Source organism: Cydia amplana, chromosome 3 (genome assembly GCF_948474715.1).
Source record: "Cydia amplana chromosome 3, ilCydAmpl1.1, whole genome shotgun sequence".
NCBI classification, from domain to species: Eukaryota; Metazoa; Arthropoda; class Insecta; order Lepidoptera; family Tortricidae; genus Cydia; species Cydia amplana.
The window spans coordinates 2,208,841-2,280,929 of NC_086071.1; the positions used below are offsets into that span (position 1 = coordinate 2,208,841).

Genomic DNA, 72,089 nt, shown 5'->3' on the forward strand with positions numbered 1-72,089 from the left:
AACAAAACAAAAACAATCAAATAAGGTCAGGTTAATATTTAGGTATGCTAGGATTCTAAGATATAAAAATGTTGAGTTCCTTACTTACAGGCCTTCCAGCTAGGTATGCGTATTGCAAATTTTCACAAAGCGTGATACTGCAATATTCAGCTTTACTATACATATAAAAAAAACAGTAATAAACATTTTGAGTTAACAACATTTAAACATATTATTTTACTTAATACTACTACTACATACTACTATTTGAAAAGTTAATTACCTAACATTGTATTGATTATATTTTTTCTGTAAAACTACGCTTTGGCTGGTTTTTCTCACTCAAAGTTTGGTTTGTTCTTGTAGAATACAAGAGCCGTAGATAATGAGCGAAGTAAAATTATTCACTTATTAAAATTGCTGCTTTAATAAAGTCTTTGTCTCTGTCTACTCTTACTATACAACTACCTTTTGGTGAATATATAAAGAGATCATACATAGTCATACCAGTGACATACATTTGCACTTGGATTTGGGTATAAGTTAATATGGTTTGCTTCTTTTTAATTCTGGTTGATCATTCACAAACTGCGAATATTGCACATTATGACATTACATTTTTGTTTATCAAAATCTGCAATAGGTGGTTTTTACAACATACAGGACATTTAACTTCTACTAACACTGACACATTCATCGCATATAACAACACCATCTACACTAGTGCACAACCAAGGCTGATCTTTGCTAACAATCACTCCGACACAAGAAATTCTTAGTCTCCTCGCCGAGTACCACTCTTCAGACATTGATTGTTCTATTGTGTCACTACAGAATTTAAAAATGTCTTTATCTGCCAACGCAACATTTGCTTCATAAAAGTTTTTCTAATGTTTTTTCTATGACTAAAAAAAATTTTTCTATGACTTTTTAGTCTAGCTTCACTTTTGTACACATCAAACTCTTTTCTAAAAATACTAAAGTTTTCAAGACATGTAACACATTCTTCTTTTTTTTTATCAGTCTGTTCTACTAAATTTTCCGACAACCTTGCTAACGGAAATTTCAATATCTTCTGTACAATTTATTTCAGCAACTTCCAGTACACGTTTCAAGGCACAATCTTCCTTTAAATCTGTGACATCGAACTGAAAAGGTTCACACTTGTGTTTCTTTGATGTAGGATACATTTCGTGGAAGTATCTCCCTTTGGAATACTTTTCGTTCGTAAATTGTCGAACACTTGGCTTGCCCCATTTTTGTTCCTGGCTGGTTTAGGTGGAACTCTCTTCATGATTGATGTAGTAAATTAGTGCTGCAATGCTGCTTGAATTTGCCACTTTTGTTATAAACAATCGCATGTTACTCTAGTAACATGACGATTGATATTACGAATTAAGGCTGTCTTATACGCTGTCGCCGTCACAGAGGCTTGACGAACCACTCGGGCTTTGATTATGTAGCTCCTGTCGCCTTGCCAGATGTCTTGCACCTCCAGTACGTGCCGGTAACGACCAAATTTCATGGGTTATGGCACGAAAAACCCTGTTCCCGTCAGAAGCACGTTCATTTTAACTGAACACCACAATGCTAATGTAATTGTCAATACAGCCGTCGTCCAAATATGTCGAATAATTATACTGTAATATCATTAGATTTCATTGAAATTATTACGATGTTTACTTACTTCACGTTTGAAAGTTTTCTGACAGAATATCTCAAAGTTGCGCTCGCTAGGACAGAGAGTCATACTATCTTTGTCTTACACTAGTACTATCACCCAAAAGAAAAGGATGAGTATAGTTTTTTTTGTTCCTATTTACTGATCTATACCTATATTCGATTTTTCAAAGATATCTTTGATACGTCAAATACGTAAAGGCGTATCCAGATTAGTCAATTTTTCACCAATCTGGAAGGGAAGGGAATCGAATCAGGAGGTGCGGACGCAAACGGCAATTTGGCTCACTGATTCGATTGCCCGATCAAATCAGGAGGTGCGGACACAAAAATGCCAATTTTCGAAGCTAGTATCTATGGAATGCTAGGATCTGTACGTACTTTTTACAATCTGATCAAATTCTCGTGTCGAATCAGGCCGTGCGGACGCAAATACCAATTTGATTCCCCGATCACATCAGCAGGTGCGGACACAAAAATGACAAATTTCATAGTAGAATGCAAATTGGTGATTTAATTTCTGTACGTGTGGACGCTAGGCAAGATAAGATTGGCCAAATATTTTCCTGAACAAATCGACTGATTTGATCAGTCCCGTCTGGATACCCACTAATTGGCCAATCTCATTTAGCATCCACACGTAGGTACACAAATTAAATCACCAATTTGCATTCCATAGATAATTACTGTGAAAATTGGCATTTTTGTGTCCGCACCTGCTTATTTGATCGGGGAATCAAATTGGTATTTGCGTCCGCTCGGCCTGATTCGATCGGAGAATTTTATCAGACTGGCGAAAAATTGACTAGTCTGGATACGCCTTTATGCATTACTTACCTTTTTAGGGTTCCGTACCCAAAGGGTAAAAACGGGACCCTATTACTAAGACTCCGCTGTCCGTCCGTCCGTCTGTCACCAGGCTGTATCTCACGAACCGTGATAGCTAGACAGTTGAAATTTTCACAGATGATGTATTTCTGTTGCCGCTATAACAACAAATACTAAAAACAGAATAAAATAAAGATTTAAGTGGGGCTCCCATACAACAAACGTGATTTTTGACCGAAGTTAAGCAACGTCGGGCGGGGTCAGTACTTGGATGGGTGACCGTTTTTTGCTTGTTTTGCTCTATTTTTAGGGTTCCGTAGCCAAATGGCAAAAAACGGAACCCTTATAGATTCGTCATGTCTGTCTGTCTGTCCGTCTGTTTGTCCGTCCGTATGTCACAGCCACTTTTCTCCGAAACTATAAGAACTATACTGTTGAAACTTGGTAAGTAGATGTATTCTGTGAACCGCATTAAGATTTTCACACAAAAATAGAAAAATAACAATTAATTTTTGGGGTTCCCCATACTTCGAACTGAAACTCAAAAATTTTTTTTTCATCAAACCCATACGTATGGGGTATCTATGGATAGGTCTTCAAAAATGATATTGAGGTTCCTAATATCATTTTTTTCTAAACTGAATAGTTTGCGCGAGAGACACTTCCAAAGTGGTAAAATGTGTGTCCCCCCCCCCCCCCCTAACTTCTAAAATAAGAGAATGATAAAACTAAAAAAAATATATGATGTACATTACCATGTAAACTTCCACCGAAAATTGGTTTGAACGAGATCTAGCAAGTAGTTTTTTTTTTAATACGTCATAAATCGCCTAAATACGGAACCCTTCATGGGCGAGTCCGACTCGCACTTGGCCGCGTTGATGGTGCGGAACCCTCCGTGCGCGAGTCCAACTCGCACTTGTTACATATGTTGAGTATAATATTTGAGGTTGTCATGGTACCCAGTGTAAATAAATATGTCAATAAAAAAATAGAACTTTATCAAATATATTACAAATAGGTAAAAATACTTTTCTCCAATATGCTCGGAAATGTTCACCTTATTGTAGCAAAAATAGTACGGGAAGATCTTCGTTATTGTCAAACTCTAATTTAAAAAAATCAAACTATCGCTGTCCTTTTCTAGCGGACGGGAAGTAAAAAAACACTACAGTAATAACTTATTACTGTAGTGTTTTTTACTTTTTAAAAATAAAAAACGTAAACAGCCAATTATTATAGCCGCGAGCCGCGTCTACACGACCCGATCAGCTATCATTTCAAGCTATAGGATAGAGTGAGATAGTAAGCCTTTCATGTCTCGTTCTTACAAGACCGTTGTGCTCGTGTCTGATCGTGCGAATACTGCTTAATAAAATCAAAGATTATTTTTATATATTTTTTAAGGATCTAAATCCGTGTTAATATTAAAGCTTTTATAGTTTGTCAAAGGACTATCTCATTTCAAACATAGACAGAGAGAATCATACTATCTTTGTCTTACTCTAGTACTAGCACCCAAAAGAATAGGATGGGTATAGTTTTCCTGGTTCTTACTAACTGACAAATTGGTTTGACCAACTATATTGCACAATTATATTGAATGAACGAATATTGAATGGTACTGAATGGCCGAATAAGTTTGTGCCTTTAACTTTTAAAAATTAATTAGAGGGGAATTGTTTTTGACATTCTTGATGTGAAGGTTCGATTTGAGTGATGCTTGATGCTTAAATAATTATTATTTGAGCTTATTTCCTCGCATGTTTGGAGAAAAGCACTATATATGCCTCGGCAGGAATAGCAATTCGTGGATTCGTCTTCTTTGTCGGACTCCGCTTCGCGTCGTCCGACAAAATCGAAACTCATCCACGAATTGCTCTTTCCCGGCCTCTGCAATAATGTACTATAAATGTAATGTATCGTGTTACCGCGCGTCGGTAACATTAATATTATGTGACAGAAAAATGTATTACGAGTTATTAAAATTAGTAAGACATCGCTAATGCTATTATATTTATATTTTATATGAATGAATATATTTATATTTTTTTAATATCAAACATCCAAAAAAAATGCGTCAAATGAAACGAATTCAGTACGGGGTATGGTCGAAGCGCCATCTCACGAAATATATTATCAACATTGAGGCAAGACGAGAGCATGACGATAGTTGTCATTCCAACCCGTCACATGGCATTGATACAGAATCACACTTATTGCAACATTTGACACTACTAGAGACATCTGCTATACTTTTGGGAACTAAATATAAAGTCACGCTACTCAAAATGGCGATTGCGAGTCCTAATAGGTTAGTCCATGCTTATACCTTATTAAATGAAGGTCGATTTATATCTTCAGACATTAGCGTGCCAGTGCCAGACGTACTATTTTTTTCTATTATGGTGCTCCCACATTGACTGTTATAAAATGTTATATAACATCGTGTGACAGCGACAACATAAGACTATTAATACTATCATGTTGTCACTGTCACGCGATGTTATCTTAAAATATTATATAACAGCCAATGTGAGAGCACCATTACAGTTGTCTGTCGGCGTCTGCGCGGCCGTGACAATATACATGAGGAAGTTAATTAATAATTAGATAATGTATAGAAGAATATTATTTGCTGGCTGGCACGCTCAATTTCTGTACATATATACGGACCTTAATAAGTAGGTAAGGTTTACCGTTGTCGCTCAAGGGTGTCAAGGGTGTGCGACGAGCTTCATGTTGGTCGATAATTTGACAAAAAGTTCCTAGTGTTTTTACTAATTTATTGCCTTGAACTCAGTTATCACATTCCCTTACCTAGTGTACCTCTATAGGTACACACCTACCTCTATAGGTAGGTAGGTAGGTAGTGTCTATACACTAAAACAATGTTGCCTTGGAGTCCACGTCTCCAAAAGGATAGCTACTACATTATTGCATTTAAAAATAATGATGACAAGGGGAGTACATTTTAACTGTTACAGTACATATGGTACTGTAAATACCTAGTTGTACGATACACGTGCGAATATGTAATTCGCAACTCGTGTCGATTTAGAACACTCTTTTAGGTAAGTAGTGTTTTAATTTATAGCCACTCATTGCGAATTTCGTACTTTTTCGCACTTGTATCATATAAAGGGAGGCGGTTACAGTGTTAAGTATATTTTAAAGAGTATCAGTCAATCCTAATATAGACATTAATTATGATTCATCATTACTCATACAACTAAAGATAACATATACTTATGTGTGTATGTAATGTTTTTGAGGTGAGAAATGTAGTGGTAATAATAATATTATTGCTACTTTGAATAATTTTACGTTTTAGACTCACTTGTTTTAAGTCACTCGCGCGACATGTTTAGGAGAGCCTAGGTCTCCTTTCTCAAGTGCTAACAGTGCGAACAGCGTTCACGAGTATTCACGACGGTTATGTTACATCGCGTAAGGAGACCTATTACTCGTATAGGCTGTCCGAAACATGTCGCGTGAGTGACTTAAAACAAGTGAGGCTAAGCCGTAAAATTATTCAATGTCTCACAACAGTTTAAATTTGAATATTACTGCTTACTTGTTCGATCTATAAGAACATTTACTTTACTTTTATTACCAACTGAAGTCTGACATTCAGAATTTTATCCATGTTTACAAAAGTATTAAATATGTGGCTTTCCATCAGCGAAGGGTCCTTATGCTTTCTACAATAAGCACCGTTTCTATCCGAATTTCTGTTGAAGTTTCAGGTGGAAACGACCTTAATGCACTTGAAGCATAAGGACCCTTCTGTTATGGAAAGCCACATTAGCAACACTTCGTAAGCATATAGGTACTCATGAAAATTGCGTGTAACGTTGCTAATAACGTAATGAATTCCATTAATTTCACTTAACGCGGTAGTTTGCTGGACTACTTTATTAAAAGCATAAAACTTAATATACCTACACATAGAGCATGACATAAATATGAGAAACTGAAGGTTTGTAGGTATCCAATAATTATAGCATTTTTCTCATTAATAAATAATAAGTATTAATTATTATTTATTAGTGAGAGATATAATTAGCATCTGGGTTGAGCACCTGCTTTATACCTAATAATTTCCAATTTGGAAAACCCTGAAAATAAAACATGCAACAATGAATGAGAGGAGTACCTATATCTTATCCCTATATACGGTACCTACCGTAAAAACTAGTTAGCTTATATTTAACTGAAAAATTCCAGTTAAAACTAGTTTCCATCGAGGCCTGACGGAAAACTATTTCTAACTAGTTAAAATGCGTTTTCACTGAGACGATACGGAAAACTAGTTTTAACTAGGGAAAACATATTTTCACTAAAACGGGTTTTTACGGTAACATATACAGGGTGCTTCCTGTAACAGGAGCAATAAATTAAACTGTAGGCTGTACTCCTAAAAAAACTGATCAACATTTGTTCAGCAACTTTTGAAAATAACTCATGTTTTGATTTTTATTACACTTTAAAGTTTATTCTAAGACGCAATGTATTGCAAATTTTGTTATGTTTAAAGCGTGACAAGCAACGTCAAACACACTGATGTCAGCGTACATTGAAGGCAATATTGATTTTGTATGAAAAAGAGGAAGTCTAAAGAATTCATCATTTTTAAAAGTTGCTGAACCAATGTTGGTCTGTTTGAGGAGTACAGCCTTTAGTTTAATTTATTGCTCCTGTTACAGGAAGCACCCTGTATAATCCACATCCAGGAGTTCTTTAACAGAAATCTAGCTAGTTTATTCCTAAGCCCTAAATATACCTAAACTAAAAAATGAATTTGAAATATTTATATGAACGTGTACATAATTTACTTTTCAGCTGTAGGTAACGATTGAATACTGATTTTCGGTTGATTTTCCTGAAAATTAATATAAGTTTTATTTTGAAGTAGGTATATGATGTCCGCTTAGTTTTCGTGTCATAGGTACAATAAAGCAATCTGAGCTAGTTTCTCCTTAGAGGCCTTGTGTTTGTAATTTTATTATTGTATGAAAAACTAATCCGATCCATTATCATTATCATATCCACTATCGTAATGTAAACAGAAATGGATAACAGTTTATAGAAATCTAGATATTCCAAAAATATTACATTTCTGATTGTATAACTACATAGGTACTTCAATGGTATACTTAATCAAACAGTAATTATGTCATTTTACATTATTTACAATACGAGCAGATGCCAATTGAATGTTGTAGCACCGAATAATGTCATGTGTTTTACATATGTATGGCCTACACAATATGGTGAAACAATGACCTAATGATGGTTACCATAAAACGGGGTGAGTAGGTTTTGCGGGGAGAGGTGGGTTATGAATGGGGAGAGAAGGCTTGAGAGGGGGGTGAGAAGGGATTTTAAGGCTACTGCTACAAAAATAATGTATTCCAATTTAAAATGGAGCTATAGTAATACGCATAATAAAAAAAAATCGATCCAACAATCTTCCAAAATCACCTTTGTATGAAAACCCCTCTCACCCCAAATACGAGGCACTACGGGGTGAGGTGGGTTTCCTCTTTATCGTCAAAGTTATGAAATGGAACTACCCAAAATAAAATAAAAACTAAAATACAAACGTCCGGAACACTTATTTTCATCTGAAAAATAAAATGTTATCGAGGTTTGAATTTCAGTTTTGACCCTACTCACCCCATTTTACGGTATTTTCCGATTTTAATTAGCAACTAAAATGGAATTGCCATTGATACTAATTATCGCGAGGGTTATAACATTAAAATCCAAGATCTCAATATGAACGAAGATAATGCCTTTTATTTCTTTATTAAAAAACTTGCTTTTGAAGGAAACTTAGTTTCTTTTGATTTGTGGCTTTTTAATGCACGGTCAAGCATTGTAATTAAATATAATGTAATGTTTATATAATAAAGTGCAAATGTAAGCAGTATAATATAGAATGTATGTATACCAATAAATATTTTAAATACAGAATGGTGCGCTGGAATTCTCTCATAAATAACTAACTTAGTGTTCTTTGAAATACTTTGAGTACAAGCAAAAGCCTTTCACAAATACATTCTATCAGCGGAAACAGGTCTCGGAATATTCGGAACACTTTTTTCTTATTGATAATGAATATTGAACTTTATAAAATAATGCTTTTTTAGTTGCTTTTTCCTGCGATATGCTATGGTTCTTTAGTAAACCTTGTAATGCCAACTGTGCATTAAATTACATACGTATCTACGTACCTACTACCTAGTCAAAATATGACTAGCTTACAATACTAAACCCTTGCCTAATTCAATTTATTTTTAATATTGCAAATTTTTAATTGCAGGATAATATTTAATACCTATTAATGTCACAGGTTAAATATGCAGTTACTAAAACAGTACAATATCTGGGTATGTTGTTTGTATTAATAAACGTTTTTGTGTTGTTGTACAACACATGATTATTTAAATCCGGTTCTATTCAAAAGTAATTGGATCAGCGTTAACTTATCGAACACGATGCCCGATTTTAGCAATTTTACGGTACAAAATAACGTTATCTCAATCCGTTCGCATGTATGATAAAGTAATTTTGTCGTTGGTTTATGTTATCTCAGTTATCTGGTATGTTTGATAGTGCAAGCACGAGCGGCGCGCTGCGGCGACGGGCGGCATGTGCGTTGCCGAGGACGGAGCCACGCAGCATTACGGTCCCGCCGCGCCGAGAGCCGGCCGCGTCATTCACTGTAATCACATCTCGTTGCTCGTAACAACAACATACTTCGCCTTTTGTGTTATAAAAAGTGGTTTACCTACGCTACAATTAAACATGTAAACCATTTACATTGACACTTTCAAACTTACTTAACCCTTACCGGTTAAATCGAGGCCAATCAGTGAAATATAAAAGTGTTTACAATAGTTACAGTGTTTAAGTCGTTTAAGTCTGTGGAATTTGTGATTCTATAAATAGATGTCTACGTTACCGTACAGCTGTGCGTCGTGATTACGATTGTGGCATTTGAATCCATGTATGCAAGCTGAATAAGTTACGATGTAAACAAAGGAGAGGATTGAATAAGTTTGACGACTTCTTTCTCGGCGACACTAGTGTTGTTCCAACATGACCGACACGTTGGGTTGGTGTTTGGTCGCCTCCCTTCTGGTTATATCAGGTTTGACTCCATAACTACTTTCATAATGCAGAATTTGAACATTCTAATGTTTAATACACGCCACTTCTATCCCTCGATCTTTCAGAGTCTTCACTTATTAAAACTTGTTAAATATTATTAACACACTTTCATGAAATCTTGATGCACCTTGTTCTACTTATATCAGTTTTTATTCCAAAGCCTTTCCTAATGTGACTTAGATAACAATGTTTTAACATTAATTACCTGCACTTTACTAACTTTGTAGCTAACACAACACAGCGTTAAGTCATTGCTGTAGGTATATACCTACATAATATTTATTCGTAGGAATTTATGTGCGTCAAAAGGAATTACGCGGAGTAGGTAATATTTATAAGTGTCACTCTTAGAGGAAGTGTCCAGTAGGTGCAGTTTATTGTTTTATTTAAACAAATATGATAATGATAACTAATTTATGCATATAAAGTGGCTATTTATCATCGTATAAGTCAACACGTGCTGACATAGCTGCACATTAGTGATTTCATTCATAATAATAATAAGCCGCGGACAGACAGACATACAGTTCTTTATTGGTTACGGAATCTTAAAAGAAATTTCTAGTTATTAGTGTTAATAAGAAAAATAAATAAATTAGGTACGTAAATAGCTAAGTGTACATTTTTGATCTCTAGAGATTTTAAAATTATTAAAGTCTATTTTTTTCTTTCCGTAGACTAAAATGACAACCACAAATGTCAAACGTAGAAATAATGTGACCAGCTTAAAACATATAGTGCTGAACTTTGATTTCTGTTTGTGACTAATCGATATATATTAAATTAATTTTAGATTCAAAATTAACAATAAATGTAAGTAATCTACTCGCTACATGATAGGAAATAAACAATAAATAAAATCTACTCACTACTAATCTACTCAAACATTAAAAAAATGACATTGACGTATCGCCGACCTGACGCAATGCCAAATCGCTTTAAAATAATTCAAAATTAACAATAAATGTAAGTAATCTACTCGCTACATGATAGGAAATAAACAATAAATAAAATCTACTCACTACTAATCTACTCAAACATTAAAAAAATGACATTGACGTATCGCCGACCTGACGCAATGCCAAATCGCTTTAAAATATTAGAAATATTGTGTATAGACCTGGATACAACATTTCTAAATACCTCAAAATGATGGCATTTTTACCTACACTATTTCACATTTTGAATACCTCTACTAGTGTCCCCTTTTAGCACGTCACGGGTTATCCATTCATTGTGTTACAGACACTTCATCAACAAATATAAGTAACCGGTACTAACCGAAAATAAACTATTGGGAGGTACTTATATTTGTTGATGAAGTGTCTGTAACACAATGAATGGATAACCCGTGACGTGCTAAAAGGGGACACTAGTAGATGTATTAAAAATGTGAAATAGTGTAGGTAAAAATGCCATCATTTTGAGGTATTTAGAAATGTTGTATCTAGGTCTATACACAATATTTCTAAAAATTTTAAGCGATTTGGCATTGCGTCAGGTAGGCGATACGTCAATGTCATGTTTTTAATGTTTGAGTAGATTAGTAGTGAGTAGATTTTATTTATTGTTTATTTCCTATTATGTAGCGAGTAGATTACATTTGTTGTTAATTTTGAATCTAAAATTAATTTAATATATATCGGTTAGTCACAAACCGAAATCAAAGTTCAGCCAGCCTATTATGGATAGCTTTATTCATCTTTATCCACGTGATAAAATAACTGTCACTGTTTAACACCGTGGGAAAGAAAGTGACGGACACCGTTTTATCACGCTGTCACGTAGACAAGAACGACCATCATATCCGTACAGCACTATATGTTTTAAGCTGGTCACATTATTTCTACGTTTGACATTTGTGGTTGTCATTTTAGTCTACGGAAAGAAAAAATAGACTTTAGGTATCAAGCACGTCGTATGCCATAAATAGGGGGGTATAATTTAGTGTCTTAAATTAATTATACTGTCTGTCTGTATTCACTAATTAAATTACTAAAACAGAATTTATAAAACTATTCATAATAGACACTTACCTACTTTTACGTGTGCGTTGTTTTCGTAAAAAAGGCCGGTTAACTTATAATTAAAGAGGTTGTGATCGCGTAATGTTCAAGTGCATACTAATGACCGCTACGCGCTAGACTAGAAATTTACGCGCAAATTAACACGAGTTGAGGTGTATTCTGATTGTAATAACAGGATTTGGATTTATTATGGATATACTTTGTCAGTGTCAAAAGTGATATTTCTAAAGTCTAAAGTCAAATTCATAAAGGCCCGCGCAAGCCAGCGGAGCGCAGCGCAGCGCAGATCACTGAGTAGGACGTAAGGAGCAAAGATGGTATTGATTGACTGAATTACTATGGCCATTTAGTTTATTTACCCTATTTTTATAGTTTGAGAACCGTAGCAGTCTCTTGAGAGAGATATTGGCGTCACGAGCTTCAGGGTAAGAAGATACCTGGTTTTTACCCTAATTGTATAAAGTCACTTAGTGACTTACTGTAAATAAATGAAAATATAAGACAACGTTGATACAGTGGGTAGTTATACACATTGTATTAACATTAACATTTACGATAAAAAAATAAAGAAATTAGGTACAAGTAAATATGATGAAGGTTCATGATAAAGGTCACATTAGAATTTAATTAACTGAGCATTTGATTAATTGAAAAAATATAAAATATGTTAATAATTAATTGATAATAGATTTCATTGATTAACATTAAAAACTAAAGTTATGCGCAGTCAATTTAAATTAAAATGTTAAATAGGTATAAAATATGCTTTATTAGGAACTATTTAATAATACTACTACTAATACTTGGCTTGTTTTTATACCAACAAACTAAATTTTGGAAAAGTAACACATACAAATATAAACTGTACGTGAAAACTAGCCAAGTCAATTTTTGAACCTTAATTACAGTCCAAGTAAACTAGAACCAGGCACTCATATAATAAAATTATGAATTCTTTTGCCGGCGTAGTCAACAACGACGTCAACGACGCATATTCTTAATGTTGAACTTGGCTCACATTTCATATTTATGTTTTTAATGGGATTATCTCTTTTCGTTAATTTATTAGAGAATGGTAGCTACTTTTGACGCGGTAGTCTGATTTGCTACTTTAGATACTTACTGTACCTAGGTACTACCAAATCACAACATAACACCAAATCGCTTTCCGCTGTCTGTCTGTCCCTATGTATGCTTAGATCTTTAAAACTACGCAACGGATTATGATGTGGTTTTGTTTAATAGATAGAGTGATTCAAGGGGAAGGTTTATGTATAATATGTTAGCCCGTGCAAAGCCGGGGCGGGTCGCTAGTGAATAATAATTGATGGGGATGGGTATCATAATTCATAACCAAAATAAACATCCACAGACCGTTTTCACGCTGGAAAATTCCTTATTCAACCGTTTATCCTTTTCAAATAAGTATAATATTCCGTACTACCCCTACATCATGACAAAAGGTTAGGCACCTACATTATCATAATAGGTTCCTTTAGACGGGCCTTAACAAAAGGAATAAAAGTTACATTAAGTCTTCAGATTTCTTTCATACAAAAATAATCATAGAACAGACTATTAGGTTTAAAAAATGGCGTTTATTTGGATATAGAAATACATGTCATTTTACAATAATCGAAGAAGTTTAATTGGTTAATTATTTTTGGTTTTGTAAAAAAATAAATTTTGTATGTATTAAAACAAAGTGATCCATTGTGATTAATTTGTAAGTGTATTATAAGCATAATCCATACTAGCACAGCGTTAATAGTAATAATTAGATTTATGGCGAAATCATACTAAGGTCGTTCACCGGGTTTCGTGTTGACGAAATATCATTTGCACCGATTAGGTAGGCATAAAACTTTATCTTTACGAATACAAAAGGACAAAAGAACCAGCACCATCGGAAAACTGCGTTGTATTTATAAATAAGTAAATAAAAAGCATTAGATTTTTTCGCTAGCTTTCCTTTTTATTTTTTTATTGTAGCTCAAAAACTTTACAGCCACGTCGGACGTCGGACGGGAAATGTTATTCTGTTTAATATTAAATAAATAATCTTTGACGGAAAAAACCGACTTCTCTACCTACTAACCTAACCCTCTTAACGGCGCTTATACTTTATTGGGAAGTTCAAAATCTCAAAACGTGTACTATGCACCGTTGAAGAGTTCTGTTCTGATCATCATCGGCAGTTCAACTTCATCAAATGCGACAGTTTTTAATGTAAATGCTTGATTTTCCGATGAAAATACAAAAAAATCTATACTTTCAGATTTGAGGAGTTCCCTCGATTCCTCATGGAAGTCCCTTAAAAAGGGGTTAAATTCTGCGTTGAATGAGCATCCCAGAGTAACTTCGCTCCTAAAAGGCCTGGCATTGCGCAAACTCGGATTACACGCATTTAGGACCAAATTACTGGAAAATAATTTATTTTTTATGGATCTAATTTGATTGGCCCATTATATAGCCACGTTGATTATCTGTATCATTTAGATTAAATCTTCCATTTAATTTAACTTAACAGACTATAAATTATTGTCTTCGGTTACCGCGATAGTTACTCATGAAATAAAAGTATTAAAACGGATTATATCGCGTATATTGAATTTATATCGATGTTTAGAACCCTTTACAGCGTTTTAGACTATGAATTGAAAAGTAGGAAATCGAACACTTAAAAAAAATGTAGAAAAGTAAGTGGGATCAAGATATGTAGTAGTATTTGAGCAAACCCAGGTGTAACTAGATGGCTTTATTATCCTTTCGTAAAATGATAGTCAAGCCATTTTGAGCGATAACATTCATCGGTGCAAATAATATTTCTTCGATGATATTAGGTACCACATGCGGTGAACAACCCTGTATCGTTGCATTATTAAGTAATGACGTATAGTCACTAAATCAGGAAAGGTTTTGGTATAACATTGTTATTCTTAAAAAAAATCCCGACTAGCACACCTAGCGTTCAGTTTTGCCCCCATTATCGTGAAATAGAATTTGAGCTTACTGGGATAATTAATGATAATTACGTATACGTACCTACTAATAAGTGAGCTTGCTACTGACTTACGTAATTTTGATAGCCACGAATACAGGGGAATAGGCGATGTCTATGTTAGACAGCGCTTTAATGCAAATTATGCCCAGGTCTATTTGTGGTATTTTTGATTTTATCTCTATCTAGTTAACCTTATATTATGTAGTCCGGTACCTATTTACATTAGTAGTACACTCGAATCCAGAATCAGTAAGAATAAATTTACAGATGCGAGCGGGTAAACAAGGTATACTCTTATTGTAGGTATAACTTGTTACTTACTTTTATTTATGTGGGATTTACATCATAACTTTCTTTAGTTAATAATAATATTACAACACAAATCGATTTGGAGATACTTCGCTTCAACTTTGCAATTGGGATAGCTTGACAAGACGCTTGGCGAGTGCTAACTTGTTGTCTCAGTTTTACGTAAAAAGGATCAACAAAACCAAATAGAATGGGGACAATTGCCAAAGGGTTGTATTGTATCATAGCATGAACAATTACGTACATTGACCCCTTACTGCTCATTCGCGCGTTATCATTACTGTTAGGCGTGCGAAAGAGATAAAAAAGGGAAATGTCATATTTCGTATTTTAATATTTTCTGCTTATCGGCCATCGTGACGTTACTTCGAAACTAGCCGACGCATTACGGCCGTCTCATATAATTTTATATTTTAATATAACGTCATATGTTAACCAGCCTGTGTACTCTTGTGTCTGTCTACGCAGCAAGCTAGATCCCAGAGACGAAATGCTCTTATCTGCCTCTCTATTGCTCTTGCATATTAGAGCAATAGAGAGGAATTTCGTTTTTCGGCCTCTGCTGCACATTCGAACTGATATGGCTCGGTCGTTAAAATGCACAATGTATGAGTAAGATCTTTGTTTATACAGCCGGGCCACCTCAGCTCTGTATGCTTTACCATATAACCGTAACAGCCATTATAAAGTCACTTGAAATTTAGAATTTGTTGCCCTAGAATACGGTTGAAAATCGAACGATTTTTCCAATGGCTGTTGTGTCTGTTACGCGTAGTGGGTAGAGTAGACGGTAGTAGGGCGATGGCGTCTTTCAGGTGACTCATGCATGAATGGTTTCTCAAAGTTATCACTTGCTCAGGGAATCTCAGTTCCGTATGACTCATTACGATTAATAGTATATTCCAAATAAGGATTGCTGCATCATTTTTAAATGGTATTGAATCCACTAATAATAGTCGTGTGTTGCATGAATCATTATATTTAATTAAAAAAATACTCATTGGTTTTCAATTTCATTATATATAATAAAAGATAGGTATATTTTAAAGATAGGTGAGTATATTTTGTAATTTTAATCCGACAACAATTTCAAACTGTTCGTTTCCTTTAAACGATTTTATATAGGTAAATGGGCGTTTTCTAAAATAAATATTGAAAACCCGATTCTCCCAGATCCTGGTGTTTTTGGGTTCTTTCAACTCAGAATCACTAGCATATTCAATCCTGGTGATAAAAAAATTGTCCCAAAATGTTGTATGAAAATTGTACATTCCACTACGTCACGTTTAGGGATTGCAGAACCGGTACTGTTTAAAAGAACCGGGATTTTCGGTACCGGGCAAAAATGGAACCGGGATTTCCCGGTATTTTCGGTACTTTCGGGACTGCCTTCAAAAATCAGTTTTCACATCAATTTTCAGTAAAAAAAAGCGTAAAATGACAACGAATCTTTCTTAAAACAATAAAAAAAAGTAGCACAGTAAATAAAGCATGAAATAAAGTATGAAGCTTGAGTAAAGGTACACACTTATTTTGTACCATAATATGTGTCTTTAAGTCACACAATCATTCATATAATTTTTTTTCCTAAACTACATGATATTTTTACTATCTTTGGTGATTGGCAAAAACTGAATTGTGGCTCAGTAATATCATCATTTTTTTTAAACATGTAAGGCGTTTTGTGAAAAACGAGAAAAAAAATTGATAATTTTCGCATGCGTTCAAAAGGGGCTGTGGACCTTCGAACATATAATAACAGAACTATCAATACGACAAATCAAGAAATTATTCAGCCAGAATTATTAATTCATTTAAAATATCATTATCATTATGTGAGTTTCTTATACCGTGTTTGAATTTAAATTAAAAGTACATAGTATTTTATTAATTACAAAATTGTCTCTATTTTTGCTTCTAGTTAGTATACAAATATGAAATAACTAATTGTTCGTATAAAATTATTTATCGTACAAACATTTACGCCCTTAAAGTATCAAATTACACAATTTTATATTGTCGGCATTGTCAAACCCATTGACTTTTTTTATTTTATATATTTTAATGTAGTGGTCAGCCGTAAAAGTATTACCATCAGCCTTAGATTGATAAAATATATTTATTTTCTTTATAAAACATGATATTTCATGCTAAGTAACAGAAAGCAGTCAAATATTGTACCGGAAATTTTAGTCACTAAATTCCCGGGAGTACCGGGATTTAAATTTTGAAATCCCGGTTCTTTGCTTGGTTTTAAATCCCGGGAATTCCCGGTACTTTCGGTACCGGTATTTCCCGGGAGCAAACCCTAGTCACGTTACATACAAGTGAAAATTTTTCTCATACCAAAAACGTGACGTAATGGAATGGACATTTTGGGACATCTTTTTTTAATGGTAGGATGGAGAGTGCTGTCGATTCTGAGTAGAATGAGCCCAAGAATGTCCAGATTTGAAAGAATCGGGTTTTCGATATTTATTTTAGAAAAAGCCCAAATACTAATATTTGTTTTAAGAAAGCATAAATGCCGATGGACAGTTTTTTTATTAAATATTAATTTCTGATTTAATTGGGAATCACATAAATAATCCACTGGTGTATCGCTTCATTGATTGCTATATATAATAATTGCAACTATCTAGTTAAGGATATTGTCTCTCCTATAGTAAATATTATGGAAAAATGATTTAATTAAACCTTGTAAAAAAGAAGTAATTGAATTCCTTCAAATGTTACTCTCTCACTGTCTTTAACTAAGGTCAAAACTGTGGTGAAGTCTTTCACTCTCGTTGTGTTTGCCTGGAAAGAACTAAATTGTGAATGAATTACCAGTTAAATAAATGTAAATGGTATACCTATTCCTATTTCCGTCTAAAATTGTTATGATGAAATAAGATATTTGTCTGCAAGAGGTCGCTTATAGCATAAAGACCTAGGTATATTTACATTTTAAATCTGTAATAAGGAATATTACTTACGGTATACATATCGTAAGTTAATTACAATTATGCTATACAATAAAACGAAATTAAAACTAAATACTAATATTAAATAAAAGTAAAATACATAGGTATATCTAAAAAAACTTGGGTCACTTTTTCTATGGTGCCGAGGATGCTGGTATTACAATATTAGTTTAAATATATCTGTAAAATAACGCGGGAATAAATGAGCTTCAATTGCATTTCGGTGCAAAAAATGGCTTTAATTAAACGAATGAACGCAATTTTATTTTTTATAGAAATATACAATTTAATACAATACAATGCTCCTTATTCCACACATAAAAAAATTATTACGGTGAATCATAAACGAAATAAATAATATATATAGGTAACTAAACCTAAGTACCTAGTCGTTTCGTTACTCGACCAAAACTAGGCCAAGTACATATTATATATAAGCAAGCAAATATATTTTTTGTCGAAACAAAATCTCTTAACTTTTTTATCTTATGGCATTATTCAGATTAGTCATCTCACTTACTCACCCGGTCCGTATTTACGATTATAACATCCAGAATAATCGTCAATGGCGCAGTTTGATACAGATAAGATATAGGGTAAAGGCACCAGTAGTCAGCCTTATAACGACTTTTTTAAGTTTGAACGTTCGGAATTTCTACAGGATTAGTCGGATAATTAAATAAATGACATGGTTAGATCAATTGTTTATCAGAGTTTTAAAACAAAATATTAAAAAAAATAACAATCCTCTTTATAATATCTCTAATTAAGTTTAAACAAAAAGTGGCACTTTTCTCCAGTAGTCAGCCTCTAAAATCCAGTAAGCAGCCTCTGTGTACCCAGTACTCAGCCTATATAAACTATTCATAATAATTAGATCAAAATCACTAATATTTATATCAAAATCAACGATATTATAATATTTATTTTTCTTTATAATTTTTGTTATCGTTATTGTAGTTAGTTGTAGTTTTTAATTTTAGTTTACAATTTTTTGCATATTATATCAAAATCAACGATGTTATACAAATATCTATTTTTTATTACTATTTTAGTTATTGTTATTGTACTTAGTTGTAGTTTTTAATTTTAGTTTATAATTTTTTTGCATATACATATGAACATATGTATTACTTACCTACTTGTTTACTTATTTAATAAATAAAAAATCTTATAGGTACATACAATTCTTATGACACGAAATTTGTTGGCCATAGGTACTTAATTAACTAACATTATTCTTGCAAACTAAGAATCGCAATATTTATTTTCTAATAATTAATCCGTCAAAAATTAATGAGGTATTTCAGGTAATATATAATTATGTTCCTAGTAGGTATTCGGTAAAAAATAATTAATCGAGTCTATGCAGATCTAATTATCATTAATAAACAAAGTCATATACCGACCAGGAAAAAGCAAAATGATAGTTATGTATAGTTAACGTCAAAAATATGTATACACTTTTGAACCTTATTTCAATGAGATAGGGTTTAAAAATGTGGACATATTTTTGGCGGCGACGTACCAAGCAAGGTCAATGGCTGAGTACTGGATCCGCGAAACCCAGTGCTCAGCCGCATTAAAACGTTATTTCAAATGCGGCTGACTACTGGGTTTTACTTTGACTAGGGCATGCCTAACTAAATTTGAAAATGTAAATTTAACGGTCCTAACGATCGCATTGGCTCGAAAATACTAAAATAAACGAATAACCCAAAGGTCAGCCGTGGGGGGCTGGGCACTGGATTCTTTGGAAAAAATTGTTATCCAGTGGCCAGCCCCCTCAATTTATAAGTGAAATATTGATATTTTCATTCAAATATAATGCAATTTAATAGATAAACTAATAAATAAACCAATCATTAACAAGAACAATTACTTTTAACATTAAAACATAGTTTTTCTTGCCTGTTAAGAGAACACCACGTGCAGTAAAAAATATGGCGGACATGACACTATTGCACTCGTCGACAAACAGCACCTGTATGAACGAGTATATTTCTTCCCCCCGTTCCCTCACCGCACCTGTCGTGTGACGTATTAACCAATAAGGAATCAAAGCTCCTATTTGACTACTCGCAATTTGTTTAAATGAATATACCAGATATTTATGACCAATAAACGGCTCAAAAGGCTGACCACTGGTACCCGGCTGGCCACTGGTGCCGTTACCCTAAGTAGGTACTTAATAATATAATTAATCATTCAATATGTTTTAATTAATGTCATCAAAATTTTGTTGACTGTAAAAGAGGTGTAAAGTACAAGAAAGGACTGACTTCCAAAACAGTACTCTCACCATGAGTTTTACGCGGTTTTAAATGCTAGCGACTACGTCAACTCAAACGCAGTGCATCTTGCTTGCACCAATGTCAGTACGAGGGAGATGCATTATGAGTTAGTTTACGCAATCGCTAGCGAATATGTCGGTCTCAAACTCGTGGTAAGGATATAGGTTAAAATGCCCTTATTTTATGGCCAGCATCAGCAGTTATGCTTTCCGAGTTACTTACTATAAAAATACTGAAATTACTATGAGTAATATTAGGAGAGATTCTCATTTTGTCCAGAAAAGAAATAATTTTTCAGTAGTAATGTGTAAATATATATTAAAAGGATTAAACGAATCTATTCATTAGCGGTAAATATTAAGCAAAACGGATTTATTAAACGTTGTGTAGCAACATTCGTGCGTCACCAGAATACTTACAAATTGATAAAGTGCTCCCATTCACATCACATCTCTTTTGTGAAATGTGATTTGTGAAATTCTCTTATGTCTGCTGAAACGGCATTCGAACGTTTGAAATCTGAATTTGATTTTATATCGATTTGACATTAACTGCAGTGCATCTATCCCACTCGTATTTAATATTATAGGTATCTCTGGCATCGCAAGATGGTCCCTATGACAGTTAATTTTTATATGCAGTAGCTGTCACGTAAAATGTCTGTAGGCATTTTGCTAAGTTTGGCACATTTTCATATTTTGAAATATGACATTTAAGTATCTAATAAAAATAGCAATGTTTCTTCGATTGTTTTTTTAAACTAAGGCCAAACAAAAGAAACCTAACTGACATAGGAACTATCATACGACGCGAGAGGAACTATCATAGCACATTGGTGCGCAAGGGATGAACTATCAGTAGGTACCTAATATCAAATCAAGTTGGAATCCTTATATGTAGTTCGAATGCCACTCCTAAGTGAAGTTAAAAGAAACAATTTATTTCTGGTTGACAATAGACGAAAAGAAATATCCATTATTATACTGATGTATACGGGTGCTCTACCTATTTATTTACGATAAACATCTGAGAAGCTAGATAAGGGCAAGGCCAAAAACCAAAAATAAAATAACGTTATCAGTTAAATATTTTATCATTTAAAAGTTAATCTACATACATGTCATCATTTGTTCAAAACGTCTATTCCAAATTTATTCTTATCGCGTGTATCATGTCAGAATAGTTGACAGTTGCCCTTTTATTGACCTTATTGACACGATTCAATTAAGGTCAATTGAAATATGAATTTTCCCATTTTTGTACTATCGTCAAGTGGGGTATCTCGGGACAGAGGGGTTAAATTACTTACTATTCTTTTTAATAATATGTACTTGAATCAGGATCTATGAGCGTAATAGGGCCTATACTATATACTATATAGGGCTTATTAGCTTTTCAACTAGGTACTACTACACTAGTAGGTAGATTAGTTCATAGTAAAAACAAAATTAATGTTATTCCTCCAGTTAGGTACTAGATACCCCACTTGACGGTACATTTTATGTAAGTATGGTTGTTCTTGTTTCCATGATACGAGAATTTGTTAGATAGCACTTCATGTAATACTCGTACCATGATAACGTACGTACCTGTCTTATTCTTAGCCTGTCGTATTCAATTGAGATAAATTCGTTGTAATTCTCACGGGATTTAGCGTAACCTTGGATCAATGTTATGAATTGTATAGTCTACATACTTACCTACCTATATTAGTGTATGATTTATGCTTTACGTTCGGTTTAATGATATAAACAAAGACAACAGGATTATTTTAGGTATTTTTCCTTTGCGCGCACGATGCTTAAAACTGAATGCTGTTTAATAAAAATCAATGGTGTTAATGGATTTTTTTAAAGGAATTTCATGTATTTGATAAGTCTCTTAAATAACCAACAGGTTTTTAATTAACTAGGTACTTAAGAATTAATAATACCTATTACGACAATAACTAGACCTATACTATCATAACAGACAACTCCAAATTTAGCAGTCGAAATGTTTAATGACGCAATATATGATATATTTAACACATGCATTCGAAAGCCTTCGTCTACTAGGGCATATCCCGTTTTTTATACTAAAGGAATAATTCACGACATTAAGCTAAAATATGAGTATCACCGTATGTGGAAAATGAGTGGAAATAGTAAATATCTTGACCAGTTTAAATCTATGCGAACAAATTTGAAAAAAGATATTAAGATGGCCTATGAAATTTACGTCAGAAATATATCGAGTGAATTAAGTAGTCAACCCGCAAAATTTTGGCAATATGTCAATAGTTTACGTTGTCATGGAGGAATCGAGACCAAAATCTATCACGGCGAAAAAGAATGTCAAGGAGCGGATATGGCAACCGCTTTTGCGAAACATTTCCAGTCTGTGTTTCTCCCAGATCCAACAATTCTCGAAGCAACCGCAGCGGACGCATTGAGTACGGCACACTCGAGGCGTGTGGCAGTAGAAGCCTTCAGTCCAGAGGAAATAAAGGGAGCTGTTAAACGGTTAAGACATAATACGAGCGCAGGACCCGATGCCATACCACCCTTCGTAATTAAGGCATGTGTAGATTGCATAGTTAAACCTATAACATATATATTTAATATAATACTCAAAGCTGGCGTATATCCTGAATCGTGGAAAGAATCTCGGGTAACTCCAATTCCTAAATCGGGTTCAAAACTCCAAGTAAAGAATTACAGACCGGTAGCGATATTATGCTCTTTTGCTAAGGTATTTGAAATAGCATTACATGCTCGCATATTACCGCAGTGTTTACCACATATTACATCCGCGCAACACGCCTTTTTACCCAAACGTTCTGTAACTACAAATCTAGTTTCACTTGTAAACCTAATGTCAAAAGAACTAGACAATAGGAAACAAGTTGACGTAGTGATCTGGATTTCCAAAAAGCGTTCGATAGAGTAGACAACGACGTTCTTTTGATTAAACTGAGTAGTATGGGCTTTGTACCACAGCTGCTCAAGGTATTTGCTAGTTACTTATCGGAGAGGAGGCAGTTCGTAAAATACGGACCGTACCAATCAGAGCCGTACAACACACTCTCCGGCATAAGCCAAGGGTCGAACCTAGGGCCGTTGCTTTTTAATATTTTTATTAATGACCTGCCTAATCATGTAGAATGCTCTGAAATATTGATGTTTGCGGATGATGTCAAATTAGTAAAAGTTATAAGTTCCGAAAAAGACTGCATAGACATTCAAAATGATATCAACTCGGTATATAGGTGGAGTATACTAAACAAACTCAATTTTAATATTTCAAAATGCGAAATGATGAGCTTTACTCGGTCGTCTGTACCGCTTCATCACAGATATACCTTGGGCGGAGACGTAATAATGAGGGTCGCCACGGTTCGCGATCTAGGAGTTCTGTTCGACTCGCAACTTAGTTTCCGAGAACATACCCTAAGCGTGGCCAAAAGAGCAGCACAAAAGTTAGGATTTGTGTTACGCAATTCCCAACATATGACATCGGCGGCGGTTAGAGCCCTTTACGCGGCCTTGGTTCGGAGTGGTTTAGAATCAAATGCCACAGTCTGGAACCCACACGAAGCAAAATATAGCCTAGTATTGGAGAAAGTACAAAAAAGTACTTGCGAAGTTTGTACAAGAAGCAATTCACGAATTACCCTTATCTATATTCTAACGCTATTCCTCCTGGGCGTACTCGGGTACGAGTCTCTGGAAGTAAGGCGATATCTAGCGGTAGTTAAGTTTGCATTAGGTATCATACGCAACAAAATAGAGTGTACGGGTCTGGTCGAAGAAGTGGTTAGACTGTTGTACGCTCCCAACGCGCGGTCCCGCCTGCCGCGCCTGCGCTCAGCGCCTCTCCTGGCATGCCCGCCGGCGCGCACCGCGCTGCAGCGACACGCGCCGCTCTCGACCGCACTCTCTGTGCTCAACTCCGTACTCAATGAACACCCGCAAGGAGATCTGTTTCACTCTACATGGTATTGTTTTATTGAAAAATGTAAGGGATTAATAGAAAAATCCTAATGTGGCTACTGCTATTTTGTTTTTTTATTTAAGTTACAATGACCTGTTTGTTAGAGATAGTTTTATGTATAATGTTTGACATATTATATTAATATTTGTGACGCTTTGGCTTGTTAGCTGTAAGTTACAGATGTATATTGAAATAAACAATAAACTCGATGATAATCAACAATTTATGGACTAGGTAGATATTTATTTTATATATTTTCATTGACATAATTGTACAAAATTCCATAAAGACTTTACCACCAACAAGATTTCTGAATGTAAATCTATGCATGAAAAAAACTTGTTTACCTCTTTACATTTATTTCTACAAAGTCAATTTACTACACTGTTGGTTATGAAAGGAAATATCTCATTCTGCAATAATTGTAGCATCTGCAGGATGCTCGCCCGGCCGGCCTCATATCGGACCATCCGGTTGTTAGCAACAAACACGGTTTATAAGAAGATAGGTAGGTACATTACTGGCCACTTGAATAGGCTACATGACAAATTTTCATTTATGGTACATATCAATCGATCGGGTTTGTTTTTAGGATCAAATGTCTATATGGGACCCATTGCATTAAAGCAACTCAAAAGTCATAAATTATAGTCAAAGTCCGACAGTCGCACTTCACTCGCGAAACGCCCCTCACAAAAGGACAAGTGAACGTGACGTCAAGGTCCCTGAGATCCCATCTTGTAGTATGGACAAAAAGAAGAAATTGCGTTTTTGTCCGTGAAATATTGCGTTTATGTATAGTTCTTATACAATATTTTTTTGGATAAAATGTAAGGAATCGAATGGTACCCTTACTTTTATCGGTTTTGGAAGTTAAAAAAAAAACTTAAATTTTGAAGGTCCTGTATTTTTGTAACATTTCCATATTTTATTTTAATATCAACATTATTGTGATAAATTGTTCATTTACTATCTATTTTACTAGATTTTGTTTCATAATTCAACATGTGTCATCATCCCTATACTGACTGTTTAGAAAAACATCATCCGTATTGTTTTATTCATTTTTTTATTACAGTGTTTCTTTTCTAAGATCACATATTTCACAGTTATGAATTCAGATGTGACTGATAGCCTTAAAGTCACATATATAAGGGTCAATTTGTAACTGTCAAGTGGGTGAATCAACTTTTAGAACACTGATTTCGTGTTTCTAGACTCCCTAGCAGAGAAAAATCGATTTTCAAAAACCATGTTGATTTTTATACCTACTTTTTTGTTTACGCGGGCATTATTAGATAACTAAATATTTAATTACCACAATAAATTAACAACTTGATCAGATAAAAGTTACATTTTGTAGGGTAACGCAGTAGAAAAAGGCAAAAATGTCGTGTCCCTGATTTTTGTATGGGAGATAACTTTTTTTCTCCTGCGTTACCGTACAAAATGTAACTTTTATCTGATCAAGTTGTTAATTTTAATGTGTTCTTAATTACTTATGGATCTAATAACGCCCGTGTAAACAAAAAAGTAGAAATATCGACATGGCTTTTGAAAAATCAATTTTTCTTTGGTAGGGAGTCTAGGGACACGAAATTAAGTGTTCTAAAAGTTGATTCACCCAAATATGTGATGTTAGAATAATTTCACTGTATATTATTGAAACATCATAGTAGGCAAAGACTATTTGCACTCGAGAAACGAATAATGTGAACAGGGTGTTGAAGTTTGAATTAGAATTCTTTTAAATATTTTTTCTACTCCAGCACTTAAATGTGTCAATTAAATGACTGACAGTGATATCTAAAGCAATGTCATTTGAATGCTTTGTCTATAGGCTCATAAGATGACTTTTTTAATACTCTTTTTTTTTTTTTTTTTTTGCTGCAGCTGTCATAGAAAAAGTAATGTATGCAACAGCTCATAATTGGTTCTTAAAATTCTCGGGTCTTTTTTTACAAAACTCGACTACGTCTCGTTTTGTAACTTCGACCCTTGAATTTTAAGAACCCTTATTATATCACTGTTGCATAAACTACTATTGGACTATGAATATTTAGATGTCGACTACGAAATAACTCGCGTTTTGGTAAGAAAACTGATGTATGGAGTTACCACTCTTTCTATACTTATGTTTTTATAGTTACCTACCTATACACCTGTATTACACTTCTGTTAAGTAGGTAGAAGGTAGATGGCATTAGTAATTAGGACCTAACAACGTGTCTATTAGACAAACACACGTCATTTAGCTCGCAAACACGTCACTGCGGTCACTTATTGTAATGACCACTTATCGATTAGCACCGCGGGAATGTAATTACTTAATTGGTAATTGTTTTGGAGGTTGATATGACCAATTGTTGTAGTTCATTTGTGGAACCTGTAGGATTAATTTGGTGAATGTCGACCGCGCCCGCGCTCGCGCCGCGCCCTACATGCGCAACGCTAATTAATGGATCGGATAGGACACGAGTGGCTACCAGCTCGCGTTACAAAACTGCCATCGCCGTTAATATTTAGGTTCTTAGCTCAAAGTACAGTTGCCATTAAATATACACGCCTCTATTGTTATGGCGTTAAAGTGTTTGGTTAGATATTTTTGAGCACATTGGCCGCTCCAATATATGATGGCGACTCGCAAGCTCGCAACCGGAAGAAAGAATGAAACTTTTTTTTAACTTGGTTAATAGAGTCGGCTCGACAAATCCGGTCCTACGAGTATTTCCCTTTGCCCTAACTTATACAATAAAGCATGAAACAAAGCATGAAATATTGGCGTGCACGTATAGCTTGTGGAGGTAAAAAAAAAGAATTGTAGCTAGCTATATGTACAACTTGTCAAGTGGTGGTGTCTCCCTCTTTTATGTCCCAATTTCCAGTTTTAATTGTTTTTGGAGAAACGGTTGAATATTATACAATTTCTAATTAGCAAATTGTTCATCATGAAATTTTCTACATTTGTCTCTGAAATTTGTTGGTTAGGATCTATAGTTTTCTAATTATGCGTGGCGCAACAGTTTCACGATTTTCCCAGGCCATGACGTGTACTGCATGCCAAGTTTCATGCTTTTTTCAGATGGGACGATATTTTGAAATTAGTTAGAGAGGGAAGGACCTAGAGTATAACATCTGTTCGAGCTAGCCTTGATTTCTGAACAGTGAAGTATTCAGAATTACCGGTAAACTGGGGTTACTTCGATTCGCGGGGTAACATAGATCAGTGATTTTTAAACTATAGGTAAGGAATTTGTTTCTAAACCTGCCTGGCACCTGACATAATATATAATCAACAATCTACTTTTATCTTTCGGATTTAAGGGCTCCAGCCTTCACTCAACCCTAACATTTTAATATTAATATGTCAGTGGCGCATTCGTATAACTCCATAATAGAATCGTAATAATAGAAACAAAATAGATAAGTACAAAAATGGAACTAAATACCTACCTATTTAAATATGTTACGTATCGATCACAATGATTCAAATGAACAATTTTGAAACCGAAATTGTAAATAAGTAATTTGAAAGTTTTCGCCTGTAATTTTTTTCAGTGCCGATATGAGATTAATTATCATTTTCAGATGCTCAGCAAATAAGGGGTCCTATTATTATGTCACCTAACGAAATATTACTAGAAGATAAACAAAACTATACCATTCACTGTAAAGGGAAAAGGCCAATAAATTTTACAATACAAGAGGCGGCAGAGGACGAAGACACGGATTTTAAAAAGATACTGCGAAAGGTGGCTCCGTCCGATAACGTGTACGAGTACGAAATAGCGTTAGATCTGTTCAGCGTGGATCCCTTCGCTGTCGGCTACTACGCCTGCCACGACGATCAAGTTGACCCATCGCAAATATTTAATGATCTAGTCGAGGAACCAACAAACAATGAACACATCTCATATACGTACGTCTACGTGAATGGTGAGATCAAGTTTTTATATAAATATCGGTCTCATTCGTTGTCGAACCAACCCTAAACGATACACTGATTTTGCAAATAGGATAGATACCTAACCAATTTATTAATGTCGTGATTTTAGATCCGCAAAATTTAATAGCGCCAATGAGAGAAATCGTTTATGTGGTGAAACCTGGTGCCAAGACAATTATTGAATGTAGACCCACGTTTCCTGACGTACAAGTTAATTTAACTATGGTATGTATATAAATTAGACTTAGTTCAATAGTTGCGTACTTAAACTACTTAATCAAGTTCACTAGAGGTATTTATTCCAAGTTAAAATTATGATTTCTCATTTTTAGTGGAAAATAAGTTAATAATTTAACAAAATGTTCGTGTTTCTTACAACATTTGCATGTTAGGTACCTACTAAATATTAACAGAGAATGATCACGCCTTTGCTGTACAATAAAAACATAAATGATCGCTGATTTTGTATAAAACTATGTCATTTTGAATTGAATGAGTATTTCGTAGTTGTACTATTTATTTGCATGAGAAATACTTTGATACCATGAAGGGCGAAAAAATAGCTTTTAGCTAGATAAATTAATCTCAATGGCATGGTAATCACTTTCATTAAAGGTAATTTCATCATTAATACACAGGAATTCATTAAGAGTCAATATAGTGCTAAAATGGGATACATCTTAGATACAACCGACACTGTGGACTTAGAGCCGATGACAGAACTGATATGTGAATTTAGCTGGAACGGGTTACGAAACCAAACAAAAGTGTATTTGGATATAAGTAGGTGTCTAAAAACGTGCTAATTTTATTTTACTTACATAGTACTCTTGCACGAAAATGGCTATTGTTGTGAGAATAAATATTTGCGGTATTGTTTTTTGGAATAAAGTTAAACCTCCTTGTAGATTGTCAGACGCTTCTATTTGATGACACAAGAACGTATTGGTTATAAGGTTTCCATTTTTGATATTGTAGAATTGTTTTAATAGTATGTTTATGATAAATAATTAATGTTAAATATTTACAAAGGGGTGAATAAAATATGGCACATAAATTAGTGAGAAAACAAACAAGCTTACATTTTCGTGGAAGAGTTTACGATATGTTTTTCAATTTGAACACATTTTATTCCAACAGATGCGTAAAACAAATATGTAAAAGGCAAAACTTCACTTTACCTAGTCACTGAGTTTGTTAAAAATTGAAAAACATTATTTATTATGTAAAAATGTACAACGATACTAACCTATATACATGATTTATTGGCGATAGAAGAATGAGACACAGCAGGTGAAATCGAATCAAAGCAAGATAGTAAGAATAAACAAGATTGGGTTTTTAGTGAAAGTGCGTAAGACTGACACTTACACTTACACGTGCGAGGGGCGTCGCGGCAACTATCTCTCTCGGAAAAGTGCCTACATTCATTTACGTCTACCTAGTAAGTCGTACACAAATTGATTGTAAGGTAGAGATGACTTAATTACTTGAGGTAGCATGGTGTGGTGGTTTTATTCAGTTTTAATTTTTGTTCTGTGTATGTTGTCGTACTAATCTAATTATTTGTTTGACAAATCTGTTTCATGTCGCCTGCTTCTTGCTTCCTTCAATTTCATTTTACTTTCTTTGGTGTGTTTCTGTACTTTCTGTGTTTTACTTGTCTGTGCACAAATAATATGCCTTACTAATGTTTTAACTTATCTTGTGACTCAAGTTATGTAGGTGTATGTTATGAATGTAAGTATATGTTGGGATCATTACCAGTAACGCTCAGATGGAAAGCAATTGAAGTAGTTAAACATTTTAGTTGTTTTTATAATAAGTTGCATCAACGAGGGTAAGTAGATAATGGAAAACCTTTAAAAATAGGTGTAAATATAAGTGATTTTCATGAAATACACATACCTACACAGTCGTAGAAATTTCTAGATGAACACGTAAATAATTATACAAAAGCTCTTTAATATACTTAAAATATATGTTGTCATAGTGATACTTATATACTGGGGTTATGTTATACAGAGATTTAGGTTCTAATTGGTTTTTTGTACCTACACAAACGTTAAGTAAATTGGTGAAATAAATGTCTACAAATTTGGACGGCCTAAAATTACGCCTAGATTGGTTTTAACTTTATATATTTAAGAAACAATCATTAATTAGGTTCCACTATCCTTAACTTTCGGGAGCAAAAGACACAATTTATATTTCTCTGCAAATGTTTGGCCTTAATATAAAGAAGGGTCAACAAGGTGGAATACATATAATCGTGCAAAGCACCTGTTAAAATACATAAACTTTATCAACCCTTTACTTTATTTTGCGAGGTAAACGTGCAATTTCTGTACTTATATCATACTGAATAACTTTCCCTATGGGTCTAAGCACGAAATCGCGGAAAAAATGTCTGTCCCATAGAAAACATACAAAATCCAGCCATTTAGACGAAATATATGACAAGCCAATTTTTTTTCCTAATAATATTGCTTTGCTATTACGGCCGGCTTATATATTATAACGTTTTAACGTGTTAGTCAATTAATTGAACCCCGCAACGATGACTACTAAAGTAGTAAGAGGTAGATTCATGAAAGCTGGCGCGGATTTTCTATAAAAATGTTGTTATAACATTTAAAATTTTCGCGTTTTGAATAAAATATGACTCCTCCACATATTTTTCGACTTTTCGGGTCTATCGGGTCGCGAATTTATTTTGTTACCTTTATTACCGCCGTTTCGACGTAGTGGTCACTGGTCGACACTGGTCATGGTCGCGGTAACAAATGTTCCAGCAAAATGTCAAAATTGAGTGTAACTACCCGAGGAAAAGTCAATGAAAAATTTGAGGGTAGACATCATCGTGGGGGGTACATATATTAATTATTGTCAATAGTCCGACACGCAACACTCACTATCCGCGCACACATCCGCAGATAGGTAAAATGTTGCTGCCGATTTTATTACAACGCTCAATCCGTTACTCACTTTATCAAGAAAATTTACGGTGACATCGGCCACATCAACGCTGCAGCAATAATGCTGCCAAATCAGGAATTATTAAAGTTACGTTTATGATTAAAGAACAGAGCACCTACAGAGCACGAGCTAGGAGTAGTTATTTAACGAGGTATATTTTTCATTTGATGACCCTTCTTTGGAAAATGGTAGAAAAAACTATTTTAAAAAAGAAAATAATTTGTATTTATCTACATTTTTAAATGTGACACTTAAGTTCTAGTAGTTCTAGTAGTAGTTCACATAAGTTTAAGTACATTTGTCTGTGTTATGTTTTTTAAAAACGCATTACTTTGCAGCTGTTTCAAATGATGCGGTGAAACCACAAATAGTAACCAGAGATAATAGATTCCTGGCGGGTGAGACAATATTTATGAACTGTACCGTCAACTACACTGTCAACAACGCGATCTCGCTGAGATGGATAACTCCTCGGCCCTTATCTGAGGTATGGTTGTAGTTTTTAAGTATTACGTTAATAATAAATATTAATAGCGAAGAGTCTCGACCAACATCTTGAGAGCCTCGCTAGGTGGTTGGATCAAGGGCCAGATGCAGAAGGCGGTGATCTTGGACACGGCGCGGAGAGTCCGCCGGTTCCTCTCTCTGCGGCCCAGGCCGCGTAGCCAACGTGCCAATCACTAACGCTCCGTAGCGATCGAAACGCAACTGTCACTGTCGCACTAATATGGAAGAGTGATAGAGAGACACAAAGCGTTTCGCTTTCGAAGCGATAGCGATTGTAACCTTGGCTAGGCCGGCTGACCACCGGCAGCTTGGGCCTTGCCCCGCTGCCGGCGGCACCCTAGGTTAGATTTTTTATAATGTGTTTATATGTATTTTTTATTGTTTTGTAAGTGTTTTTATATTTTACTTTTATATTCATATTATAAATGCCCTAGCCTAAGAAGGATGATGAATAAAGAAAATAATATTAATATTATATAAGGCCTATATATTTATTATTAATTAATTTGTGTAAGTACAGAAGAAGTATGTAAGTACCACAGGGTCTTTAATTCAAATAGAGCAGGGGAGAATATCAGAAACTAATATATGGTGTACAACAAAGCAGATTTTACAGTTAAGCAAAACTTTATCCTAAAAACCCATCTGGCTTGAAATCGTAATCGTACCCGAGAAATTTTTATATTAAAATGTATAATTATTATTTTAAAAAAAAATTTTGATTCCGAAAAAGAAATTAAGGAAGGAATAATGTTACTAAAGAAGTATTTATCTAGGATCAATACAAACGAAAAATTTACATACTTTCGGTCTCTATTTTTTTTCTCAAATCTATTACTTACTGTAGTTTTTTTATCGCTAAAATCGGCCGCTTAGTTGCGAAATCAATTAAATTATATCTTATACAGAAACTATAAGATACAATTTAATTGACTTTTGTTCACTGTTGCATTTTTGAATATCAGATTGTGGATAATAAATAAATAAATAAATCATATTATAGGACATTATTATATACACAAATTAACTAATATTATAGTGACTAATTTTTACGCGCTATCTTAATTTGCAGGAAGATGTAAAGTCCAACGAATATGAAATCCATACAGACATCCTATACAGAGCAATTTGGGTTAAGAATGCAACTGAAAAAGATGCTGGAGAATATATTTGCGAAGCGCGAAAAGGAATCAGTGACATATCGACGAATACGCAGAAGATGATGTATCTTAGTAAATACAAATTATTACACTTTTAAAATAAGTTTTTGGCAAAAACTTCGTTTTTAGTACAAGCTTTTGTCGCTGACTGTACTTTTCTTTCCATATCGGGACAATTCTAACAACCTCAAACACAATTAGCTTGCGTTGTTTTATTACAGAGTTCTCTTGTCTCCATCATCAGATCAGCTTCATGTCATCATAATATTGCAATCATATTTACATATGTATGCAAAATTTCAGCTCAATTCGATTTCTGGAAGTGGGTCAAATTAAGCTTCCAAGATTTGACCCACACTAACTAACAAACTAACATACATACTAACAGAAGTTAAACAAAAGCTTGTAAAAATAAAATTATCAATAAGTTTTTATTAAATTCATTATTCCCTGTGACCACCTTGTTAGTATTATTGTATACATGTGTACTCGTACAATCCCGCCATTTGTACTTAATTGTTATAATGTGAAATAAAGTTTAAATAAATAAATAATTCCAGAGACACCATATTTGAAACTCAAACGATATGGGCCAGAAAAGGCGACCACATCGAATCCACAGTTTAAGTTTGCTTTTGAAATCGATGGGTACCCTGCACCAGAATACAAATTGTAAGTACATATATATAGCTTAAGAGTCCCAAGAACTTTGCCGTTGCCATAAAATCAGAGTTACCTCTCATTTTAAAACGACATTCTCAAATAACATGAGACATGAAGATTCAGGTAAGTAAATACCTACATATACTATTTAGTTAGCGCTGTTAGAAAATGTAATACAAAAGAATTACTTACCTACTAGATATGTAGGTGGCTCGTAGCTAGTAGAAGTTTGGGGTACCTAATGATTCTCCGAGAAACTTTTAGCAGATTATCGATTCGCCGACAACGATTCGCCGAACATCGTTTCGCAGAGTCATTTATTTGTAAATGTAACTTTTGGTCGACTAACGTTACGCAAACTCTTGGTTCACATACAGTTCAGTTCGCTTCTGTGTAAATTAGCTGGACTATTATCGGACGATTTCCATTTGGCAGAGTAACTGTTTCGTTTAAGCAATGTTTAGTCGAATAACGTTTCACATTATACATATAATTTTATTTTCGCAACAAAAGGATGATATAAAATATTATCATTTTTTAATTAAATGCGTTAAGTAGGTATACATATGTATATAAAGTAAGTTACGAAGAAATTAGCGAATATGTAGTGAGGCTACAATTGCACTACATCAAATTGGTGGATTTCGGGAGGAAATGCTTGAGTTACTTTAGAAAATATCCAAATCATAATACACATGCCTTTAAAAATTTAGAAGTTCCGTCAATTCCTCAGAATAAAGATTAAAGAAGAAAATTATTATGAGAATACCTCGAAGGTAACTTACTCAAATCGGACCATGGGTGCCGGAGTAATCGCTGAACATATTACTTAAAGTAAATCATCATCATTATCATCAAAACAATCATCATCATCAGGTACACTTCATCAAAATATTTGAACTCTCACCTTAGTTTATTCTTTCTTCGCAATTGTGATGAAAAACATTGTGTGTATGGTTTGCAATCCGGATCCGAAATGTATGGAATTATCCGGATCTGGATCCAGATCCGCGGATATCTCATACATTTCGGATCCGTCGTGCAAACCCTAATTGTGTGTAACTCCGGGGGTAAGAATATTCTAAGTTCTGCTAGTCAATAATATGCCAAATGAACATTCGATCTATAGTGTTTCGACCAATGATTTCTCGGGTAATTATGACAGTTACTAAATGATTATTCTACGAATAGTAAATATGCGTATCAATGTTCTGCTTATTGACTACTCTCGCAAACGACTATTATGCGTAATGAGATTCGGCCAATCGTTACTCTGCCAAACAACCCGTCGGCGAATGGTTGTCGGCGAAACAAAAATCGGCGTAATTTTTCTCGGAATATCAATAGGGCACCAGAAGTTTGACATACAAATGACTACTCGCTCCATTAGAGTTCTACGAGAGCGAAACTTCGTTTGTATGGGAGTGGCTTTTTGAGAAAAGTTGTAGAAACGATACTAACACTAATTTATTTTAATTAGTCACAAATCATAATTTTTCTGTTAGTTTTGAATGATGAAACATAAATGCATATAAATGTACCTATTTCTAATTTTCTTTCTACCCTATATGAAAAAGATGGGACTGGTGGACTGTATTAAATGATAAGTTGTTATCTTCGATATAGTAGTGTATTTAATTATATTTAGCATTTACAAGGATCAGAAAACCATAGCGTTTGACAACCAAATCAATGAATCTAAAAATCTAATGTGTCAGTTTCTTCTTTTGAATTTATAATCTGAAAGAAGAATAGAAACTCTAAAGAGTCTGCAACACTATATGTAGGTTGACATAATTATATCCACAGAGTATTTTCCTATACCTATTACGAGTTAGTTATAACTCTATCAATATTATATTTCTTAGTTGGTATTTTACATGTTATTTTAATTTCAGTATCAAGAATAACAACACGAGAATTAATAATGGCACTAAGTACAAAATAGAACAAAATAAAACAATAAAAATTTTACACGTGTTAATTGTTAATGATGTGGACATTACTGACACAGGAGATTATACAGTGGAAGCAACTAATGCTAACGGTACACAAAGACTGACCAACCATTTAAATGTGATGGGTAAGTAGTTGAGAAATAAGTACTTAATCAAGAAAAATAACTTCTATGACAGAGAGCTGATAGAACTTTGTTAGCTTTTTTTACCTACTACATATCTATATCGCTTGATCCGCCACACTGGCCTCCACCGATGTATAGCTGCCAAATACCTCTAGTAGTGAGCATAGTACTTATTTATAGCAAAGTAATCACGCAACATATTTATAAACTAATAAAGTTTTCCGGGGCTAGTTTAAAAGGGTAGCAGAGATTGTGCGGCGTCAAAAATTGCAGTCTGTCAGTGTTTGTGTATTTTAATTACGAGTAGGTATTTAATTATTTTGTATTAATTTGTATTTTCTGAAAAAGACTAATCCCATATGATAATTCGATATTAAATGGAGGTCAGGTATGAGGTTGATACAAAAAACAAAATGCGAAGTACCTCAACTATTGGAGAACTGGGCTGGCTGCAGTAGGTAAGCAATGAATTACTAAAAATAAAATATATACTTATTGCAGATGTTCCCCGAGTCACTTTCCATCTAAGTGAAGGAAGAAAGTTAAAAGGACAACAAATTAAATTGGTGTGCGAAGTGACCGGCTATCCATTACCAGACGTCGAGTGGTCTTTTATAGACAGTCAATCAAACAAAGAACTCGACACTCCTTTAAAAGTAAATTTGTCATTATTATATTTTTATTTTCAGATACTTGTTACAGTAATGTCAAAATACCTACTCTATACCTACTTAGTCTTTTATCGCTAGACTTTTAACAGTGTTAAAGTATAACAAATCAAACAATTACAAACTGTAGGTATAATGACAAAATAATCCTTCTTAAATGAAAGCGCAGCCAGAAATGAACAAAGTAACTGTCGGTTAGCAGAATATTATCAGCGCGTGGCGATAAATAGACATACGTCACATATACGTTAGTGCACTCGCTGATCCAGTTAAGCTGTATAGCGTAGATTAAGAATGTAGCATTACGATAACACCCTCTATATAAGCACTAGTTAATAGGAAATAAATTAGTCTAAATTGACCTACCAAAGTTATACGTTATACGCATCTTGCCGCGGCCCCTAAAAGTATCTATGTATATTTTCAGGGTGTCGTAAAAGAAGAATCCGAATATAAAATAGTTTCAACACTTGATTTACCAGTTCAGTCCCCGGGCACAATCATTTGCAGAGCCTCGAATACCCAAGGTGATGACCAGAAGACTAAAACCCTTCTTGTTGACGAGATTGAAGGTGGTTTTGGTATTGAAAATGAGGGAAAAGAAAAAAAGGAAGTCTCTGAAGGGGATAGTATAATTTTAAGATGTCTAGCCTCCAGGTATGACTTCACGACTGTCCAATGGAAGGGTCCGAACGACGAAGAGATACCAGGTTGGAATTGTTTTTTATTTATTTTATAGTGTACTCAGTCTCTGCTCGCAAAGTCGCATCTCACTTATTGCGGGTCCCATAGTAGGGACTCCCATGAACTCCGGGATGAAAAATATTTTGTTAGGTCAATTCGAGTTTTAGTTATTCGATCTGTTTCCGATATGATCTGGAACTGACCAGTCAGTGTCAAAAGTGACATTTCTTCAACCAAAAACGTCACTTTTGGCATTGAGGCAATCAGTATCATATCGGAAATAGATCGAATAACTAAAACTCGAATTAGCCTGTTTGTCCTTTTATAAGGTTAAAACAATTTTAAAATTCCGTTACCTAATTGATATTATGACCGGAATGTGAGAGCTCAGCACGCTGGCTCACGTAATAGCCGTAACAGCCACTGGATTTTTTTGGATTTGGAATTTATTGCGCGAGAATACTATGAATAATGGGGTGGTATGGAAACCTTCGATAGTTGCCAACTGCTTTGAAAGCTTTTCAATAGCTGTAACTACTCTGACGTGTGAAGCGGCATTATATTTACTAGCCAATGTATGTACCAGGGATGTTGCGAACATCCGCATCCGCATCCGCAACCGCGGAACTTCCGCATTATTTTCAACATCCGCATCCGCATCCGCATCCGCATGAAATCGATGCGGAGCTTATGCGGATGCGGATGTCGAACAAGTCGGCCCAGGAACGTCATAGCGGCGGCGTAAGTGCTAGGTAATTTCGTCATTACCTATAACGAAATCGTCTAGATCCAGAAAAGTCGGCCAAGTTACTGTTTATTAAATATGACGCACCTATATTCTTGCTCAAATACTAAACGTTACGTTTTCTTTTAATAAAAAAATACTAAAAATGTAATATTTGATGTTTTCTAAGTACCTAATCTTGGCATCCGCATCCGCATCCGCATCCGCGGATGTGAGCCTTTAAATATCAGCATCCGCATCCGCATCCGCGGATGTCAAAAAATCTGCATCCGCAACATCCCTGGTATGTACATTGTTCTATTTTTTCCATGTAACATAGGAGCCGTCTTTGAACATTCAACTAACGCAATGTCTCTTGTCGCAAAAATGGAAATAAATGACGCATTAATAAGTCACACTGGCAATTACTCATGTGTTGGATACAACAATATAACTAGCGACGAACGAAAAGAAACCATCTCCCTTGTAGTTGCAGGTAAAGTAAAATAAACGTAGTTTTATTTTTAGTTTGATGTTTACACGTACCTATTCCGCGCTTTTCTATCACTCTTAGGTACTTAACTACTTTGCTAAGTGAGTTACTCGAGTAGGGTAAATGTGAACAATTTTATAAACGCCGGTCGGTTTTATTTTACTGACTTTTAAAATTAATGCTAAACTTAGTTTAAAAAGTACCGAAATAAAAGAGTAGCAGTATCTACCTAGTTGCTCAGCACTAAATTACTCAACTAGCTTATGTATAAGGTAATTATTTAATTTGTCATATGTATTGTACAATACATATCCCTCCCATAGTAAATTCTTTACAGTCTCTTCTTTTATTTTAAAAGTATGTACGTATACATTTTGTTGTCCTTGATTGAATCGATCATGTACTAATTTCATACATAAAAACTTTTAAACAGACAAAACACTTGTCGTTAAATTCTAAATTAGATATATACCGGTGTAACTAAACATAATGGTTTGACAACACTTTTTTTTGGTTTATCACCATACTTTTAGTTTTTTAAATATGTGTCGTAAATTCTGCAGATATTTCGTCTTAAAAGAGAAGTATAAGGCGCAAATTGAAATAAACATAGAATGCAGAAAAGTGTAGTACTTAATTAGGCATACATCTTTATTTTTCTAAAAACTTTCTGTTAGCCCCTCGTATATACCCCATCGTATGTATGTATGTTATGTACCTATACCTGTCTAATCGTATATAAGTATATCCAATTTATATTTGAACAGGCCTTCGCGCAGCATCAATAAAAGTTCCTGCTGAAGATACCGTGAAAGAGGTGATACCATTTAATGATGTGACACTCACATGTATAGCAGAAGCTATTCCTCCGCCTGTTATTACATGGTACAAGGTAAGTAATATTTCCACTTGGCTTTATCTGGAGGCCTAGCCAACATGACAATCGTTGATATAAACCGCGAATTGAATCATAATGTAGATATGGAAATAGTCACGTGACTTCGTAGCATCTGTCATCCACACATTTTTCTTTTCGTTTCGTTTGGCGTGTGTTAATGTACGATTGTTATCTCGGCTAGGCTCACTGAGCAGTACGCCTTGGGACCAATATAATTCGAGAAAGTGACAGGAGTTATTAGTTGTACACCCAACTAGTTTAGTTGTATACCCCTACTTATCATGTCTATAGCCATGTCACCGGCTGTTTCTTTTTCAATTGAAATTGGGCTCCTATTTTGTAGCGATAAGTGCGATTTTAAACAATGTTTACTTTACTTGTGTTTACTTTGTTAACGTTTATTTATAGATGTAATAAACGTTTTCGGTTATATGGAAGATGTTTATGACATCAAAATCTAATAGCCAATGTTAGCCGATATTCAAAGTGGCATCTGTTACATATTGGAGTTATGATGCAAAACTTCACATAAGGTGAACGCACTAGTGCTCGACATGCTAATGCCCAATAGATGGCACCCTACTGTCACCTCTATTGACAATGACTTAAGTTTCAAGTTGACATGTACTGGTACCGCGTCGTACGTTTACCTTAATTTTGTTTATAAACAATTTTTTTTGCAGGACGAGATTGAGATAGGAAGCATTAATGTTATCACACGTTCATTGAATTATAGCACAGTAAATTCAACCTATACATTCAAGCAAAATGGTACCGATGATTCAGTTTACGAATGTGTGGCTACAAGTGGCACATCTAGGGTTTCAAAAATGTACCAGGTTACTGTCAGTAAGTACCTATTACCTATTACCTACACAAATCACACTTAGACTTTATAATTGCAGTGGATCCTCGATAGTACAAATCTTAAGGAAACACCAACTTAAATATCGGAATGTGTATATGATGTAATACTTATAACAGTGCCTGTTAAAACGAGACTGCCAAATAATAAAATCAATTAAATAATAAATAAATAAACTTCACCTAATATTATTATATATTATTATATCGCGTCATGCTCATTGTAACGTCATAAATACCGATCGGCAGATTTTTTGTAAATGGTAATTAAGGCAATTTTTTTACGGTTTACATTTTTTAAATTTTTCTTGTATTTTTCACACAGCAATGCTCAAGTCAAGGTTCAAATGGGAATATCTCAGCATCCTAGTAGCCATAATGTTGGCACTGGTGCTACTGGTGCTTTACTTATGCTGGAGGATAAAGAAAGAGAAGCGATTCAGAAAAGAGTTGGCAGCCGCTGGCCTGCTGGACTTCAAGGAAGGGGCGCCCAAATCGCTTAACCCGGAGCTTGGCATCGATGAACAGGCCGAGTTACTGCCCTACGACGACAAATTTGAGTTCCCAGTGGAAAAATTGATTTTGGGTAAGGAGTAGACCTCGACGTAGAAGATAATTCATATTTATTTTGATACCTACTAAAAAATTGTTCATCATCGTCAACATTTTGCAATCTATCGTTGGTCTTATACACAAGCAAATAAATAATTAAAAGCAGTTAGTAAATAAAGAAGACTTACAACATCCGTACGCAATGTTGTATCTAGCTTTCTATGTTCCTGCGTTCAGGTCCAAGTTCAAATATATATGTATTTAGAACCTATTTACATATATCGGCGAAATTTTAGTCAATCAAACGTAAATCTTGTAGACTATACGTGATTTTTTTCGTTAACAGGGCCCCAGTTAGGTGCAGGCGCATTCGGTGTGGTATACAAGGCGGAAGCGCGCGGCATTATCAACGCGGAAGACAATACCACTGTCGCGGTGAAAATGGTCAAGAAAACTGCCGACAATATCTACATCAAGGCGCTCGCTTCCGAACTCAAAATCATGGTGCACCTGGGGAAGCATATCAACATTGTCAATTTGTTGGGCGCGTGCACCAAAAATGTTGGAAAACGTAAGTTGCATAGGTACCCACATTAGGCACTTGCAATTTTTTTATTCACGATAGTCCAGATTAGAAAACTTGCGCCGATTCACTAAAATTGTTCAAAAGAGTGGTAAATTATTTATCGACAACTAAGCCATTTTGCGTACACATAATAATATCCACACACATGAACATCCAAAGTCAAACTTACTTGTTTTGTACGATGTAAGGCGAGCTGATCGTGATCGTGGAGTTCTGCAAGTTCGGCAACATCCACAACTACATGCAGCGGCACCGCGACGTGTTCATCGACCAGCTCACCGACAAAAAGGAGAAGGCCCAGGGCAACGTCAACCGCGCCTTCTGCAGCGGGGCCGACAGCGGGTATGACATGTTATGTCAAGTTTTCATTTTGTTATTCTTATATGATCTCACTGATTTAAACTTTCACGATTGTTAAAGTTGGCGAAATATATCTTATTCAAACTTGTTCGAGAGATCGGCTCACTTTACATTTCGTCAACCTTACACATTCGGCCATATTCGAACTTTAAGATACGTCAAAATTTGAAACGATATGGATTGGATATGTCAGTGTCAAACAAGTGTCAAAAGTGACGCGTTTGTTTGAAGAAACGTCACTTTTGACACTTGTTTGACACTGACATATCCATTCCGTGTCGTTTCAATCTTTAGTATTTGATGTATCTTAAAGTTCGAATATGGCCGATTGTTATTTATGAAAACGGGACTAAACTACTCTAGCTAGTCGTCTCCGAGACCATAGGGCCAATGCCGTCTTCGATACATAGAATGTTATTTTAAAATAAAATTATACGCGATTAAGTCCCATGATTGTAAATAATAGTTTTAATTACTCTTATAATCTGTCAGTCTCTCTCTTAAAGCCCTTTTCTTATGCTATTTAAAAAGAAAACATTTATTCTGTAAGTGGACCTCAAGGGCTCTTTCACAAGTCAATACAAAATATTGTTTTCGGTTACCGCGATAGTTACTCATGAAATAAAACTATTAAAACAGATTATATCGCGAATATTGAATTTATACTACATCCCAAAGATGAATGTAGTATAAATTCAATATACGCGATATAATCCGTTTTAATAGTTTTATTTCATAAGTCAATACATAATTTACAGTGGCATGACAGATGACATTTAACAGAATTTGTGATTGTATGAGTTGATGACTGTGCATCCTAGAAAGGTCCAAAAAATTATAATCAGTTTTGCACAAAAGCTAAACAAAACATATGAAAAATATTTCTATAAATGAGCAATATTATGCTTGAGGGAACTCAGTGACTACTTTTTTTATTTATAAAACACGCAAGAAATTAAACCCGGGCACCCACTTCCCTCTCGCTCACGCTTACGCTCAGTGAGAGTGAGAGAGGAACACGAGCTTACTGCACATGAAGACAAAGTAACAATGGAAAATAAAGATTGGGTATCTCTCTATATCTGCTTCCTCTGCTTCCTTGTATCCGGATGTCGTATAATTTTAATGAATTATTTCCTTTACTGAGAGTACAGTGTAAATTCCAACAATGTCCTGCACAATACAAATGACATACTTAATATATGTAAATGACTAATTATTAGATAAGAGTTATAAACTAGGACGTAGGAAGGAAGGAAGTTTTGACAGATAACGTTTAATATTCACTTTATATACTTGTGTGGAAACTTATAAAAAAACAACAGCAAAGAAAACCACCTGCAGTGTTAAACTCAACGTCAACGCTTTTAATTGGTACCTACTTCCTGTACAATATTCGCATCGTCTAACATTTCTAAATCCGGTTTCACAAGGTATGCAGGATGATTTGTTTAATTTTCGATTCGATAACGTTTTCTAGTCCTGTAACTATCTATCTGTATTGGTTTGGAGCAGTATTAAATTGTTTTAATTTACAGTTATCTGCTTTTTTGGGGGGATAAGCTTCGGTATTTTCGTTGGTAAAGCGGCGGGTTTGCACCAGGGAAGTTTTCATTGATTTCAAGCATTTTAAGATCGTTAGTAGATGGTTCTGCTAAATACAAAAATTAGTTTAAAATAAGGTTAAGCAGTAATGTATTAGATTAGGTTACTTAGGCTTCGCTCAACTAATTAAGCTTAAAGTTTTTTTCAAAGATATTTCCATCTGTAAATTTTAATACGACATTTTACGAGTCTTTGGTAAAATTGAAAATAATAATGCGGTTAAACCCCGCAATTTAGGTTACTGGTTAAAACTACTTAGAAAAAGCTTTCTAAGGAATTGAAAGCCAAAATTAAACAAGTACATATTTGATACATTAAACAGTATTGATTCATTGAAATGAATTAAATTTATGTTTTTTTCTTTTTTTTAGCATGACTTCGGATTGTTTGAATTCAAATCAGACGCAACAGACAGACCACACGCTCCTCAACACTGCTGCCAGTAACCGCTCAGGAAGACTAGGTAATATATTATTATTTATACGTTTTAAATTATAATTCTTAATTATATTTATTAACGCCCTCCTAACCTAGTCGGTAGTGACCCTGCCTAGTGCCTACGAGAGATCCCGGGTTCGAATCCTGGTAAGGTTATTAAGGTATTTATTTGTGTGTTTATCACAAATATTTGTTCTTGAGCTATGGATGTTTCTATGTATAGTAATTATTTATATATACATATCTGTATATTATGTATATCATCGTCTAGTACCTACAACACAAGCCTTATTGAGCTTACTGTGGGACTAGGTCGATCTGTGTACAATTGTCCTATAATATTTATTTATTTTTAAAGGCATTAGTTAGTTAATGTTAATATGATTTACTTACCAAATATTAACTGTTATAATTATTTCTTATCAGACAAGCCTAAACCGCAGTCGGAATTTGAAAAAGGTAAATTGTGAACTTGTTTGTACGGTGTAGCACCAACTTTCCTTATACATATTATATTCCTTTATGATGTGACGATGATTAAGATGTGTTGTGATATGATTGGCACACAAATTAACAATTTTGTTACTACAAATTTCTTATCTTTCTTATTTATTGCTTCATTATTTAATATATTTGCATCATTCAGTTTATACCTAGGCTGTAATATTCAACCTTTACAACATATTTGTGAAACAGCAGCAATATATTGGTTATTGTCGTTAATATTGTAGTCAAACTAGCAAAATAATTCGGGATAACATTCGTGTTGAATTTGTGCCACAAAGATAAACACGAATTCTTTACAATTTGCTCTACGCATGTCTGTTTTCTTCTCTGATTTGTTCAATTTCTGTAAAAAGGAGCTATAAATAATATAAATTATTAGATGATCACCGGAATTCAGTATCGGAGTCGGGATACGTGCAGCCAGAGTGGCGCTCGAACTACGAGAGCGACTACGTGTACGAGGGGCGCAAGCCGCGGCCGCTTACGTCGCGCGACCTCCTGGCCTGGGCCTTTCAGATCGCGAGGGGCATGGAGTACCTTGCTAACATGAAAGTAAGTGTCAAACCTTGTTTATTGTTTACTTTACACTGTTATACCCACTTCTTAGTTAGTAATTACCTGCCTATTTCAATATTTAACATGAACATGTTAAATTTATTTCAACGATAAGCAATATTACTCATATCTATACCTTGGCAATGAGTATATACTTAATTCTTGTAGATATTAAATATTAACTACTACTACTAAATTTTAGTCTTTTTCAATCATAAAAAAGGTCTCCATCAAGGGTTCAGAATAATAAACACAGTTTTATTGTAACGACCTCTGCCGTAGTCACTAATGTTTCTCGTAAAACGCGTAGAACAATTTCAATGTTTTATTTAACACTGAAATACTGTTAGGACCTCTTAAGAATTTATTAGCAATTCTAAAGCCCACTTTCAAATGTCTCAGGCGGATAAATGTTTATCCGGCTGAGACATTTGTGTGTATTATAAATTATAATACACATATACGTGTTGTAGTCAAACCCTGAATTTCCGACTCTGCTAGGTTTAACTCATGTTTGATGAGTGGTCTTAGGCCAAGCCTAAATGCAACTCCATTTTAAGAGTGATTAACCTGGGCGGTCAGACCTAGGAAAAAAAAAGCACCTTACGTAAATCGGTAAACGAACTTTTGTTTAAGAGTCACAGGAATATAGCCGGCGCCTTACAATCCGAGTTAGATATTCTCTTAGTTTAAAACGACATATTGAAATAACAAGACATTTGCCATGAACATTAAAAAGAGAGGGACTGCCCAAGTAGAAGTCTTGGAAATTACTAGTCAAAGACCCATATATGTTATTAATTTGGGCTTTGAATAAGGTCTTAAGGCCACTGGCCACTGGTCAATTGGTCATATCTAGGATTGCCGGCGAGTCGAGGTTTACTGTAACATACATACTAATAGGTATCTCACACGGATGAATGTTTACTTACGTACAATATTTATGTAGCAAATGTTATCACAGTTTATTTGGTGGAAATGGCATAATATAGCGCGAAGTACTTAATTGGATGCTATTACAGACGACTTGTTTACAGATTCTCCACGGAGACTTAGCTGCCAGGAACATATTACTACATGAAGATAACGTCGTGAAGATTTGCGATTTCGGATTAGCTAGAAGCATATACAAGAACGACGAATACCAGAAGAAAGAAAACGTAAGTAGTTCCCGTTCTCCACATCTTCAGGCAAATTCTGATTTATCGATTTGTTATGATTTTGATCTTGTTATGATATTATTATTTTGACGACCGGTCTGGCCTAGTGGGTAGTGACCCTGCCTGTGAAGCCGCGGTCCTGGGTTCGAATCCCAGTAAGGGCAAATATTTACGTACGTTTATTTGTGATGAGCACAGATATTTGTACCTGAGTCATGGTTGTTTTCTATGTATTTAAGTATTTGTATTTTATATCTATCGTTGTCTGAGTACCCATAACACAAGCCTTCTTGAGCTTACCGTGGGGCTTAGTCAATTTGTGTAAAAATGTCCATTAATATTTATTTATTAATTATTTATTGTTATTATTAATACGACCATGACAGTGCATCTCACGCGCACCAATGAGTGCGAGCGGGATGATTAATGACACGAGCTGGAACTCGTGTCATGTATTTCGTTCGCTCCAATCAGCGCGAGTTATCGTCAAGGTCGTGTCAAAACAAAATAAAAATCGTAACAAATTGCGAAATCAGATTCGACCTCTTGTCACTGTCGTCATGGCAGCAAATGATGTTTGTTTCGCGTTCCTCATAAATACAAGCCATAACGTTTTAGTATCTTTGTGTATCGGTTAATTTAATCGTGTCCATCAGGCGATAGAGTTATTTATTGCTTGACCGCTGGTATTGTCGTGCCCGTGCTCTAAGCGTGATTCTATTTTATTGCACGGCTTGTTTACCAAGGGAGTTACGAGCAGCCATAACGCGAGTAAATTCATGATCAGTGATCACCCTGTTTAATAGAATTGAATAAAATTTCATCTGGTGGGACTTTGGATTCAAGGAATTTCACAATTTCGGGGGATCGTATTGTGTCTTTTTATTGAAAAACACGTTTTAAAAATAAGTCACGGCAAATATGTAACAATTATGAATCTAATACGATCATTTATATTCTTCTGCTTTCATAAGTTACTCGTATAGTTACTAATTTTTAAAAAGGGGTTTTCAATTAAAAGACATGTCAAGATCGCTTACCTTCTTTCTAATACTAAAAGAAACGAACTATAGTCCACGTATAAAATAGTAAAAAAATGAGTATCGCAGATTGTGATAAACTCCAAATCAATCCTTGAGTTTTATATACATATGTATATTAAAGTTTTTATACTTAGCTGCCCAAAATTTAATGATACATCCAGTTATTATCGCATAATATAACACTAGACGGTCGTATAATAACCCTAGTTTTACTCGCACTCGTAATATCTATAAAATACATACCTCTTTTAAATTAATTGATCATGATAACATTGATAAAATAATATATTATGCAGTAATAACACTAATAATGCACGCGATAGCCTGACAGACGTCCGATGAGCGCGGATACGGTATTTAAAATGTATATAAAACGGTACAAACTGCGGACTTAATGCCTTAAAGCTCTACCAGTCAACCATGGAATATTTCCTTACGAAATTTGTCTTTAATTATGTATGTATGTGTAACTTTATTACATGGGAAGTTTCGAACAGGACAATGGATAAGCGTGTAACTACGGAGATGTAAATAGAAAATAATTTTACATGAAAAATAGAATACGTTAGGAACTGTGTTGTAATGTTATCGCTTCATATCTTATTTCGCTATTTGTCAGGCGAGATAGAGGTCAACAGGAAACGCGTTTGATAATTAGGAAAAAACAGTGGCGTAGCGTGAACTAATCAGTGGGCGAAATCGCATCTGCGAGGCCCTCTTCTTTTACTGTGCCCGAAGGGGCCTCGCGCGAGGCCCCTCTTGGGGCGCGACGCCGTGGGCGACAGCCCACTTCGCCCACGCCTAGCTACGCCACTGGGAAAAAATCAGCCTTTTCGAACATTTCCCTTATAATCCTATGCCGATATTTAATCGTGTAATATTATTATTTATATAAAACTTCATAGACAGATATAATTACACAATCCATTAAATACAGTAATATAATTATAAGAGAGAAGTGTGTCCAGTAGTGTGACATAATTATAAGTATATTGGCTGAATTATACACATTACAATGAAACACATTGTTGCTGCGATGCATTAAGGTTAACACGCAACCCCGGGCTCCACGGTGTCATAAAGTTGACCATGGAATCGCTGACATTTGACAACCTTCGGTCAAACCTCTTCCTCAGTGGAGGTCACTAAATATCGCACAACGCAAATTAATTTGTTTTTGTGATGGGAGTGGGACTCAAACTTCACGATCCTTTATCCTTAGAAATTGGCATAAAACGTGGAAAGTTTTAAGTTTCAAACCTCCTCGGAGCTCAATAGTGGTAATGATTGTGCCCCCTGTGCCCAATTACAAATTGGTTAACGGGATCTTAGACTTGCTTAACGTTACAAGATTTTACTGCTGGTGTTGCTGAAATAAGTCTGTAATAAAGGAAAATAAGGTAAAAGATACAATCTGTAATTAACATTTTTCAGAGCCCCTTGCCAGTGAAGTGGCTAGCCATAGAGTGCATGACGGACCGCATATTCTCGACGCAGTCGGACGTGTGGTCGTTCGGCATCGTGTTGTGGGAGCTGTTCTCCCTCGCCAAGACTCCGTACCCTGAGATCAACCCACAGGATCTGCTGCAGCGGCTACAGGAAGGGTGAGGGCTTTTGGCTTGTACACTAAGTACAGTCTTTTTTTTACTTTGGGGAGATGTGGTTTGCACGCACGTTAGTTGTTGATTGGAACGTTACTTTTTGGAGAAAACGTGACTGCGTTCTGAATAATTTTAAAGTTCCGATTTATGACCATGCTGTCATAAACTCTGTGTTGGAACAATACACTTCCTGTTCCACAATGGAATCTGTTTATTCATTAACGAAACACAATTAGAATTGACTTAAAGTGAATTAGTAGATCCTTAACAATTGTTAACTGAACAAACATTCAAAAGAAACTTGAGGAAGTAAGAGGAAAATTTGTAATTTGTACTTTCAATAATCCACTGGGTAGAAAGGGTACAATTATTTAGGTCTGCGGTTTCTATTGCGATTTGTAATTCCAAACCACAAATGATTCCCATTTCAGTAAACAGGAAAACTTCACCAATAATGTCTCAAATAGGCTAACGCCATAACCTGTCTGCCTTAAGGCCCTGATCGACGGGCGAGTAAAACCGCGGTTTTGCGGCTCATCGGTAATGCTCGCCGGCAATCATTATCAATCGATATCATTGCAATACCGTAAAATGGGGTGAGTAGGTGCAAAACTCACATTCAAACCTCGATAACATTTTATTTTTACATATGCAAACTGAATGGTGTATATAATAAGTGTTCCGGAAGTTTGTATTTTCGTTTTTATTTTATTTTGGGAAGTTCCATTTCATAACTTTGACGATAAACAGGAAAACCCACCTCACCCCGTAGTCCCTCGTATTTGGGGTGAGTTGGGTTTTCATACAAAGGTGATTTTGGAAGATTGTTGGATCGATTTTTTTTTATTATGAGTATTACTATAGCTCAAATTTAAATTGGAATGCATTGTTTTTGTGGCAGTAGCCTTAAAAAACCATCTCACCCCCCTTTCAAACCTTCTCTCCCCATTCATAACCCAACTGTCCCCGCGAACCCTACTCACCCCATTTTACGGTACCGAGGTATTATATACCGACGAGCTGGGCTCGTGGCTCGTCAAGTATGTTTGATTTTTTACTCGGCTCGCCATCTAAAACCGCGTGTCGATCACGGCCGGCGAGCCGAGCCGGCAGTTTTCGGCGACCGCTGGAGAGAACGGACGTTTTTTTTTTTCATTGGGATCTCATTAGGTACTTATGACGGCCTCCGTAGCCTAGTGGGTAGTGACCCTGACTATGAAGCACGAGGTTCTGGGTTCGAGTCCCGGTAAGTGCAAATATTTGTGTGAAGAGCACGAATATTTGTTTCTGAGTTTTGGACGTAGGTATTCTACGTATTTAAGTATGTACCTATCTATCTATACAAGTATGTTTATCGTCGCCTAGTACCTACCCATAGTTTAAGCATTGATAGTCTAGGACTAGGTCGATCTGTGTGAAAATTGTCGTACAATATTTATGTTTTGTTATTACGTTACTAGTAGGTAGGTAAATTATGTTTGAGTCTCTCGAAAGTTCATGATTAAAACGAAGTAAATTGCTGAATATAGGTACATTAATTTTTATTTGTAAACAGTAGAATATATGTCAATTGAATATAATAATAATATAAATTATCTGCTGACAATTCACGTATCAAATGGGTAGGTATGCGACAAGTGCAGCCTATTTTCGATGCAACTTTTAACCCAAACTCTAGGGCGTCTACGCTTATTCTTTCTAATTTCGTTGCATGCTATAGCGAGGTAACACAAAACTTCATATTTTGAGCACGACATATTGAACCGACCGCGATCACACGACGGTTTTGCTCGCTAGTCGTTCAGCGCTGACGAGTCACGAGTAAAGCCGTCGCTGTAAAACCGCGGTATAATAACTCGTACGTCGATCACCCGCTTTACTTGCATCTTGCATAACTATCAAGGTAACATTCGGGTAGCGACTGCAGCTGCAACTTTTGTGGCATTACTACTGCGGACGTCACGAGGGCGCTGCGCTGTCACTGTCAATTCCCTTGATATAATGAGAGTCTTTCGTAGCCGCATCACTGCCGCGATTAGAACGTTCAAATCCGGCAATCATTTTATCAAGGAAAATGACATTCGAAAATTACACGCCTCACCAATCAATCCGGTTCCGTAGTTAACATTGTAGGTACCTAGTTTTCTTTTCCAAAAAAAATACTTCCAATTGCCTAACTAAGCATGATCCAAGTAACTACCCTATGACCTACAACTATTTGGTAGACCTATAAAAATAATAGGTAATAAATAAAGTAAATAAGACAGGATCATTTGTCTCGGATTTTAAGTAGGCCTCATACCCTAAAGGTTAAACAAGTGTTAAGAGACAATACAGAAGTACCAAGGAGAGTAACTTTTATTATAATTATTATATTTACAGCCATCGCCTCAGCAAGCCGCCATACGCGGATGATCGTCTGTATCGTGTGATGAGGTCGTGTTGGGAACAAAGGCCCACCAAAAGACCTACCTTCACTGCACTGCAGGAGACCATCGGGTCATTTTTAGAAGATAACGTGCGTAATGTAAGTATCATTTATCAACTGCCTAACATATTTATTATTAAAATGATTAAAGTAACTATACTATTAAACAAGCAATATTAGAACTGGATTTAAAGATTTAGGTAACATTTACAATAAACTAGACGGGCCCGCAGCTCCGCTCGCGTAAATGAAGTAAAGAGTTTGTCTTATGTTTAGTTAGATACCGATATTATGATGTATTGAACCCTGCCAGGGTATAAACCCTATATAAGAAGTCCCTATCACAGTTATAAAACTGTGATAGGGACTTCTTATTTATAACCGTTATTTGGATAACTTTATTCGCAAATTTCTCAAAAAATGATGTGATTTGATAAAAGGCAAGATTGTATTTTTTCATCTACGTAGGTATTTATTTAAAACTTGTTTCAACATAAAATTATTATTTATTTTTATAAGCCCAATTGCAAAAACCACCGCCCATAAATCGTATTTTCATACAAACGTAAGTAGTCCCCATTTCCTTGTCTGGATATTGACATTACTTACGACGGCTACGGTGACGCAACGACCCAAAGTGAGTCCTGGCCTCCGACACCAGATCACGCCATGTTTCCCGGTCTTGCGATAGCTCTCGCCAGTCGCCATGGCCGAGGTTGAGCAGATCTTTAGCAACTAAGTCGTTCCAGCGATACCTGTAGGACGTCCAATCGGGCGTCTCCCATTTCGTTGTCCCAAGTAGGTACGCTCTCTTCACGACACTATCCTCTCCCATTCTCTCGTATCCGAGCCACTGAGCGCTTAGCCGCTTTGGTCTCTCCAACGCCCAAATACATCACCACTATAACGGAACACATCCTTATTTCTATGCAACAAAGTTATATTACGATATATTTGGCTACTTTAGCCTTCACTATTTATTTGATGCTGACTGTACATTTGCTTCATGAATTTGTAGTCTCCATTAGATATATACCGGAGCCACCGAGGTCGCTCAAAAATATCTGAACATGCACTTTAACTACATTATAATTTACATTGTTCAGATATTTATGAATACCTCGGCCGCTCCGATATATCTGATGGTGACTGTTCAGCATGAAGAAAAAATCCTACCTGGTCTAGTCGTATCGTATTACGCGAGAAAACAGTTCCCGAATTGGTTATATCTGTAAAGTCATTAAAGTATAATTATCATACACACATTATTACGGGCACCATCCCTTAAACTGATGGGCTTCATATTAAATAACTTAATTGCTATCAACTTTGTATTTTTGGCCCATCTCGGCAGCCGCAGCCCGTTCCCCGGACGAATGGCAATGTTTGCCGAAGCCGTGAAAAGTCAATCTGAATAATATAACTCAAAAAGAAATGTATAACAATTAAATACAAATTATTAACACGATAATCATACGATAATACTAATTTGATTGATATTATTGATAAGTCATATATGGCAATAAGTCACTCGTATGGTAAGCCCAGACTAAGGTTGAGGTTGACATCACTTTTTATTTTACTTCGTGTAATAAAACGCCGCAATAACTGTATACCAACATGACAAACAAAATCATTTGGTATGTCTGTAGCACCACATCAAATAATGTTGTCTGTAGCACCACCGAAACGAAACCAACCGAGAGTTGCCGAAAATGGCCGATCATCGTAAAATGAAGATTGTTATGAAAATTTCTTTTGCTTATTGTAAATTAAATACGCATCGAAAGCGATAGTTTTTATGCTCTAGTTCTATTCTCATATTTAGATAATAGATTTAAACAGTTTTTTCTTATCATACGTGCGTGGTATTCGAGAAACGTGTCAAAAACTTTTTTAGAAATTTGTAAGGCGCCATCTCGCTTCTTCCCTCGTTTTTTATCCCGTTCTGGTTTTTCAATTTTATATATATAGATGGGCTTATGAAGACGATAAATAGATAATATTAACTTGATTTCATTCCTAGAACTCTAAGTAGATTACGCACGCAGAAAGTAAAAATCATGCATCAATGTAGGCAAGGGGTAGGTTTGGAGAGATAATGATGAATCTACCTTCCAATTTGGACAAACTAAGTGTAAGGCCTGACTGGACGCTCGAGTTGGGCGTGCAGCGGGGCGGGGCGTGTGGCGTGCATGTTAAACAAATGCAAGCGTATAGGAGCGGCCTTAGTGTACGCTGCTCAAATCACTTGTGAGCCCGACGCCACGCTTCACGCCCTGCCGAACGCTCCGCTTCGAGCGTCTACTCTGGCCTTACACTAAGTGTAAGTCGAATTTTAGATCACTGATAAAAACTGAATCATTCCTGAACCTTGTTGTATCGAGATAAAGATTTGTCTCTAACTATACTTTAGACATCGTTACTGCAATGCTTAATTCCGGGTTGTTTCTTCCAGCACTACGTAGAGCTAAACCAGGAGTATGCCGAAACGAACGAGAACCGCGTCGGGGAGAACTACTTGATGCAAGTGTGCGCGCCCGACTACAACAACCAGGTGACGCCGAGCCCCCACCACTACGCCAACGACGCCAGTGGCTTCTTCTTCGGCGTCACGCCGTCGCCGACCCCGGTCCAGTTGCAATACGGTGCGTTATAACGTTATCTACTTACATATTTAAACAGAGTCTATGTGCAGTGCCGGCCCGAGCCCTTGATCAGGGTAGAGTGAATTCGGGTTTTGGCGCCCTTCGTTGAAGTTTTCAAGCGTATTTTGGGCCCCCGCCACACTCGCGTCTTTTAAAACTTTTTTTTTTCTCATTTGCCATTTTGGCGCCCCTCTTGCTATTCGGCGCCTAGAGCGGGCGCTCCACTCATTCTACCCTAGATCCGGCCCTGTCTATACGTACTGTTTGTTGGTGACATAAAACATTCGTACCTATGGCTCTTTAAAAAGTAACTAAGTAGAATCACATCTATCAGCATCGACCCGCGGCTCGAATGTGGCTAAAATATGTCTCCATGCCGATTGACTCTCACTCATACTCATAGTTTAGGTACTGATAATATAAATTACAGGTCAGACTCCACCCGATATATAGATAGATGTGGTTCCACCCTTAATGAATAAGTACGTAGGTACGAGTACATTACTAATTCATTCTTTGTTCATATACATAATATATTGACATGAGTTTTGGCACCTTAATTTAGTGTACTTTTATTGCACTTTACTCATACTCACACCAGGTTTCCTATATTTATTTATGCGTTTTATTCTATGACGTAATTCTGTCCGTCTTTTACAAGGGTACATTGTATTGCTATTGCTTACTTCCCGCAATTTGATAAAGAAATGGGTTACAAGAGTCATACCCGCGTCAAACTTCCATGGCACAAGCTAGTAAAAGGAATCCCTATGTATGTATTTGGTTACATCGACATAGTTTGGTATAAACTTTGTCGAAACAATATAAGTAAAATTTAAATGATCGGCTTTAAACTTAATACGATGCAGTGTAGAATTTTATGATAGTCAGTACAATTTATATAATCAATATTGAATCATATTTTTGTAATTCAACTGAAATTGTTAAAGTGATTTTTCCATTTTTCGCTAATCATTAGCGCAAGGATAGTATAACAACTAAAATTGGTATCAACATGTTTAGTAGCGTTTGCAATTTATACGTATTGTATAATATGAGTTTTTATAGTAACTAATAATTAAGTGTTTACAGCGGCAGGTATGACTAGTGATAACTAGACTTATTATTTTCCTTTTACTTTTCTTTAGAAATTACGGAAAATACCGAGTTCTGAATAAGCTGCACCAATTAGGATGGGTAAATGATGTGTGACGCATGGTTGTTGACTTTGCTAACTAGACTTGATAGACAAGAGTTGTGTTGTGTTCCTATTTAAAGCTAATAATGTAATAAAATTAAAAAAAATATCAAGCTTACTTACAATTGCTCAATAACAATTGGTAGGTAATAAAAATAACTGGTGTTTCCGTTGCAATTCTTAGAAATCATAATAATTGCCTTCTAATAAGTGAGCTATCAACAAATAAATCAAAATAACATATTTGATTAAATAATTCCTCTGGATGGGTTTTCCAAATTAAATAACTAATTATGATAACAATTAAGTTAAACTAAACATATTTGTTTAACTACGAGCAGTGTTATCTTAAAAACAATAATACCTATTTACTAAAGAATTATATTAGTCTTATGAGACAAGAGTAGCGTAATGCAGCTTCGTCATATGCAATATTTTATTGATAGTAGAAGAGATATAATGCATAAGAAAACATCGTGTCCTCTAATTTAATCGCTGATGTACATATACCACGCTGCATGACGTCATAATGTACTGTGGTTTATAGTATTTGAATAGGCTAGATGACACGTTTTTATTAATGGGTCATTAGGTCAGTTGGTCAGGTTGGTTTTGGATCACCGTCATGTCTATATTTGCTTTATATGGGACCCATTGCATTAATACAGCAATGCAAAAGTCAGAAATGACAATCGTAGGTAGGTACTTTAAGCACGAAACGCTCCTTACTAAACGGTACGATCACATGATTTCCGTCTTGAAGTATGGAACACAAGATAGTTTTAATAACCATATGTTTTAATATTTACACTGAAATGTTATACTGAGTTTCATGAGTTACCTACTCCTAATACAATAAATAAAAAACCCACGTCTATTAATATTTTCTTAGTGTCGGCATTAAATAACATTGTTTTATTTCCCAATGACAGACAATGAAATTCTTAATCGCCAACATAATTATTTCAGATGACGAGGGCTACCTAGCGATGACACCGGCATCTAACCAGAACGTATTTAGTCCTCGGATCGGCTCGACGTTCGACTTCGACCCGCGGAAGCTCAACGGGCGCTCCTCTGCCGCCAGCCAGGGCTCGGAGCTGACCCCCATGCTCTCCCTGAACCACCTCAGCGCGCGCGGCTCCGACTCCGACCACGAGGGCGCCACTTCCCCCTACCTCAATATGATCCCCCGCATCGAGGAGGAAACCGATGAGGTATTTGAATTAGAAACTAAAAAGAATAATCTCAAAAACTCACAGAACAACGCTGTGACTAATCCGACGTACATCACTTTCCCATCGCTAGACAAGAAACCAATAGCATCTAACAATTACGTCAATGTTAATGGAAATGGCCTAGTCAAGTGAAGTGGAACTGGTTATAATATTTACTTATAATAAAAACAGTAGTTTTTTTCTAAAAGATTACATTCCGGTTGCGACAGCATTCCAGTGCAGCATTGCTACTGACGGCATTGCTGCAGGTAATTTCAATTATCCAGTACCTACATCGATACTGATGTTGACATTTCCTGCAGTCACCAGTAAAGCTGCGCTACAATATTGTCGCAATTGAGATGTAACCTTAAAGAGTATAGTGGAGGATCGCTTTTCGGTCGTCCACTTTCCTCTTAATGCAATTCCCATAAGTGATGAATAGTGTAAATGTATAATCCAAATCCCACCGGCTAGGAGTAACACTTTGTACCACTTGTACAGTCAGCATTGAATATCGTTCTGACCGTAACAATTTATTTTATGCTGACTGTACTTGCTATTAGCGCCCAAATAAAAAGTAGATTTGTTATTTGATTTGCTTTAAAGTAAAAATATTATGTTATGTTAGTTATAAACAATTAAAGATTTAGATATTGCAAATGGGTTGCCTAGCTAAATTAGCTAACAAGTAGGTAGCCAAAAAGGGGGATAAAAGTGTTTTCTAAAAATATCACTGCCACGGTTAAGTTTAGACATTAACTGACCTTTTAACCTTATATCGATATATTCTTGTGTCGTTTTGGAATAGAAGAAAAAAAACAAAGTAATATTTTTCTAAATTTAGTCAATTGAAGATTTTGGAAACAACAGAATGAAAACTGGAAAAAAATCATATAGGTATTTCCCCTTTCTATTAAATTTAATGCCATAAGCCTTTCTAGCATTTAATGTCAAATAAGCTTTTAAAGCAAACCATTGCATTGCATTTTTTATTGCAATACGAGTAAGTATACACTCTCAGCCCCATTTCCCCCACTTGGTTTAGCTACAACCCATGTGCAATTTCTTTCAGTACCTATATATTAGCCGACATATAGTTATGGTATGAATCAAATAACAGATTAGGATAGAAACTAAAACGGATCTACCACTAAATATTTTATCACTTACCTACTTGTAGATGAAAACGTCATACTACGAGTAACTTACTGTTTTCTGTTCGTACATATAAGTGGGCAGTATTTTTGCCCATGAGGGGCCGCTGTCATAATAATATTGTCTTATAAATAAATAGGACCATGTGCACAAGGTTTATGACTGCCTTAACAAGTTATATCGGTAATATTGCATGCAACTTTCTTTTTCTTTTTTCTTGAAAGTTGTATATATTCTTGAAATTATTTTTTCTTGTTTTGCAATCTTATTTTCAGTGCCTTGACCTTTTTGTCTGCCTATTCTTTTTTTAAGTTTCATCTACTTCCGACTTATGCTAAATTTGTATGTTTTGGGCTTATTGTACTTACCTAATCATTTTTGTTTATGAAACAAAGTTAAATTTGGAGTAACTGTATTGCAAAGTATATAATTATGACTTAGTCTGCATTTCTTAAACCAGGTACTTAAAATAAAGTACATATTTTTGTAATATTTTAAGAAAAAGGATAATTTGATGTATTAGTACGAGAGTTTGACTTGAAATGCATGGAACAAATTGGCATGCTTAGGTGCTTAAGTTTCTAAGCATGAAACTGAATTATTAATTTTAATAATGATTATAAAAACGTAAATTTCGCTGTTGTCATTACATTTTGTACCCTGAGGTTCTACCGCGATAAACGAAATTCGATATTTCAATATCTGCTTCTTTATCGCTCCAATATGCAAGATAGATAGAAAGGTAGAAAAAGTTTTTAGATTTTTCTATGTTGGCGGTAGGCCCTCTGACCTATGGCTCTCTTTTATTTAATTTTCATTTCCCTATATAGAGGCGTGGATATGGTCAGAATGACAGGATGACTGAGCTTGATCCATACGAGTATCCTGCATTATATAACAATGTGATCTCTTCTGAATAGCTAGTTCAACTAGCCTCCTAGAATGTGTGATGCCGGTATTTATTTGGTAACAAATGAGCTAATAGCCAAATTTATTTCTCTGATTATGATTCATTTTAAAAATAAACAAATTCCGCTCAAACTTCAAGCGTAGTAGTACTTATTAAATGTACAACATTTTACGTTACATTTACGTTACAGATTTTAATATTTTATTATAATTAAGCTGTTATTGATATTGATAGTTTATAAGCACTCTTGTTATTTTTAAGGACATCGTCTAGTCGTTAGGTACAGTAAATGGTAGTCATATTAACCAAATCCACCACGCTTATTGAAAGTAAAAGTTTATTGGGGCCTTCATCTCATGCGCCATATTGGATATTAATAAATGTATTGTTCAACTGACAACTTTGTGATGACTGTATCTTGTGTGTGATATCTATGGGTTAATTTACAAAACAAATTGTTGTCCAAATCAGATATATCGGTGCGGCCCGCGCTTCAGCGAACATATCGGAACACGCACTCTAGCGCCTTAACAACAGAGGCATGTTTAGGTATTTGTGAGCTCTGATATATCTGATGGCAACTTACATCGTATAAGCCTTAATAGAACGTCAATTCAGCTACAACGTAATTTATTTATTTGTGAAATGAAAATGACTCATTCATTTTATATGGGTAATTTTTCGTCACTCAATGGAGTCACTTAAATTGTGGGTGAATTAAACTCCTTAAACTTAAGATACATTTACTATTAAATTTAAAATACAACCTGTACTAATAGGGCGCCATATTCTTGATGTGTTTATGTGTTTTGCGTAATTAAAGTGGTTTAAGTAAAGGAGGCCTAATAATTGTATTTTTTTTGACAGAGCTATATTTAATTTAAAAACCATTTACACGTTATTTTGTTATATTTAATACCAGACCTGTATTTTTTAAACATTGCTACTAAATAACATGTAAAATGTTTATTTTTGTCATCACTGACATATGTATGCCCTACTTCTCACTCGTAAAAATAGCGACAGTCGATGTGGAGAAATCCGGCATAATATAACATTTTCGGTTGGAAACACCGTCACAAGGCAAGAATTCTCGTATTTGTAATTTTGTATACCTTACATACGTCAGCTCAGACAGTCAGAAAGGGTGAGCTTTGCTCCTACTGCTCTAACGATCTTCTGTAAGCGTAGTATAAGCGTGTACAAAACTGAGTTAGAAACGAAAGAGCATGTAGACGGTCTGTTCCCCACATTGACCATATTATTATTTAATTGTTGTTATTACAATGATATATTTAAATGCTAATAAGGACCATCCTGCATTGTGATAACCATTCATTAAATAATGTTATTATAAATTTTAAACAACCATTTAAGAAAAGTATAACTATAAAAACAGTAATAGTCTATGTACAAAGTTATCTTGTATACTTAATGGAATCTATCATTTGAATCAAATCATGTTGTATTAGGACAAACGAAATAAAATATTATATGCTGAAATTGCTGACCTCAAATAAATTGAATGTGATATTAAATTCAGTTTTATGTTTCTTATTTTAAAACATTAACCTATGTATGCATTATGTATGTAATCTAACAGTTACACTGAAGTACAAACATTATTACCCTCTAAAAACATTGTCTGTCAGCCAATGAGGCCAAAGATTACGTTTTATACTTATCTAGATTCTATGGAATTATGGCACGAACGACTGACAATGAGTCACATGTTTTTTTTTTGTATAGTACATTTATCAAAGATCCACTTGGAAGAAATAAAACATGCTTGATTAAATAGTGGCGCCATATCATGTTGTCGTAGGTACATGTAGGACATGTAGGTAGGTATTAACTTTTTTGACCGCCATCGAACCACTGAAAGTAATATGTATAATAAAATAAAATAAGTACCTAAATGAAAAAAAAATATGATTTTTGATTCAGATAAATTACTAAAAATTTAAACTTAAACTAAGTGAGTACACATTCGTAATCGCGTGGAGAATCCCGGTGCCGACCTGTTGTCAAGGAATATACCTACTTAACTTTTATGAAAATGGAATACTTAGGTACAATATGGAATACCTACTCTACTCTGACTGGACAATATATGTCCATGCCACAGACAGGCCAATTCGAACGTACCCTGACATCACAATGATATTTTTGCGTCTCGCTCGCACCAAAACATGTATGGATAAGTTAGTACGAGCTAAATGCACGATATTCTGATATCAGTGTACGTTCGAATTGGCCTGACTGACTCAGGTTACAATTTCGTTATGTCTCGGTATAATTGTGACACTCTAACACTTGTGTCTGAGTAGTTTTTTGGATAGATTATACATTTTTACGAATACCTAAGTTACCTAATACAACACAAGTATCATAACTAGTGTCAAGTTTAAGTTTAATATAATATAAATGAAACTGAATAGTCCTTGACGTTACTAACCTCTATCACGCCGGTTATCATTTGTTTTGCTCCATTGGTCACAGCTTTTAGTCCCTGAAAACACAGGAATAAACTATACTTACCTATACATTAAAATTAAACTCTTATCTTTGGTACCTATATGTTTTTATTATAATTATCATACAGTAGTCTATATTATAAGTACTAGTACTTTTTCATCGAAATGACACTAACGAGCCTGTAAATAACTTACCCTCTTATTGATAAAACTTCACAAGCCTCAATGTTATTTTATGTTGTATCCCTTTCTTACAAATACCTAAATACGTATGTCAGAATGACAGATTTATAAAAACTAAAATGAGGCTTGTAGCGCGTTTTTGAATAACGCCATAACCATAACACACGCAGAAAAACAAACGTTGTCTTCTATACTCGAAAGTTAGCCTAATTTCAGGATATTGCAATATAACGCCTTAAAACTGCCATGGGTACCTAGCCAACGTGCCAATCGTTTACGCTCCGTACGAACAAAACGCAACTGTCTACGTCGCACTAATACAGAGGAGTGATACTGATAAACTTGGAGGATACAACTAAACGGAGTAGCCATTAACAGGCTTTCCCCTCTGTCGAAAATAGGCGGCCAACGGTCATACACAATGTATGGACTGACGTTTATCTGACATGGTTATTTTTACGTTACGCATACATTTGACGTTCCCCTCCCCCGCAAAAATCGGCAGACTGTTTTGTACAGAAAATTACAGACATGGCGTCTCCGTTTGATTATATCCTCCAAGCTGATAAATGACTACGCTAGGCTACGGAGCGTGAACGAATGGCAAGTACCCTGACTATTCAAGATTGTAAACGTTTGACAAAACTATTCGGAATGTTAACTTTCATTACTTTTGGTTTTTATAACTTCTGCCAGGCTAGTACATGATTGACGCGACAGTATCTCGCCGCGTCCCTCTTTAATTAATTCCGTTAGAAAAAGACGGGCAGTCTTCTATCTCGCGGCGAGATACTGTCACGCCAAACATGTGCTGGGCCTACTGGGTACAGAAAAGGCAAATCAGATCCTAAATATCTACCTGCATAATTATGAGGAATGACCCAATAAGACAATTGAAAGATTACTGCAATGAAAGGCCGATAGGCAATGGTGATTACTGATTACTTACCTCGCTCATTGAATTGATGACTTTATTATTACTGGGATATTGTACGCTTGCTCTCTCATCATTTGTTTGATTTACAGTGTGTGGTTTTTCAGAGTTGTTATTATTATGTAGCTTTTCGTTTACCGTGTCATCACAGACGACATAAAGTACTAACATGACTTCGAGGCGACGACGAAACAAAATGACGACAATTTGATCTACAGCTGTTATGGCGACTTGTTTGTTATGATAATTTCGGTCTCACTTTGTTAACTGGCATTTGCATAAAAAAAGCTTTTAACACTTCTGGTATTTCGTTCGTCGTTCGTTGAATCGTGTGGTTGGCAAGTGAAACGCAATGCCTACAATTAAATTGATTAATTTGTTTATTTTTCAGACTAGTCTTCAACGTTTTACAATATTCCTCTAACTATAGCAAGAAAGGTTTTTTCTATCACCGCCACTCCCTGAAACGATTTAAGAAAACATTATTGATATTTGTAAAAAGTAAATAATATAAAATTATTTTGGTGTCATAGAAGTTTCGATAAACTTTAGGTACTTACATCTTTGCATGCCTCCACAAATCCTAAAGGTATGTCTAGTAACATTTTTCCAAAGCTTGCAAGTGCCTGTCAATATAAAGTTAATGGTGTTAAGTACTTACGTAACATTATGAAGATGCAATGATGATGTGGTTTTAGTGAAAAAGTATGGGCATTTTGCTATTTCGCATGCGGTCTCGTAGACAGGTAAGTAGTAAACTAACATTTTCCATTTTCATACTAACACCTAAGAGTAGTTTATGTGCCTGCTACATAATGAAAAGCATTAAAATACGAGTATGGGTTTATGAAACGAGTTGAAAGCGAGTTTCATAAAAACACCACACGAGTGTTTTAAAGCCTAATTATATACAGTGACATACACTGCTTTATCTACACACATAATAATTATATCGTCTCTATGATGTGTCAAGGAAGCGCATGATGTTACGACCGACATGGCGGCATTTGACCACACTGTTTGCATTGATATTCCATTTGGAATAAAACGCCATCTACACTAATACAAATAATGAGTGTGACTACCACCAGTTTGGCACTGACATAAACGCTATCGAGAACGTAACTTACTTTCTATGCATCTCGCTCGTACTCGCATATTAGTGGGAGCGTGGTGTATATATAGTCAGTAAATTACGTATATATATGTTAGTTTTCGCACTGTCAGTCACTAATGAATCTCATGAGTGACCCTGGTCAAATCTAATTCCTTGTTTTTCAGAGATGTTCTAAATTTGAATGTCATTGTCATATCGATATTGACGTTATTATTCTGCACTAATAACATTTTCACGGATAAAAACTTTGTTCCAACAAAACTGTTTAATGTCGGCCGTAAGTAATTTGCAGTTTTCGACAACATCATAGAGGATTTATGATAAGTGTGTAGATAAAATTATATACTTAACAGATGAGCTGGATTATAATGATTGATAATATAAAATTTTAGTACAAAAATAGTCGTGTATGATATACTGACTCCTGATTCGTGTTTGATTGTTGCCGGTGGCGGCCTCGCAGCGGCGGGCGCGGCGACAGCGGTGGCGTTATCGGCACACTTGACCGCCGCCATCACCGTCACCGTCAGCACCACCAGAACCTTCAGGTCTACATACATAGCCGTAATACTGCCGCAATCGACGCGGCGGTTATTCTTATATGGATCACCGGACACCCGTGACGACGCTTTATTTGAAATGGACAACCATGACGAGTTAGGAGATCAGACATGTACAAATTGTAATTCGTCTTGGTAGTTCAAAAGGCCGTTTGAGTTGTCGGTAATGAATATTCAATGACTAGTCAAAAGGATCTTTTGAAAGCGGAGGGCCTCGTGATGTTTACATTTTATTTTTATTATATTATGTTAAGTAAGAATTTGTTTCAACTCATAAGGTTGCTAGTTTAATAATTATTTTTACAAGAGAAATAGAACGGTTGCGTATTAGTTCACATACCTAAGTATATTTAACAATTCTAGTTACTTCAAATTCATTGACTTCTTGCTTACGTCAGTTCTCATAATAGTGTTTTTGACGATGAGGGAATGGACATTCGGGGAAAATAGACATTCAGGGAATAGACATTCAAGGGAATGGACTTTCAGGGAACAGACATTCGAGGAATAGACGGTTGAGGAATGGACAATAAGCGAATTAGTCCACATGGGCCGCTCCGAATTTATATTCTAATTGTGTAGGTACGTTAAGTTTCTTGTGTTCATTACAGCGGAAAATAGTAAATTTAAATGTTAATAAATAATTAAAAAAAAATATGAAGAATGAACGATAAAAAAAAAGAATCATGAATATGAATTCAAGGTATGAAATCGAATTACCTATAGGAATATTAATTCTATGTGAGCTTGTGTTAAACCAAATAAAAGAGTTAGGTACTTCACTGTTCCATTTTTACTTTATACAATATTGATCCCTTTATCTGATCAGTGCCGCTGAAGTTATTAATTTAAGAAATTTTAACCTTGTCTTTAAATTTTGATCCGTTTACACTTTACATGGTCGTACTGATGCGGATCCATACGCCGCGCCGCTCCGGTGTGAGAGCGAGAGAGCGTTATGCACGAAAAGCGATGTCCCGGGTGCACACGGGAGCGGCGTACGGATAAAAATCCAATGTAAAATAATTATACTAGTAAAAGCCTTAGGTAAATTTAATTATACTAGTAGTAGGTACGCCCCGAACTGAGCCCTCGCAATTCGCCAAAAACGTGCAATTGAAAAAGCCCTTTGACCACAGAATATTGTATGTATAGAGTAGATATAATTATAGACATTTATTTAATTTTTAATTCGGATTCTTATTAAGGAGCCTTTCGAATCTTCAGCTTTCAATTTTCAACATGAACAATTTATCAGACTAAAAGGCCCTTTAGTCCATATAAATAAATATTTGTGATAAACACACAAATATATGCCCTTACCAGGATTCGAACCCGGGACCCCTGCTTCGTAAGCACTAGGCAGAGTCACTACCGACTAGGTTAAGAGGCTTTTTATTTATATTATAATATATGTCCACGAATCCACTGTCTAGTTTTGGCGAATCGAGAGTTTTCAGTTCGGCGTGAACGAGGTACTAGTTTATTAGACGACAATAACTAGGTATTTCTGGATACGGTCAATGAATTATTCGCGATAATTCTAAACAGAGCTTTAGTAGCGGTTCAAGCCTATTAAACGCTTTAGGTTTAAGGTCGTTTAGTACATAAACGCATTAGTAAACTGAGTGACACTAAATATATAAGTTTTAATTTTGAAGTAGGAGCAATATAAATACCCAAATATGCTCTAGGTTTTTCAGTTTATTTTTTACACGGCGCTATATTGTGTTCCTAAAACACCATTTTTATTGTACCATGTATACTATAAAGATCAAATGACAATGGAATTACAAAGATCCATCTCTCGCTTACCTATACCTAAGAACAACCAACCAACCCACCAACTAACGAACCCACCAACCAACTTTGATCACAACTTCGGTAGAAAAATGGTTACTGTACTTGACCGGATATCAAGGAATCCGGGTCTCGCTTCCTTAACACGCTTAATTTTTCGTAGTACTTTGATCTTATTCATGTCACAGCTGTCATCTCGAGATTCTATCACATAATATTTAGTTTTATCCACGTTTTATCCTAATCAACGTTTGTATGTTCCACGTGGAAATAGCTGAATGGATGCAGATGAAAGGCTGACCGATAATTTATACATACCTTTGATTAACATACGAATTCGTAGGCAGAATATTTATATAGGTACCTGGTCTATTTATTATTTGGCCACTAGCGTGCTCGGCTTGGTCACCTAAAGATGCTAATAAAAATATTGCGATATGAATAAATAGTTCATTTTAAGCAACTTTTGCTATGGGATCAGCCTCGAAATTGCAAAAAAATGCTGCTCACCCATAGAATAAATATATAATTCTGGGGCCCGTTTCTCAAAAGCTTGTAACTTGTAATACAAGCGGATGTCACTTTTTGTCAGCTTTTGTTAGAAAGGGAGTTCCGATTGTATTACAAGTTACAAGCTTTTGAGAAACGGGCCCAGAACGGGCTTCCAGAAGCCTAGCCAAGATGACAATCGTTGCAAAACGCTGTTTGTCTCTATCGCATTATTATGGAAGAGTGATAGAAAGACAATAGCGTTTCGTTTCGATTTCTGCAAACGATTGTCATGTTGGCTAGGCTCCCTGATCAGCCAATTTTTTTACATTTGTATTGAAATAGTTTTTTCGTGATTGCGGGATTGGTTTGGTCCCATAGTAAAAGTCGACCTATTATACTCACCTCGCAAAATATGGTAAGGGGTTGAAAAATGAACCCTGTATTATATAGGTAATTTGTATTAAAAGAAACATACTCTTGGTTTACTGTAAACCAAGAGTATGTTTGTTGTTGACTATCTAGTCAAGGCTAGTTTTTGGGTAGAAACAATATATATTTTATATTATTAGACATTGACAATACATAAGACAGTAATTCTTTGGCAGTCTTCGCTTTGTAGACGTAGGTAAATCACTCTGGTTCCAATAACAGGCAAATAGTTGTTCGTGCTTTCCGGTCTACATCATCATTTACTACATTTTGCGATATTGTCCCCCACCGTTTTTATTTTCAAGGTAATTACGTACCAGGAACTTCCAGTTAGGGTAGTCCAACGATCCCTTCAGCTTTTTTATACCACTTATGCCATTCTCTTTTTCTTCAGACATAATTTACGCAAGTTTCACAACTACTCAAATATTTCTACCACACTTTTACTAAACTAGCACACTATCAGTGCGTGAGGCACATGACCTATACGGCTACCATTAGTTTTGCACTGACATAAACGCCATCGAGAACGTAATTTACTTTCTATGCATCTCACTCGTACTCGCATATTATTGCGAACGAGATGTATAGAAAGTAAATTACATTCTCGATCCCGTATAATATGTTAGTTTTGACACTGTCAGTGACCCATGGTACGGGCTCTATTAAAAGAACCATACTCTTTTTACAGCAGAATAAGTGTAACAGATAGTCAAGGCTAGTTTTGGGGTAGAAACAATTTAGGTATATTTTATATTCTTAGACATTGACAATACATATGGAGTAAAAGGTTTACAATATATTGTGCCAGTACATAGTATGCAACCTTCAATAATTTGGAGGAAAGAAAAATAAAAATACAGTTTAAAACTTAATGTTTTATCAATCTAACAAAGAGTCCCAGAAATCTTGACATGCTTTGGCACCCTGTAAATAAATATATTAATTACTACATATTTTTTATTTAATTAAATTGTAACTTGTAACTACTGAAACTACAGAGGAGACTGGCTTCTTGTGATTAATCATTTCTGCTGGATAACCTACAATAATATACACTGTTTATGTGTAGCCATGTCATACTAAAATGTGTACCTATATAAGTAAAAATGCCATTTCTAACATATTTTAATTAATCAGGACTCCGAGCATCAATTTATTTATTTATTTAATCGATATCGATTATACTAGTTGTGTAGTTACATACCTACTTTTTTACTCATACTCATATTCCAACAAAAGATAATATTATATAATAACTTACATATTTAACTGCCTCTAATATACCAAAAGGTATGGCAATAAGACTCTCGCCCAAATCGGCTAAAACCTGAAAATATAAATAATAATGTCGACATTCTTCGTAAAAACCTCTTCTTCTTTTTGCAAAAATACGGTTTGGCGCCAATTTACTAAGAGCTAATGAGAGTGACGGAACTTGACAGGTAACCAGCCATATTACTATATATCTTATCTTATCTAATCTTATCTTTCTTCTTCTTATCTTAGTCAAGTTAGTATTAGCTCTAGAACAAATGTGTAATGATGAGTTTAAAATACCTATTGTCAATCAAAGGTTAATAAGAAACAGAGATAGTAATAAATTGCTGGTACCTAGTTTTACGAATTATTATCATACCCCGGCCGGCGAGAGCAAAAATGCGTCTGCTCCTAGTGCTTAATTAAATATCGACTATTCTATCGACATATGGATGTCGATAGAATAGTCGACTTTTAATTAAGCACAATTTTTTTTTTAACTGAGCCATTAGTATTTGTTATTTATTTCAACTTGATACCTCCACGCGTTTCTAAGAATAACCCTAAAACAATTTTCTATCAACATAAAATTATTATTTACACACACACATTTCACATTATTATTTTTAAGCTTATATACTATTTCAATCAACTGATTACAATTATAATCAATTTTTCATACTCAACACTTGGTTTTAATTTTGTTTACAACAATAATTAATACTTCTGCATATCATAACGGTGGTCCAGTAATCGTGTTGTTTTTATCGACATCGACCAAAGTGTGTGTCCTCGCACTATTAAGCTGTCAACGCATTTTTGCTCTCGCCGCGCCGGCCGGGGTATGATTATTATGGCCAGAGAAGTAGAAAATATTTAGTCCCTAACCGTCGGATTTAAAGACCACAAGGATGACAAAACAAACATTTAAAAAGAAACTAAGCAATTTTTTATTAAACAAAATACAAAGTCAATAATGCGTTACATTTTAATTTTATTTTGATTTTCTTTCACTGTACGCTAAGAATATAGAGTTAACCCCTTACTTCATGTCATAAATAAAAAGTATTTGTTTAAAAATGAACTTTAATAGTTGCTATATAGGGCTGCGCATGAGGTAAAGGGTTGAGTAGATACCTAAGTTTAAGTTACCTATCAACTATCTAGCTTGCAAATACATAAAGGAGCCTCGTCTGCCAACAAACCACTCTGTGGTTTGGCAGAAGAATATATGTAATTAGTTATAAGAAAGATCTCTGAATAAACTTTTTTTTTTTTATACCTTTAAACGAGCAATTCTTGTATATTTATTTATTTATATATAATATTTCGGGGATCTCGGGAACGGCTCTAACGATTTCGATGAAATTTACTATATAGGGGTTTTCGGGGGCGAAAAATCGATCTAGCTAGGTTTTATTTCTGGGAAAACGCGCATTTTTGAGTTTATATATGTTTTCCGAGCAAAGCTCGGTCTCCCAGATATTATTATACATGCTGTCCATATTACTGGATCTAGGCGCTTGCTGCTCATCGGTGGAGGCAGAAGAACAGGCCAGCAAAAAATGTGGTATCATGCCATCATGGTATTCTTTGTCCAGTCAATGCAACAGAGATAACCACTGTATACTTACGGAGTGTTTTCTCGTATTAGATGTCGGAGTGGCGGCAGTGGTAGAACTAGTGACGGGGGCCGTGGTGGCGTTGTCAGCACACGACACCACTGCCAGCAGGGCCAGGAAAACCACCAACAACTTCAAGTCTAAATAATACATCGTGTTTTTTGCAACTGAATGGGTGTTTCTCAAGCATCATCGCTTTTATAGACTTCCGTAAATACCGTAACGTGGCGTCAAATAAGCATGACAAACAATGAGAGTAAGTAATTATATATTTTTTTGTCATATGGACGATGTTTTCGTTGCCGACGTTGCCCAATCAATATTCTTTCTACTACATTACTATTACACACGTACTAAAGTGTTTTTTTAAAGGGGCTGTGGTCTGTATACATCATATTTAAATCCTAACACTATTGTATTGTAGCACGGGTGGGTTTTCGCAACTCTATGACATTTTTACAAGTTACCTTGGTGTAGCGTTTATACCTAGATCAAAATTCTGCAGGTTTTCTTAACATCAAAAACATGGCAAATAATAATCTGTAAGAAATCTGAAAGATAATTCTTTGAAGGTATGCCTCGATAGTTATATCGGTGAACGGTACAACAGGGAAGAGTTTTGACCACGACCTTACAATGTCATGGTACAGATGCCATCAGATATAACGGCGCGACCAAGGTGCTCATAAATATCTGAAAATGCCTGTATTGTCAAGACGCTGTGTCGAGTGCGTGTTCAAATGTTAATGAGCATCTCGGCCGTTTCGATACATCTAAGAGCGACTGTATAAATTCCATTTCCATGTCTAGGATTTAAATAAAATATAACTAAGTTATAAATAAGAGCTTTAGGTGTAGATATGCCCAGACACTGTCAGCAAGGATAACGTGAATAATAATTATTTTTATTCCTTCATTTCACAACTTTCTTCAGTTGGAACGTTTACAGTGTCATCTACGTTGAGGTATTAAAGAAAGTAAATAGGTAATAAAGGCACAAGTAGCAACCGATTAAAATATAATTAAAATGGTATTAAAATTATAAAATACCTTGCATAGTCATAAATAATTTATTTGCTTAAAATAAGTACAAACGGGTAAGCACATCATATTAAATATTGTCTGTTTATTAAATGTATTATTTGTTTAGTGCTAGAATCTTGATTTATCCAAAGATGTCCAAGAATGATTCAAAAGCTTCAGCTCCCTGTTGAAAAAAAAAGAGCAATATAATAAAGTAGGTAAATAAAGTAATGAAATATCGAGCACATAAGAGTACAGTCAGTACCAACAGCCAGGTGACAGCCAAAGTGTTCATATATATAGCAACTTAGCTACATACCTTTGTTGCCAAAAGAATAAGGATTGGTTGCGATATGTATTATATTTGGTCATATTGGAAAGACTGTTTGATGCTGACATTGCCGACTATACAATATAAAAGGCTCAAGACCTTGGCACCCCATGCTACGTACAGTATGCGTTCAATACAGTGCAATACAGTGGTACAGTCAGCAACAAAGATAAAGATAAGATAAAATATAGTTTATTCAAGTAGGCATAATTACAATGCGCTTATGAACGTCGAATAAAGCTAACCGGCTCCAACCCTACACCTCTGCCCCGAGAAGATTTAAATCCCCCCTCAATTGGAGGAGGGTATCCCAATATGGGACCGGCAACAAACTCGTCGGGACACATCTTTTCAAAAAAAAAATTACATCTTATAATTAACATGCATTAAAAAAAATACAATTTAAATTCCTATAGAATTCATGCAATTATACACATATAAGGTGTAATAGAAATTTGATTTAAAAAAATATACATATGTACATGGAATCATACAAATACGTAGCTCTTTCAGAAAACATATCGAATTCTTATAAAAGGAAAAGAAAACAAAGTTATTAAAAGAAATGGGAAAACACATTATATAAATCCGATTGATTGTTATGAATTACCAACATAAAATATTTGATGTGCTTTCTTCAAAGGTAGCGTATCAGATTACGCGTAAATAGTATCTACCATGTTCTAATAGCTTAACAAAGATATACATATATTAACTCGCATTTATTTAAATGTGAGTTAATATGTGTTCATACGCGAAAGTTTTAAATATTCTAAAGATATACGTAGAGTTTCGTATCTTTGCCTGGGCTCCCTATTTTCGCCTACTTTGACAAAAGTTGCCATTAACAAAATGTTTCTAATGTAAGCCTTACATAAAACTACTAAATACAAAGTATTTTTTACGGGTGTCAACAATCTTCGAAGAATCTGCGGCTAACTTCACACAGTTTACGTTCAGTGAGGTTTTTTCGCGACGCCGACCACACGTTTTTTTAAGCCAGTGTTTGAACTTCGGTTTTTAACAGTGATACAGACCAGGTAATGTTAAACTCTTTACATGATTATATACTATAACTATTTCTTTTTCATATGAAACTATTATTTAATGGCTAGCTTACGTTTAGAAGTCACAATTGGATAAAACATTGGTGAAGGTACTTTGCGTCCATCTTGTTGCCAAATTTCGCCTACCCCTAGGGTTGTCAAATTTGTTTTACCACATTAATAGGGTATTTGACTGTAAGTATTTCAAATAAATTATTTTACACCATGCATGAAATAAAGCATCATAAGGTTAATAGAGAAACGTAGACAGCAGTTATTTTTTAGACACAATTTATATTTTAAAACCGGTATAAAACTATAAACAATAGGTAACTTGATTGTGACGTCACATGCTAATGTTACATAATAAACCCCATAGTAGCAAAATCGTTTTGACAGTTCGAAAAAAGAAACTGATTTGACTAGTAGTCAAATACCCTATTGGTGGTGGATGGCATTACTTGTTTCCAAATTTAAATATTTTTGTACAGTCAGCAACAGAAGTTGCTCAGCGAGCCAGGTTTAAATATTAAATATTTTTGTTAAAAATTATAATTTTTTTACTTATAAACCATTACTCCCCTTTATTTGGCATGTTGGTTAATTTTTGGCAGCCCTAGCTTCGTTATAGAAAATGTATGAAACCAACTTCAGACTGTTACCAAACTTCGCCTACTACACCGTTTTTTTAAAATATGGCTAGTCTGGTGTAATTAAGGTTCATAGTATAGTAGCACATTCCAAATAGATACGACTTAACATGTGTTAGTCACAGAAAAGTGTATTATTAGCGGTAAAGCATGCCGTAGGCGAAGATTGGGAAAAATACCCAAACATCGCCTATTGCCTTTGAGGCCATTTTTTACCAACTTAACCAATGAAATTCAAAGTTTCAATTGTGAATACCGATAGTTAGGAACACTAAAAAACGTTTTT

At 35.1% G+C, this 72,089-nt stretch overlaps 1 protein-coding gene across 1 annotated transcript; it reads left to right on the plus strand.

Annotated features, from left to right (window-relative positions):
* Nucleotides 1-9,186: 9,186 nt before the first annotated feature.
* LOC134662598 (vascular endothelial growth factor receptor 1) lies at nucleotides 9,187-55,976 on the plus strand. Its single transcript, XM_063518870.1, has 25 exons — nucleotides 9,187-9,649; nucleotides 27,833-28,180; nucleotides 28,300-28,415; nucleotides 28,829-28,977; nucleotides 29,331-29,334; nucleotides 29,466-29,634; nucleotides 31,508-31,656; nucleotides 32,749-32,908; nucleotides 33,397-33,508; nucleotides 35,398-35,582; nucleotides 36,084-36,238; nucleotides 36,678-36,960; nucleotides 37,999-38,154; nucleotides 38,919-39,043; nucleotides 39,733-39,898; nucleotides 40,239-40,499; nucleotides 40,812-41,036; nucleotides 41,240-41,393; nucleotides 43,388-43,479; nucleotides 44,359-44,513; nucleotides 45,554-45,676; nucleotides 48,154-48,323; nucleotides 50,703-50,847; nucleotides 53,207-53,396; nucleotides 55,564-55,976. Exons 1-25 carry the CDS (start codon nucleotides 9,598-9,600, stop codon nucleotides 55,962-55,964), a joined length of 4,245 nt encoding a protein of 1,414 aa, XP_063374940.1. The 5' UTR covers nucleotides 9,187-9,597; the 3' UTR covers nucleotides 55,965-55,976.
* Nucleotides 55,977-72,089: the final 16,113 nt, after the last annotated feature.

What these genes read in the sequence shown, in the direction of transcription:
- LOC134662598 (XM_063518870.1), top strand. Translation starts at nt 9,598, where the DNA reads ATGACCGACACGTTGGGTTGGTGTTTGGTCGCCTCCCTTCTGGTTATA. An exon ending in AATGTACCAGGTTACTGTCA is followed by an intron (nt 39,899 to 40,238) that starts GTAAGTACCTAT and finishes TTTTTCACACAG; the next exon opens with CAATGCTCAAGTCAAGGTTC. An exon ending in CACCAAAAATGTTGGAAAAC is followed by an intron (nt 41,037 to 41,239) that starts GTAAGTTGCATA and finishes GTACGATGTAAG; the next exon opens with GCGAGCTGATCGTGATCGTG.